Source organism: Vulpes vulpes, chromosome 5, assembly GCF_048418805.1.
Source record: "Vulpes vulpes isolate BD-2025 chromosome 5, VulVul3, whole genome shotgun sequence".
NCBI classification, from domain to species: Eukaryota; Metazoa; Chordata; class Mammalia; order Carnivora; family Canidae; genus Vulpes; species Vulpes vulpes.
The window spans coordinates 52,178,825-52,250,913 of NC_132784.1; positions in this window are offsets into that span (position 1 = coordinate 52,178,825).

Below are 72,089 nucleotides of genomic sequence, written 5' to 3' on the forward strand. Positions count from 1 at the left end.
AAGAAGACCTGTAAAGTTAAAGGCAGATGAATAGAAATTATGCAATCTAAGTAACAGGAGTGATGGGTGGAGGGTTAGGAGTTAGAAGGAGGGATACAGATCCCAGAATAAAAATAATCAGTGACTTAGAGACCTATGTGAAGGTCTTACATATGAGATGAATAAAGGAAAAAAATAGTTTAGAACAAGTATGGACACACACACATATATTCACTATGTATTTGCATATATTTATATATAAATATAAAAATTTATAAATAGTGAATACTATGCACACACAAACAAAAATGAATTGTTAAAAAAAAGTAGGCGTATATTAAAAAAAAACCTATGTATTCCTTTTAAAATTTTTGAAAAGACAAAAGACTTCAATGAAAAATGATGAAATTGTAAGATGAAATTTATAATGTGTGTTCATATAAACTACAGTAACAATTACCAAAAAATGGGAGGACAGGTAAATAGATTTATGTCATACTAAGGTTACCATGCTTAGAAAGTGGGAATGTTAAAGAGAAAATTAGGAAATTTCAAGTAGGAAATAAAAAATGCCAATTATAAAGATTGAAGGGGAAGGTTGAAATCAGAATTTTGTAATATTTAACGTGAAATTTGACAGATACAAAAATGACTCCAAATAGACCCCGATAAACAAAGAACCCATATTGCTAGCGTAGAGCAAGCATTACTGGAACAATAAAATATAAATTAAAAAGCTATAGAGGAAATAAAAGTAGACACTAAAAATATTTAATTAACCAAAAGACAAGATTAAGGAAGAACAAGAGAACAAAAACAGAAAAGTAGAAAACAAATAGCAATATGGTAAATTTAATAATAAAAAATTTAATTGAGCATAAATTGAATGAACATTCAATTTTTTTTTAAGATTTTATTTATTTACTCATGAGAGACATGGAGAGAGAGAGAGGCAGATATATAGGCAGAGAGAGAAGCAGGCTCCAAGCAGGAAAACTGATGTGGGACTCAATCCCAGGACTCCAGGATCACACCCTGGGCAGAAGGCAGATGGTCAACTGCTGAGCCACCCAGGTGTCCCAAGCATTCAAAATAAAAGGCAACATTTTTCAGTCTGTGTAAAGGCAGAGAGCCAAACTATATTTTGCTAATTAGAGTAAGATGAAACAAGAGAACATATGCTTAAAAAAAAAAACTGAGGATGGGGGGAGTTGTGAATACTATGCACACACAAATAATTAGGAAAGTGGTGTGTTTATTAGATAAAGTAGACTTTAAGACAAAGACCATTTTCACAGGGGAACAATGTAATGAGCAATGTCCTATGAATACATAACAGTCTTAAACATGTATGCGACAGATAACAGAGCACCAAAAACCATGAAGCAAAAGCCTAGCAGAAGTAACACAGATACAAATCTACAATCACAGTCAAATATTCTAACAGTATTCTTTCAGGAAATGACAGATAAAGGATATAGACATTCAGTAAGACTACAGGATACATGAGGATAACTAAAATAATTAACAACCAGATTTTCCTGATTGACATGGGAAACAACACCTGATGAAATATTATACCTTATTTTCAAGTGTACATAAATTATTCATATAATAATGGTCAATAGTGGTTAATCAAAAGCTTAAATGAACTTTAAATGGCTGAAGTATTGTTTCTTAATCTAAATACCATGGAGCACTTCAGGTATTTGTCTCAACCAGTCTAATGAAATTAAGAATTACATTGTTAAAAAACGACAATTCACTGTTTTCATATCTGTCCATCCTTTCACCATTAGTCATTGTTGCTATAAATTTACAGTATAGTTATTAGTGATGATTATATAATTGCTATAGGAAGATGAAGATTTAGTATAAACCATGTGGTGATTTTTCTGCATGTCTGTAACTATTATATCACAGATATCAACATTTCTTACTAACTTCCTGTGTAAAGAGTATTTAATTCTCCTGTGGTTATTAATGCTTCCTTTAAAGAATAGTCTATAAATACCATCTTTTCTTTAACCATCCGTTTCCTTCATTGTTATTACCTTATTTCTTAACTCTAGTATTTAAACTTTGTGGAATATAAACATTTTCCATCCACGGAATTAGAAACATACGTTTTAATTTTTTTACCTAATATTCTGGTGTTTGAATCTCCTTTATCTTCTGCTTCTGAATCTCATTTTGTTTATTAATTAATGAAAGTCTCTGGACTTTTCCCATAATGTATACTTCACCATAGCAGATTTCCTTCTGATTTACTTAATAACTTCTTGTATCTTTCTGTTAGATCTAATATCACACCTCCAAATTTCTTGATGGCATATATGATTACATTTTCCAATCAATTTACAAACACTAATTATTATGTTAGAGGCTAATATTTAGTGACTTCTTGCTAATTAGAGACCTGTCTAAGCACCAATAAAGAACTTGAGTTTTTTCTGTAACATGGTTTATTTTTAGTATCAAAAGTTTATGTGGGGAAAACATAATGCTTTATAGATCAAAGGATGTGTCTTATACCACATACCTAGTGTGGCAGAGTAAACACTTTACAGGAGGAGCTTTATCATTTTAACTAGTCCAATATATCCCTCATAGTAGTATTAATAAAGTTGTAAAGAAAAATAACCCTTCTCAAAATTACAATAAAATCCTCTGAATTACTGTTTTCTTATAACTTGGTGATTGATGAAATAAAGAAAGAATCACACATCTCTTTTTCAGATCCCATTGGCTAAGTTATGTACTTCTGGAAACAACATTAATAAAAAGTTACAAGCCAATGCATGTGAACTATCTCCTTGCAATATTGACTTTGTCACATTTTCACAGTGACTATCTGTCAGCACTAAAACACATCAGGGAACTCTTGGGTGAGATACAACATTAGTATTGTTCCCACATTTAAACACCTCACATTTTTAAGTCTTGATTAATTATAATTTTGCTATTTAATTGATAATGTCTTAGTATATTACAAAGACTTTTTACCTGAAAAGGCATAAGACCTATGGATTGAGGGTATACCTGCACACTGGAAGCCCTTATGAAACATACTAAAATGTTTTCATGAAGAGCCACATCTGAAGATTGCTTCAGTAGATCTGGGACATTTCCAGGGATCTACATTTAAAAACTACTTATGCACATAAATATTAAAAACTACTCTAAATATTATCTTGATGCATTTTAATTAAAAATGAAATATAATTAATTTTATATTAATGTTACCTTTCTTTACAAAGACCAAAAAATAAATTTATATTCTTTTCTTTTTCTTATAAAGAGGAAGACCTGTCAAAGGTAGTTTGGGAGATATAGATTGTTGTTAGCAATAAAGTGATCATACAAAAATTAAACTATTTTTAAATAGTCACATCAGTTTGCTGCTCTAAAATAAACACAGCCTAGGGCAGTCAATAGCAAACTAGACAATTTCTCATTTGCACAAACAAGCAGATCTTGCCTGCTCATGCTGAGATTCTTCTTTTATCTGTGGAATTACTTGCTTTTTGCCTTTCCCTGTAGAATAAAAATACATGGGAAGCCCTCTGTACTTTATGAATGGACTCTGCTGTGAAACCCAGCAATGGTCACACAGTCAGGGCATCATGTTTCGAGGGTAGCCAATATCCCTCACATGCTCCAACCTGAACATAGTAGAAGGAAAGCTCATAAAAGTTTATTCATTTCTCTAAGATTATGCACTATGAGCAAAACTATTTTTTCAAAAAAAAATCTTGTTCAAAACGTTCAAGAAATTTTGTTCATACATGCATGTTGAGATTTCATTTGTGTTTTTAATTAAAATGCATCAACTCTTGCTGTCATCTGAGGTCATAGTCTTGGATTTGTGAGATTAAGCCCTATGTTGGGCTCCACAATCAGCAGAAGGTCTGCTTGAGATTCTTTGCCTTTCCCTCTCCCTCTGCCCCTCCATCCACTCCTGCTCTCCCTCAAATAAATAAATAAATAAATAAATAAATAAATAAATAAATCTTTAACAAAATAAAAATATAAAGGTCTAAAACTCATCACAGCCGAGAGAAGCCTCAAGAGACCTAATAGCTAAGTGTAATATCATACCTTAGGTTGGATCCTGCAACAACAACAAAAAACAATAGATTTTACAAACTATGGTAATATGGACAAAAAGTGTGGGCTTTACTTACTATCAGTCTATCAATACAGCTCCATTTACTGTAACAAGTGTACCATGCTGATGTACGATGTTAGTATTATGGAGAATTGCATGGAATATTTGAGGACTCTATTATCTCATATATTTTCTATAATCTAAAATTTCTATCTCAGTCTTAATAGATGTAACTTCAAAGATTTTAGTGATATTAATTAGGGAGGCTCTTCTTTATTCTTTTTTATGAATATAGTGGTTATTTTTGTTCTTTATTCCGTTGTATATATTTTTGTCAAATTTTACCACAAATTTTTGATTTTCTATTGAATCTACAGATCAGTTAAGGAATATAGATTGTCTGTATGGTATTGTGTCTTCTTATTCATGAAGCTGACATGTGCCTCCACTTGACTTATAATTTTGTAAGACATTTCAATATAATTTTGCAATTGCCCCAACCAGAACTTACCTATGTTTTGTTACACTGATTTGTTACACTAACCACTGTCAATATTAACTAGCCTATTTACATCTATTGATTGCAAAAGGAACTTTAAAAATATTTTATCTACTTGTTTACAGTGTAAAAGATGTAAACAAAAACTGATTTTTTAAAAAAATCCAAAACACTTGCAAAACCCTACTGCTAATTCTAATTACTGATCTCAAAGTTAAGTTGGTTTTCTTTAAAGACAAACATACTGTGTATAAATAATGAAATTCTCAGCTTTCCAATCATATATAGCACTTAATCCTTTTGCTTTTATGCACTGAATATACACCCAGAAATATATTTAAAATGTTGAAGGGCTTGCTTCTAGCATCTCACTATCAATAAGAATATTTGCTATTATTTTTAAGTAAATAACTTTATTAGACTCCAAGAATTTCCTTGTATTTTTAATTGCTAAGAATGTTTTTACATAAAAATTAAATTTATCATACTCCATATTATTTCTGCATTTATATATAATCACATTGTCTTCTCTCTCATCTCTTAATGTAGCAAATCATGTATTAATTTATTTTCAACTGGTAAGTCAACTGAGATATACCCAATGTGATAAACATACAATCTGAATATGTGCTACATTGATGTCTATGAGAACAACTGGCCTGTGATTTGTCTTACATACTATCCTACTTACATATTGGTGTCAAACTATGCTGGCTTTGATTATGCAATTTTTCTTTATCTCTTTTTAAGAGCGTATTTCCATATGACTAGAATAATTTCTTTTAATTTTGTTGTAAAACTGATTCTAAAATCACCTTTTTAAAAGGTTTTCTTTAAAGGAAGTATTTATTAATACTGTATCTCAAATGGGAAGATCACTTGTTTTAGGTAATTGTTTTTTTTTGTTTTTTTTTTTGTTGTTGTTCTTAATGAATGCAGAAGTTATATTTCTTCTTTTTTTTTCTTTTCTTCGTTTTTTTTTTTTTTTTTCTTACGTTTCTTCTAACAATTTCAATGTACTGGCATAAAGTATCATAGCATCTCATTATTTTTAATTGTTGACATCTGTTATGCCCCAATTTCATCGGTGCTCTCATTTATGTCTTTTTCTTCTTTGTAAACTTCATAATAGATGTGTCATTCTCATCGGTGTGTTAAGCAGGATTGGTGTTGTTTATATAGTTTGAATTTATTGTCTTTCCTGGTATGTTCTACCTTACGTGGTTTTGGATTCATTTTGTTCTTTTTCATCTAAATCCTGTAACTTCTTTGTTGACTAATTTCAGCCATTCATTTTCAATGAATGTTATAGTATAAGTCACAATGTCTTAGCTGTGTTTCCTCATTTTTTATTTATTTTTCTCAATTCTAAATATGTTTATGTGTAGTGGTTATAGTTCCTCTGTTAACAAGCTATCTTTGGTTTCATTTCTTAATGTCCTGTCTTGTAGTATTTTTCTATATATTTTAAAAATTGATTCCTGGATTATTTGGTCTACATATCAACCTTTGAAACCTATAACAATTTCTACTATGATTTTTATATAAGTGTTTATAGATGGCTACACTATTCTATTTATATACCACATATCAAATGTGTTATTTTTGCATTTTATATTTCTATAGCTTTACTCTCATTTTATGTTTGATCACATCAATACTAAAATTACTAAAAAGGTTATAACGTTCATATCACATATAACATACAAGGGAAATATAAGTTTAAAATTGCTGTACTTTTCCTATGTATTTAATTTTTCATTATGAAATGATGATTCCATTTACCTCTAGTAATACTCTTTGCTTAAATGCAATTTTTTAAAGATTTTATTTATTTATCCATTAGAGACACAGAGAGAGGCAGAAAGAGAAGCAGGCTCCATGCAGGAAGCCCCATGCAGGACTCGATCCCAGAACCCCAGGATCACGCCCTGAGTCAAGACAGACGCCCCACTGCTGAGCCACCTAGGCATCCCAAATGCTATTTTGTTTGATAATTTACTCACATATGGTAGATCTACAAGTTAATATCTGTCAGAAGGGAAGAACAATTGGTGATGGGTCAGAACAATATATGTTGATTTAATATAGAGTTCCTGAATAACTATTAAAAGAAACAATCATTTTATTATGGGATAGAATTCTAAGACATTCTACATAGACCAATTTAACACAGGCTAACTTACTAGGTAGTCTGCAATTTTCCCCTCAAGTATATTTTCATTCTCATCTCTATGCTACTGAATTTCTATTTTTTATAAACATTACTCTAAATCATGGAAAGTATTTTTATTTATTTAAATATCAATTGGAGTGACACCTGGGTGGCTCAGCAGTTGAGCTTTTCTGCCTTTGGCTGAAGGCGTCATCCCAGGTCCTGGGATCGAGTCCCACATTGGGCTCCCTGCGAGGAACCTGCTTCCTCTTCTGCCTGTGTCTCTGCCTCTCTCTCCCTCTGTGTCTCTCATTAATAAATAAATAAAATCTTTAAAAATAAATAAATAAATATCAATTGGACTTTATACATTTTTTTTTTTATTTTACAACTGAGGATATTATTTTCCTAAATGTGTTTCTTTCCAGCATATGTCCTCCATGTATTATGTATCTTCTGAGGCTCACAAATGGATAATTTTCCAGCTTTCTTTGCCCTCTTTTACATGGTACTCAAACTTCAAACCCATCTTTAATGAAGATGTATTCCATTTCCCCTCCTTAGAGGCTAGGGCATAGAGCAGTGTATGACATAGCCAGAATCCCTGACTAAATGTAACTGAGAGTCTGGCAGCATAATTCACCTCCTCAGTTTGGAAACCAGCATATATGGGTAGCAAATATCATCATCACTTGTCTGCAGACTCTATTGTCTTGATATTAGCTTTCTCGTAGGTCTTTCCCCCACACACACTACTGCATTTGTGTGGATTGTAGCACACAAAAGCAGCTCTCATTACTGAAAATAAAATGTCTATGTTAAGGATTCTGTAGAAAATATACATTTCGCAGCAAGTAGTTCTCAGTCTCAGATTAAGGCATTCATAAAACTGCACATATTTGGTTACAAATAAGATAATTTTAAAATAAAATGTGTGAAAAAGTGAAAATGTAAGCTTTCTTTTGGGGAGAGCATGAAGTTTTCTGAAACATAAAATTGTTCTCCAAGAAATGTATTAATTCATGTAAAAAAGATTTCTTTCAGAAATAAATTTGTATATAGAAATACTTTCCTTCCTTAACAGCTTTCAATAAAATAAGTCAAGTTCTAACGATAAGCTACCAAGTTTTGTGACATTGTCTATGGTTCGTGAAACCTATGCTTACTTTTTCTTGGAAAGGGAAGCTTATTGTGATAGTGTTTCAGCTTGGTATATTTTCCGCCAGAAATTATTGATTTATGACTCTTTATAAGATATTAGTTTCTGCCTGGTGCCTCTTTTGATGTTAAAGTATTTTTCTCTGACTAACTCATCCTATCTGTTGTTTCTTCACTCCTGAGCAGGCAGGAGGCTTTCGTGAATCTGAAGTTTAGACAAATCTCTATTACGTGGACCTCCAGTCTTCATGCTTACACAAATTCCAGCCCCTGCTAGCTGTCCTCAACTATGAGTATTTGGCGTTTACATTTATTGTCTGTACCTAGCTCCCTTTGTGCTAAATATTTGGTTGAGAATGTCTTTTCCGTTTAGGATCCCTGAGCCCACTTTTCGCCAAGACATTGTTATGAGTTTTATGTTGTTTGAACCCCATTTACCATTTGGAAGCCCAATCTATGTGAGCACTGATTCCTATTTCACCTTCTACTCAGATTTCTGACTTAGGCTAGAGACTTTGCAGTATGCAATTTTGTAGGTATAGTCATATTCTGAGTATGATTCAGAACTCTAATATTTAAGACCTCAAATATACCAATATGGGTGTGTGCAGGAAGGGGTTGTTAACTCAGTGTACTTTTACTGGTGTCCTAGAAAAACAGATGAATATAATCTGCCCTCGGTTTCCAAGACTGTAGCACAATTTTTGAAGGCTTATGGGAAAATACTGATCAACACCAGTTATTTTTCATTCAAAGATACTGTGATTTTTTTTTGGTGGGGGGTGGGGAGTAGAACTGTAAACAAATGAAAATAATGAGAAAGAGGAGGAAAAATTATATTAAAAAACAGGAAAGAATAAAATAATTATTGACCAAATAGATACATTGTATAAAATTATCATTAAATATCATGAGAGGATGTCTGTGATAACACAGTAAATCAAAGGAGTTGACTCTTCATTAATAGCTTGAAATATTATATAGACAAACACACACCCACCATGTCAATTTGCTTCATGTAACATTTTCTTTTTCTCTTTGCTTCTGTCTCTTTCTTTTTTGCCAGTTTTGATTGTAAGCCTCTGATTTTGTGTGTAGAGAAAACATCTATCCATTTTGTTTTCCAGTTTTTAAAGATTTTGTAACATGTGTTCCCAAGGGAATGCCCTCCATCCATAATACCGTCTTCCGGTGATAAATATTTTATCACACTTAAGATAGAAACATTAGTTCACCTCAAAGCACATAAAGATTTAATTCAAACATTTGGGCCAAGGTAGGCAACTCAAAATGAATACCCACTGACCAAGAAGGCCTTAATGTTTCTCAAAGTCTCAACTGGCTTTATACAGGCTTCTTGCCTACAAGGCCCTGACCTCCCTCTCAGAGAGGGAGATTCTCTATTTTTTTTTGTATATTTTTTTTTTTTGTATATTTTTTTTTATTAGAGTTTGATTTGCCAACATATAGCATAACAGCCAAGGCTCATCCTATCAAATCCCCCCTCATAGAGGGAGATTCTTATAGAATCCAGATGACCTGATCAGAAGCACCCCTCCATTTTCTTTATAGAAAAGTTTCTCTTTTATTTTCTTTATTTTTAAAGTATAGAGACTTCACATTTTAAAAAGTGTAATTGTGAATTCTCTCTCCATCCTTTTGTGATGTAAATCTTATTTTTTTAGAGCCTCTTGCTAGTTTCACAACCCAGGGGTGTTGTTTCTCAGGGACCTGGGAACCATCCCTTTGAAATATATGATCAAGGAAGATAGTTCTCTATCATCTAATTTCTGTGGGTAGGTAGGAACCTAACTTCCCTGAGAGCCTTGTTCCAAGCTTCAAAACTAACTCCTGTCATGAGAAAGTTTACTTCACCTTCAGGTAAAGCCAATTAGAAAACACAAATGGCCAATGAACACTTAGATTTTGTCCTCACTTCTTTTTCATTTTACTGTCATGCACAGATGTAATTTTGAGCAATTTAGCAATTATCTGTTCTTTAATACTACACTGGTCTTAATTTTCAAAACTTTCAAAATGCATTATTTCAGTTAGCTATTGCAATATAATTAACCATATCTGAGCTCAGTATTTTACCACAACGCAGTTATTTCTCATTAATTTATGTTTTTACTGTGTGCTTCTTCCATCTCATCTGGGATATTCATGTGCCATGGGCAGCTCCCATTGGCCAGGCAGCTGTATTGACACGGATGAATTCTTTCGCACAATTCACTAGCCTGGGATTGGTTTGCAGTCAGCTAGTGTAGGTTGCAGATGACTCATCAGTTTCCCATGTACTTTCTCATTCCTATCTGTAGTTGAGTCAAGACAAATTCACCTGCTAAGCCAGACATGTCTGTGTTTTCATGGGCACTGAATAGAAGCAAGAAAAAGTAAGCTACCAGGAGCTCATGCAAAAAGGGTGACACACTGGTGTTTTTTAGTTTATTTTAAAATTTTGGAAATATTGCTTTGGTCAGAGTAATCTAAATAATAAACACAAGTCAGAGTGCAGTGGACTAGGGCCTAATGGGGAAAAGCCACAGACACAGGAAAGCCATCATTCTCAATTGGTAGATTATGTTTCCAACATCACAATTCTCCAGTGTCTTGAATTGCACATTTTCAATGACTTTGTCTTCATTCCACTCATACTACCTACAGTCAAAAGCATAAATTAGATATTCTTATAACTACTAAGAACAGCTTATCCAATTATGTTAATTCCATGAGTTCCAGTTCTCTTGTGCTGGTACCCAAGGTCCAAGAAAAATAATAATAATAATTATTATTATTATTATATTTATTTATGTATGTATGTATTTATTTATTTATTTTTAGTGCTTTGGAATCTTCAATTCTATTAGCTTTTGGTTCTGTCTAACCAGTTGATACATTCACCCTGTCCTCATCCTATTTAAACTTCATGGTCAGGCATTATAATCACTTCATCATGTATGTGCTGGAATCTTTGCATCTCTCTCTTTCAGCTTTATTAGTTTGGCAAAAAGTTGCATTTATGGTTAAATCCATCTCTATACCATAGAATGCAGCTGGAAAAATCTATTGGCACACTGATTGGTTTCATTTAAAATATGCGATCACAAAAAAAATTGAGAGGGCCCTTAATACTGCCAGCCGTCTTGTCCTTCCTTGGTCCATTTGCAATGGCACTGTCCCAAAGTCTCAGGCCCAGATGCTCATGCCACACTGTGCTTTCTCCTCAATCCCTCCTACAATCCTCTCTTCTTTTCCAACCTCAGTGGACAGTAATTTTGTCCCAGTCAAACTATACATTCCACATTTGCTCGATTCTTTATCTTTCTAGTCTTACATCCAATTTTTTAGAACACACTCTTTGCTCTACACAAAGTATATCCTCCATCTCACCATTTCTCACTTCTACTGTTATCCTGGTCTGAGCCACCATCATCTCTCACCTATATTACTGCAATTACCTGCTAACAGATCTTCCTACCTATGCTTACTCTTTAATCTGTTTTCTCACAAAAGGCCACTTGTGTTAAAGTATTTCATTGTATCTGAACATTCACTGTCCCTCTTTGTAAAAGCATTATACTTCCTATCCCATTAGCAAGAAATTTGACCAAAAGACCTAGATTGGTAAAGAAACTGCGAGAAATGATTATGTCCTATCCAAGAAGAAATTTTATGAATTAGTCCTCCCCTCATCTCAACAGGAGACTGGCAAACCTCAAATAACAATTGCCTACTTATCCTATGCCCTGGAAAGAACAAAACATAGAGGAGCACAAGAGCTGATCTGCAAAGACTATGTGACGAAAATGGAAGAAAAAATATTTGTTATTGCAAGGCAATGAGGTTTTAGGGTTGTTATATCACTGTAGCCGAATATAAGAAAATCGACTAATAGAGAAATTGGTACATGAAACAGCGGTGTTGCCACAACAAAAGAAGCTGAAATTATGTCGCATTGGCTCTGCAGCTTGGTAGTAGGCAGGCCAGAAAATGCTATTGAAATCTGCCAACATGGAGCTCAGTGAAGCATTTAGTAAAACCGACAAATGTGATAACCTCGAAGCTTGATAATGTTCTTAATGAGTCTTTGGTCTTAGGTGAAGAGGTTTGGAAACAGAATGCTATTAGTGTTTCTTTGTTATTTTTATTTTTATTTGACATGAAATTACATGAGCTAAGAAATGATTGCCAGGTTTGTAAGCAGAATTAAAAGATTCATTGGCTTCTCAGCTAAATAGCTAAAGGAGAATATTGAAGTGTTTTAAGATACAATCATTGATTAACGCTTGCCTTCGTGATAAGAGCTTTGTTCAAACATCTTAATTCATTAAGCTGACACCTGTTAAATTCTTTCCATGCCTTGGGGAGGGAGGAAAGGAGTGGTGAATGCAGCTTTCCCAGGAAAGTCTGATGAGCTCGAGGCAATTAAAATGAAATCTAGAAGGGGAAGAATGCCTTATAAAGAATTGTGACTATAGATGTTGGCCTATGAAACAGATGGAAAAGAAGGTAGGTGTGTCAGTTGATATGGGTATTTTGTGATTCTTTTTAAAAAGTCCTGAATAGGCAGTACATTAAACTAATTAAACATGACTTTATATCAGAATTTACTAAGTGATCAACTTTTATAAGCCCATGACTTTTTTTTCCCCATCTCTTAATTAAACAAATCATATAGATCTATATTATGGAGCAACTATGGCAACAATAAAACACACAAAAATTATTCTGTTATATCGAGTTTCAGTGAAGATAATATAGGACAGCCTTCCAGGAGACTAAACTGGCCCTCAAATAGCCTCTGATTGACTATTGTAAAGTTCATATTCATTACTTAAATTTTAATGACTTAGGAAGGATGCAATCTTTCCTTTTTTTTAAGATTTTATTTATTTATTCATGAGAGACACACAGAGAGAGGCAGAGACACAGGCAGAGGGAGAAGCAGGCTCTATGCAGGGAGCCCGATAAAGGACTCCATCCCAGGACTCCAGGATCATGCCCTGGGCCAAAGGAAGGCATTAAACTGCTGAGCCACCCGGGATCCCCACAATATTTCCATTTTGCTACAATATCTCCTCTCCATTTCCTGTTACTTATATAATCCTCCACTTTCAAATTTATACCTGCCCAGAACCATGGATATTTGATGTTTCCATCCCTACCTTAGACTTTCTAAATGTAATTAGATATTAAAACGTAAAACTAGCCTTAATGTATCAGATCAGTAAACTCTTTAATATATTGGTTTTCCCTACTTAAACCAACTATATTATTAATATGACATCAACTCTATCAGTTTATAATTTAGAAAACAAGATTTTATTAAACCATAATCACCACCAGTTAATGACTTAATAAATACCAAATAAATGAAAACATACCTAGAAATATTGGTAAAATTGCTTTTGAAAAATTTGTTGGTAAAAAGCCTAACTACACACAGGCATGTAAATAAACAGACACAAATTTGAACTTTAGTTCCTGCGATCACTAATATGTATGCAATTTGCTAAGTTCTATGGTATACATTTAGATTTCTTATAATGTTCACAAAGTATATTCACAAGCATCATAAAAACCTTTTCAGAGAAGAAGTAGATATTGAAGTTGTACAAATCATGAAAACAGACTGGTTTCAGTGAATAGTGACTGCCTTAAAATGGAAGAAAAAGCTGTTGAAAACTATCATAGTTATGCATATCATATTTATATACTCTAAAGCAAATATGAGATCATTCATATAAATTGCTACTAGAAAATTAGATTTTTCTTAAAGGAATCAACCGTATATCACTTATTTTGTGAAACTAGAAAAATTAATGCCAAAAGAAAGAGAATTTAGATAATCTAAAGCAATTAATTCCTAGGAATGACGTTATTTAACATTTTTATGAAGTAGTAAGAATGCATTTGCAGCTGATATGAGATTGTGAATTTGGTTAGTTGTATCTTAAAAAGTAATACTTCAAGTAAAGAAATCCTAATAACATTTTAGTGCCCAATTGCAAATAATATGAATTCAAAGAATACATTTCCTTGGCAGGAAAACTGTTAACAAAATCACAGAATACAATGCAGTATCCAGGAAAATAAAATCAAATGTAAGAAGCATTTGTAGAAGTAAAATGTCCAGAAAAATGGTAATGTTTCTCTATTCTAGTTTGCATTAATTTGTCATATTCCACTTGTCTGTCTGTCTTAAGTAGATCTTCAGTTTCTTAAGGTAAAAACACAGATTAATTGACTTTTTTTCTTCAAAGGCATCACATCCAAAATGTTGCTTACGTTAGAAACCAGTAAGTGAGCCTTTACTGACTTCTATCCTGTACCTAATCCCTGCTCCTGTGCAGTTCCCGCCTCTCACCTGCATCATACTCCTCTTAGATCAGCGTCAAACATCACGTCTATCCGCTGTCATCTTTCACCTGGATTAAGTGAAAGCCTCCTGTTTGATTTACGCACATTCAATCATCCTCCTCACTTCCAATTTATTCTCCAGAGTGTGACCTGAATTATCTTGAACATTCCAAGCACAATCCTCCTTCCTGAAGAGCTTCTGCTTCCTACCCTCTCTCAGTTTTCCAATCACACGAGATTTACTATAGGTGCTCAAGTGTGCTTTGCTCCTTCCTGCCTCTGTTGGAACTTCATTACCCATCTTTGGCCAGAAAGTGGGTAAGATATATGACCTCAACTGTCATATTTGGGACATTTAATTGTCTAGAAATACTCACCCTAAAGCAAATATACTTGACTTTTGGTCCTTTTGAGTGGGAAGACTCATTTTGCTACTGAGATAATTAGTCATTTTACCCTTGGAATTAGTAACAACACAAGTTAACCTTGCTTTTTGAAATAAAATTTGACCTTATCAAGTCTAAGACTTTTCTTCCATTGAAGCTGATCCACAGAGAGTCTCCCCATAGCCTTTCACTCTCTTCTGGTGGCTGAAATGTGTCACTGATAATTAGAGACTGCAACACCTTCATCAAGCTACCTCCACTCTACACTATTTACAGCCAAACACACACAGAACATATGGGGCTTTCTCATATGTAAGAACATCCATTGTTATAAGGACAACAAAAACCATGAATAGGAGATCGTCGCATCTACTTAAATCAAACATTGAAAGATCTGCAGACCTTTTAAATAACTACATTAGATACATAAGACTAATCCTACTTTATTTTTTCATGTTTACCTGATGAGACAGCTGGTCTCTGTCTTTTCCAATCAACATGGAGGATTGTGCCTGATTTAGAGCAATTCTGTGATCTTTCTTATTTCAGAAAAAAAAATGTCTAAAGAAATATTAACCATCCATGGAACTGGGGAAAATGGTCCCTGGTTACTCTACAGCATGCCATGCATAACTACCTTACTACTACACCATCACTTACTGGCTGAGGCAGCAAACTCGTGAAATCTGTAAGAAGACCTGGGGATGGTTTTCATTTCTGACTGTGAAGTACTTGGATTACTTGAGTGGTCAGGAGTGGTTGGGGAGCCATTGGAAGGAAGGACTCTACTGCCATCTCAGGGAACAGGTTCTCTGGCATCTGTGGGCTGAATGCAACACTGCCACCCTTCCCTGGACTGAAGTTCTGAGACAGGACTTGGATACAGCAAAGTTATTCTACCTTCTATTTGTTTTTATTTGTCTTTGCTCTCCTTTTCCCAATATTTTAGAGTCAACAGTTGTATTATGTGTTTGAGCTATTTTAACATAGACAAGTGCACCTATAAATCTCTGTGTATGCTGCTTTAGCTTGAGAAATGTTAGGTCTTCCCATGTCCTTCTCTGCTTCCTCCTTGAGTGGAGGTCCCCACTACCTGTGTGTTACCTGCCTAATCCCTGGTGTTGACTGTCCGGGAGAGTGTGAGGTTCAGGTGGCCTTCCTAGCCATCTCTCTCTCTCTCTCTCTTTCTATTCTTTGTTAAACTTCTGATTGTTCTATCATTTTTTCTTGTCGCTGCTTGTATCATAGACCTATGAGTGCCCTCTTAATTGCTCTCCAGCAAGATCTCTGTAGTTTTTCATGAAGTTCCATGTGTGGGATTCTCCTGCTCTATTGCAAGTAAATCATCTGCTCAGGCGCACTGTGGAGCTCTTGCTTTTGAAGGTCTGCTTCTCCTCCTCAACAGAAACTTCATGGCAATTCACTTCACAAGACCTAGGGATGAGGACAGCAGGCGGCTGCTCTGGGAGTGCCAGTTCTACTCTACGAGCAGGTGCTGGGGGGACATGGGGAGGGGTGGTGGTGACTCTGGTCTTCTTGGTTTGCCCTTCCCAGGATGAAAATTCTGCCCTATGGACCAGACGTTTGAGCTCACTTGCCTTGAACAGAGCTTCTACAATAGGAAGCTGGGTAATTGGGAATGCTCCTGGCCTAGTCCTCTGTCTCCCCACTTCTATCATAGACTAGGAGCTTTGGAAGAGGGAGCCCCCATTTTGGTGAGCTCCAGAAGGGGAAGGAGAAGGCAAGCCCTGCTGCCAGACTTCACCCTCTCACCAAGATCTAGTCGATTTTTTTTTTTGCTAGACAATTTTTGATAATAATTTGTATTTCTTTTTTTGCTATATGCCTTGGGACACATTTCTACAGTCTTTACATTATTCTTGTTTTCAATCAATTAATTTCCTCTGGTTAGATAATTATTTGAGAGAGAGTCCACTACTCCTCTTTCTTCCATTCCAGAAGTCAGGCTTCAATTACCCTGTTTTCCAGGTTAGCTTTTTGCAATTTTTACCAGTATCTACTGAAAGTAGACTCGTATATTTAATCTATATTGAAAAGATCTAAGTATCTTCGAATTAAAGTTGAATAGATTGGACTCAAATTCAAATCAGAAGCATGAAGAATTTTGATATTTTGCTTGTAATGTAAGCAGAATTTTGAACACACACACTATTTAAGAATAACTGATCTTAAAATAAAATAAAATAAAATAAAATAAAAAAAGAATAACTGATCTATCCAAGTGACTTTTTTGGGAAATGGAGGTGATGTAAGGCAGAATTGTTATTAGTTCATGTACAAACTTTCAAAGAATCCATGTGTATATATTAAAAATTGAGATCAGAGAAGTGAAAAGATGAGTTAATATTATCTTCTGGGGACACCTGGGTGGCTCAGTGGTTGAGCATCTGCCTTTGGCCTGGGTCATGATGCTGAGGTCCTGGGATGGAGTCCTGCATCAGGTTCCTCACAGGTAGCCTGCTTCTCCCTCTGCCTGTGTCTCTCTCTCTCTCTCTGTCTCATGAATACATAAATAAAATCCTAAAAAAGAAGATATTATCCTTGGTGAACATTGAAATGCACAAAGCACATCACACCCCACACCCCCTCCCCCCAACCATGTCCCCAGGCAACTAGAGGAATCCCTCTCTGCTAGATGAGAGTGCCAAGCACACAATAATGCACACTAAAGTGTGTTTATTTAATTCTTACAAAACCTGATGAGGTTATTCCTATTCCTCTACCATTTTATAAAAGAGGATATTAAGTTAATTGACCAAAGTCTTCAGCTAGCATACATTAAACCCAAGACTTGAACAAGGGAAGTCTGCTTTCATAGATAAACTTGAATAATATCTACGCTAGTGAAATCACACTTTATTGATAACCTACACAATCACTCATTTCCAGTACAATGATAATCATCAGATGGACACATGCTCTCCCCTCCACTTTGATGGAGGGTCATAGAGGTCTTGCCCTTATTTTTTAAACTAGTGTAAATTTATTGCATTGCTTAGATATTTCACTATGCATAGATACTGATGACCACTGACACAGAATTACTAAAGTACTAATGTGAATGTTTGAAACGATGTTTCCTATTTGTATTGAAAGGAAAATTATATTAAAGATTGTATTAAGATTATATAAAAATTTTTTGAGATATCCTTTGGTGCGTGTTTGTGTGTGGTTATGTGTAACTCTTGTGGGAAATATTTCATCTGTTTCAACAAGAAAAATCTAGCTTTCAAAATTCAGGACAACAGTCATGGCAATCTTTGACTAACATATGGAAACATGTAAAAATGAAAGCATATTTGTTTATATATTACAATTTTTACAAATGTTTTAATAAATTTTGCGATCAACTTTGAGCCTTTACTTCGGAGTAATTCTATGATCTGCCATGGTACTGTAATACTCCTCTTATGAGACCCTGTGTGACTAAATAGTTGTTGAATTCCCTGTGGGTATATTACCTGTTTCTATCATAAATAATTTAAAAGGGCAGCTCGAAGTTATTAAAATGCCTGCTGATGATATTATATGTCCTTTCCTCATATCCAGAGTACCTTATTACCTTACACCTGGGTATCAGAAAATGAAAACCATTTGCTTTTGTAAAAAAAAAAAAAAAAAAAGTGAGTAAATCAAATATTGATTATGTATAGAGATGCTGACCATCTTCATTCAGATTATCACTTTAGCTTTCTCATGTTATCTCTGATTTCATTTGAAACAATTATCTAGTTGTTGATATTTCTGCACATGGTTTATTCTCAATGCCATGGTGTGTTGTGTGTGTGTGTGTGTGTGTGTGTGTGTGTGATTTTTGTTTGGTTGCTTTAGATATTAGGACCACCCCTTGAAATTTAGGCAAGTATGTTATACAGTTAGTATTCAGAGCCATTTGAACAGTCACCTGAATCACAGTATTTGAGGAACTACAATAGTAAGTCATCAATCAGAAACCCCTGTATAGAAAGCAGATGGAAATAGTAGTATAAAAGCAGGTTGCCTTAGCAAGATTTACAGCATTATAAATGCCAGGAAACTTCACCTCTTCAGATTTCTGTGACCTTCTGGCACAGATGTTATAGAATGGCACTAAACCATATTTTCACCTTGTCCCTAGACTACTGCAAACAATATTCTGATTGATGACATCTTCTGACTCATCTATAATCCTAAGGCCCATAGTTTTATCAGAGCCCATTAGCAAGGCAAAGGCATATATATAGATTCTGAAACTTACAGAATGGTTAGATTATATTCTTATTATTCACTTAGTCATGAAAGCCTGGCAATTTAGAAGGATGACAAATATTGTCTCACCAGATGGGAGTAAAATAAGGAAATTTCCAACTGAAAACCCGTGCTTGAGAATTACCATGCCATTTATTTCAAAACTTACGCTTGCCATAACTGAGGAATATAAAAAATATTGGTGTTTGAAAGAGAAAAATTAAATTGCACAATCATGGTTGGCCTGCCAGAAAATGAGATTAAAACAATTCCTATTGTATAGATCTGTCCAGAAACAAAATATAAAAAAGAAAATGCTCCAGTAAGATCTATAAAAATTTCAGTTAAACTGTAAATCTAATCAGTATTGATTAAATGAAAATTTAGAATTCATATATGTTCTAAAAAAGCCTGTTTTCTATTTTTAACTGGGCATTAAGACTAGGAGATTAAAACAGATATAAAGTCAGCATCGATTTCTTTTCATGATAAAGTTCAGTCTCTTAAAAGATATTCATTAGAATGTGATTTTTTTGCTTCTTTTTCTAGTTGTTCACTCTGACGATTCTTATGACAAAAGTTGTACCATTTTAAACATCAAATTATGATTTAGATTTTATTTCCCATCAGTACCCTCCAGCACTTCTGCAGGGGAATAAAAACGACATTTGTCAGAATCCAACATGCAATTCCGGTTATTCATCCATTTGACACACAGTTTCCATATATTGAAACAGATTATTTTAGCCTAGTAAAAATCTGTTTTAACATCATATGTTATTATTTTATAAATAATAATCTGGAGTTCATTATATAGGGATATATTTGAAGCACATCTTTTTTTTCTTCATGTAATTTTTCAATACATTTCATATGTGTATTGAGGATGATAACAGATTTTAAATTTAGAAAGAGGACATCAACATAAGTACACTATGTCTATATAGAGTTAGTCTACAAATACATTTCTCCGAATATTTTAATGTAATCTATATAGCAATGCTTTCAAGGACAAGAAAATAATTCATGGGTGATTTGTATGTGTGTGTATGTGTGCATGTGATCAGACTTAGCTGGCTCTTGTCACTTCTCGAATTCATGATACTTGGAAGGAAATCTTTGTATGCGTAGATATTGGTGCTTATTTAGGATAAAAAATAATCAGTATTTTTACAAGAAGAATCCCTGGTGGATTTACTGCTTATGCAATTCATGTGCAGCTTTGAGCAAAAAAGCAACACAAAATATTAGCAGTAGAGAGGAATATTTCTTTTGGCTTTCATGGTATTGAATCATTCACTTTTTATTTTTTTCCTTACACAAGTTTACTGTACTATTAAACAGAATTTTCAACAGTTGGTTTGAATGACAATAATTACTGAAGGAAGTCATTGAGTAAAAGAATAATTCTACAAGAGCACTTGAATCTAAACAAAACATGGGGAGATGTGAGAAATAGTAAAATGGAATATATATATAAAAGACATTTTTTTCTTTTTGAAATATATTTCACAGAAAATTAACTGTTGAAGCAAAAAATAACAGTGTTTTGCAGAATTTATAGTATATCTAGAAATAAATATGTGACACAAAACCACAAAGGCAAGCAATCAGAGCATGATATCATACTTGAAATAATATCAACAACATTTAAAGGTGGACTGTACTCAGGTGAACACTCTATTTTAAACCTTAGATACCTCTCTGAAAAGACAAAGGAAACAAGGTATCACTAATTACACATCATGGGCAATAACTGATATAAAAATATTCTAATAAGAAATCAAAAGAAATACAAAAGTAATAAACATCAAAGTTGAGAATTTAATGAAAGTACATCAACTACATAAAAGAGTAAATTGCTATAACAACCCATTTGAAAAGTAGAGATAATTGGGTGTATATAAAACAATTCTCAACTACATGCTTTGCACAAGAAAGAATTCACAAAAAAACACAAGTACGATGGGAAGAATTCTGAGGATGCTCGTCCCAAGATTCCTCTGTCTTGGATATTAAATTAATCAGTAATCTAGGTGCTACTGAAGGAAGTTTGTAGATGTAATTAAATTTCTACATCTTATAATAGGGAGATTATTCTGTGTTTTTCAGGTGAGCCCAATTTAATTACTTGGGCCCTGAAATGCAGAGAATTTTCTCCAGCTGGAGCCAGGGGGCTATGGTAAGTGGGGAGGCAACAGGGAGACCAAAATGTGAGGAAGACTTGGTCTGCACTGCTAGCTTTAAAGTTGGAAGAAGGGGACCATGGGCAGAGCGGTGTGTCCAAACTTTAGAAGCTGAGAATGACCCCCTCTCAGAAACCAGCAAGGAAATCAGGACCTTGGCCTCACAGCTTTTTGGAACTGAGTTCTGCCCCAAAACAGAATGTGTTTGGAAACAGATTTATCCATCAGGCCTTCCAGAAAAGGATTCAGTCCTGCCGAATGGAGAAGGCCGAGCTACCTTGTGCCCTAACTCCTGACCCATGGAACTGTGAGAAAATACATTTGTGTTGCTTTAAGACAAAGATCTGTGATAATTTGTGACAGCAGCAATAGATAAATAATATACATGTAAAGGACAAAAACATATACACCATGGAATATCAATCATAATGATACGGGAGAGCTTGGTTCTTGACTCATGGAGTCAAAGAATGAATCTCGCAGAAAAAGCAAAGTGAGTAAAGCAATAAAAGTTTATTAAGTGAGGATATAGAGAAAGCTCTCAGAAGTGAGAGGGTCCCTAACAGGATTGCCACTGAGGGCTTGTATAGGGTTGTTTTTTTTTTTTTTTTTTTTTTTTTTTTTTTACTGGAAGCCAACGAGGGATCCTAAATCCTTTATCTACTGGTATCACTATTGAGTAAGGACTCATGATAACATCTTTCAAGGCTCGCTCCTCTTTTGGGGTCTGGTTATTTGTTCGTCACAGAAGACTGTCATAAAAAAGACTCTCCCCACCCACACGTAGGTCAGGGTGGTCTGGCCTACTCCCTTATCTCTGGTTTCCTTACATTTCAGCATTTTGGGGATTTTTGTGAGCCTGCTTCCGTGGCCCCCTACCTAGCCCTGCCTACCCCCATTTGTCCCTAACTCAATAAGAGAGCTGAAGTGGTTATATTAGTATCAGACAAAGTAGATTTGAGACAGGTTACATTATCACAAATAGAGAGCAGTTTTACATATTGATAAAAAGGGCTGACTCACTGAGAGACAGTCATCTTAAACATCGAAACACCTAATAACAGTCATTTAAAATACAATAGCAGAAGCTGACAAAATTAAAGATAAGTAGACAAACCTAAAATTCATTTGGAGATTTTAACATCCCAATCTTAGTAATTGGAAGTATGTGTACACAAAATAGACATAAACAAATGTCAATAATGATGCAGAAGGCATGACAGTACAAAGTGATTTACTTAATGGACATTATGAACCACTGCACATACATTACATGCATTACATGCATTATTTCCAGAGAACAGAGGATAATCACTCTGATAAATCATATGCCAAGCCATAAGATGCATCTCAACAAACCAAAAGGATACTTAAAGTCATATATGGCATATTATTTATCCATAAACAAATTAAATTTTATATCAATAACAAGGAGATGCCTGAGAACTCTCCAAATGTGTTTAAAACAAGGAACACACTGCTAAGTTAAATTGGATCAGAAGAGAAATTAGATGATGCATTAGACGATGATGTGAACTAAAAAATAAATAAGTAAAAATAAAACCACTGAACTTTGCTGATGCAGGCAAAACGAAGCTGTTCTTCCTTTTCTGTGATGTTTTTCTTGAGTTTCCCTGTTCCACTGTTTCTGCAGTTTCTTAAGTGGACCTCTGAGCTCTCTCAGAACAGGTTGTTGCTCATGGATAGCTACCTGATTTTGTGGGGGCGGGGAGAGGGAGACAGAGGCTGGGGTCTCTTGCTTTGCAATCTTCAGGACATCTGAAAACACCAAGGAGTATATATTTGAAAGCAAAAGAAAAAAAACACTTCAAACATTGAATCAAAAGAATAGTAAATGACTGTTTTAGGGTATATTTTTTAAAAATCTATCTTTTGTAGGGGTGGATTGATGGCTCAGTCAGTTAAGCCTCCAACTCTTGGTTTAGGCTCAGGTCATGATCTCAGGGTGTGAAGTCAAGCCCCCTTGGGCTCCATACTCAGCTCAGAGTCTGAGATTCTTTCCCTCTTCCCTCCCTCCCCATCTGTTCCTCCTCTGCTCGACTCTCTCTTTCTCTCAAATAAAGAAATAAAATCTTTTTTTTTAAATCTACTTTTTATCTTTTGTAACTTCCTACATTTTTTTCAGCTTACAGAAGAAGTAGGGTTTCCTGATGATAATCACAGCACTTGAAAAACCACAGCACTCCAAGGTAATTTCAGTTAACTTGGGTTTTGTGTTTGGAAACCCTGACTACCTATTCTAACATTGTGTTTAATCTGGAGGCAATAAACCTAAAACCACACAGGCTTTTTCTCTTTCTCAAACTCCCAGTATGCCCAGTACCCAATAATTGTTTTATAGATCATTTCCAGTTATGTTTTTACCAGAAATACAGTGCATCTGGTTATCTTGTAAAGATAATTTGAATGGTTTCATTATCCTATATATACAACTTATCAAACCTGTCTTGTAAATCAGTGTACACTTCATCAACACCAGCAAAGCTTGCATAAATAAAAGCCTTATGAGTCTTAAATGATAATTACCGCAATCTAATGAATTGCATAAATCACTTATAATGAAGGGAAATAAACAAGTACGCTGAGATGAGCACATTAATAACTTAAGTTTTTCAAAAGCAATGAGTAATTTAATTTATATGGTATGTCCACAGACAGTAATAATTTGAATTTTATTTGTGAAATAATTAGCTGTTAATCTAAAGGGATACGATTTATTTATCAGCAATACTTTATTTTTTTTTTTTTTATCAGCAATACTTTAAACTGAAAAATAAAGATTAATTTTATCTTTGATGAAAATTATTCTGATAATACCCTATGATTTGAAAGTCACTATATAGAGGGAAAAATGAAGATTGATTTAAGTTCATACTGGCAAACCTCAAATTTATTCCAAAATATGAATTAGCATGCTTCACAATTCCAAGCAATTTGGATATGCTATAATTTTTAGTGATCCACTTACTCAAGTGCTAATTGGATTTTATTTTTTTATATATTTATGAAGGAAGGGAGGGAATTTATAACTTCTAGCTTTAACATTTTAATTTGGATCATGAAAAACACATAATTCATTCATGAGGTTCACTTTCATTGGCTAAAAGAATATTCTCCTAGGTAACAAAAACCTCAAATATAATTAGCAAAACTGCTTTGCCCCACCTAAGTAGCATGAATATTACCTAGGCTAATATATTTTATGTACCTTATTTCTTTTGGCTTACCTAACCATCATCTTGTCCACAATTAAGTTTGAAAACAGTATTTTGGGGGCACCTGCTTGGCTCAGTGGGTTAAGCATCTGCCTTTAGCTCAGGTCATGATCCCAGGATCCTGGGATAAAGCCTCGCTTCTAGTCTCCTTCTCCCTCTGCCCCTTCCTTACACTTATGCTCTGTCTTGTGTGCTCGCGTGCTCTCTCTCTCTCTCAAATAAATAAATAAAATCTTAAAAAAAGAGAAAACAATATTTTGTTTCCAATCCAGTAAGCTTTCAGTTAATTCCTCCACTGAAAAGTAAATATATCACAATAGGACTCTCTCATATTTGAAATCTACGCATTTGCTCTCCTATTGATTTATCCAACTATACACCAAGTTCTATGTTAAGATTGGTGTATTAAAATGACCAACATATAACCTTACCTCCAAGGAGTTTCTATCTGATGGCGAAAAGTCATTTCAATAAATAAGCACAATTTAATGTAAATGTCATTTCTGTATGGTCTATCCCCAAGACTTGGTATCAAAGGAAGAGTCATGCTCTGGCTAGGTTATTGGGATTATTTTCACTGTGGAGTTTTCCAAATGAGTGATTGGAAATTGTCAAAGCTTGTTATAAATGAAACCTGGAGCTGCCTTAGAAAACAAAAATACCATGTCTCATCACAATACATGTACAGACAAAACTCCAACAGCAAAACAAGAAAATGCAGGGACCTAATGGACACCAGAAATAAGTCTGAATAGTACAGTATGTTGGCAAGAAACCAATACCTGAGAAAGAGCTCGTCTATGGACATCAAACTCAAAAGGTGAGGGGTAACTGCCCTTACTCACCTTAAAAAACAATGTTGCTGTTCAAGGCTTTCCCTTTCAAGCTGACCTGCTCATAGAGGTGAACCAGTTAGACCTGAAAAACTAATGTGGAATAGATAAATGTTAATATTTGGAATCCATAAAGAAATTACTTGTATTTCTATTGTTTTTAACCAACACTTCTTGTTGCGCGCGCTGCAGCAACACGATCAGGGTCCTGAGGATAATAGGATGAGGAAAATAAAATAAAAGTAAAGAGATGGGGACAGGAGGGACACAGTGGATGATGTCCAAGCAGTGCCAGCTTTATTCAAGGTTTTACAACATTTTATAGCATGAGCAAAACAAAGCCAAGAAGGTGTTTATTTTTAGCAGGTTTGTGAAACCCTCCAAATTTCCCCTTTCTCAGCATGTAAGACAGACTCACGGGTGCCAGAAGACCTTGGTAAATAGATAAGCTTGTTGCTCCAGATGTGCATACTTCAAAGGAATATTAGATATGGTAAACAGACCAGCAAGGACAGGCAGACCCTTATTTACATTTATGACCAGGTCAGAATAAGTTTTATCTATTGTGTTATGTGGGCGATCATGTACAAGCAAGCCCTGAGAACCATTGCTCAAGCCCTTTCTCAAGCATCTACCAACTATTCACCCTTTAGGCTCTCGAGCCTTTTGAGTGAATGAGGGGCAAGTCTGGGCCTGGTTTGGTCCAGTTACTCCAGCTAGTTCGTGGTCGCCCACAACTTCTTATAATAGAAACAATATATCTGGACAACAGATTATTGACTGCCATTTCATTCAAGCTAAAATAAAAGTGCATATTTTTTTATTTCCTGTTTCTGTTATTTTCCCATGAAATAATTTACTAATTTGAAACGATAGTTGCCTTTATTGATGCATTTTAGGTGTACAGTACATTTTAATTTAATCCTTCCATGAGAAGAGCTCAAGGGCAACTTCTTTCTGACTACTTTTCTTCCAGATGTGTTGACATCTATGCATATCTCTCCCAATTTATAAAACAAGTGTATTCCACGAAACATGGAATAAGTCTCTAAGGAACTGTGATACAGTAAAAAAGATGTATATTTCCATTTTTGTTACTAGTTCTTGGCACAGAGCTCCTAAACATCTTGGAATGAATGATTGATAGGTGAGTTCTTTGTAATACATAATGAGCCCTTTCTTATCATCCCTGAGCTTATGCTAATGTGATGACTCTTGGTGGGCTCCTAGATAGCCTCAAGATGGGAGCTAGTCACCAGAGACATCCAAGAGAATAGAGGGTTGGAAATTTCAGCCCTATCCACAACCTCTGGGGAAGGAAGGGCACCAGAATTGAGTTCAATCACAAATGGCCAGTGCTTTAATTAATCATGAGTATATAATGAAACTTAGATTAAAAACTCTGAAACAATGAGCAGAAGGAAGCTTCTGGATTGGTCAACACATCTATGTGCCAGGAAGATGGCACATTCCACTTTCAAAGGCTCCTGTGCCTGGGACCCTTCTGGACTTGCCTGTTCATTTTTATTCTTTATAATAAACTTTAATAGTATGGATTGCATTTTCTTAAGTTCTATGAGTCAATATAGCACTTTATTAAACTTGAGAGGAAGTCATGGGAAACCTGAACTTGGAGTTGTCCAGACAGAAGTATGGTAGCCTGGGTAGTCATCCAAAGTGAGGGAAGTAATACTGAACCCTTTTTGGGTCTGCATCAACTTAAGTCAGAACTTAATTCTAGAACATCTGGTGGGTGTCAGAGAATTGGGGGACTATTGCTTAGAAAATCATAGAGGAACATAACAAAAGAATTCGGATGCAGTAATAGACCATTAGAAGACATTACCTTAGAGATATAAGGCTCTTAATGATGGCAATGTTTATTTGGAAAAAAAAAAATATTTAATTTTATCAGAATCAGAAATGTTAATTTCCTGGGTCCATAAAGAGTTTCACTGGGCTCAATTTGGAAGGGTATGTAAGAAAGCAAATGAAAGCAGAGATAACAGTTTCATCCCAACATGTGGTAGAGAAAAAAAGGAAACCATCCAGTGAGCAGTTCAAGGTTTTCAAAATTCAGCAGTGTCTACATTAAAGAAAGGCAGAATGGAAATGGAACATCACAGAAAGTTGCATTGGGGGCTCACTGCTGCTGGAGTACAGATGGTAGAGAGGGATTTCTTTGGCAATTACAGTCCTAGGAAATTCAAAAGTAGCAGAAAACAAAGCTTTAGGAGAGAAGGAGCAAAAATACTCTAGGCATAGAAGCTCCCGAGGACGCAGATTTTGGATGTTTCAGCAACATCCCTCAATCAGAAATAACCAAATGCGGTTCTCCAACTAGGACAAGCATAGATACAAGGGACCATTCCATCCTGGGGAAAGGAAGGCACAGGACATTGGAATTCCTGCAAAGGACACTGATACGTTATGTTGAAATATTAAATGAGCCTTGGTTCCTTGGGAGATTGGAGAGATGTGGAGGTAATATAAAACACTCAAGATTGATTCCAGAACAAAATTTAAGGTCCTACTATCAAGAGAGAGTAGATTCTCTTTTCTAACTATGAGAATTCATTCAGCTTAGCAGCAAGAAACAAGAAATAGGGAATTCAAGGGGGCCATGCATATATGAGATCTTAAATACACAGATGGGTCGCTAAGAAAAAAACCTCCTGAAAGAGCAGTTGCCAGGAAAAATATGAGCTTTCAAGAAGCTTGGACTACTTAAGATACTATTCTGAGTATGAAAATGTTTGTTTTGATAGTTGTTTCCACCAGATATAGTAACCACTATAATAAAAAACCTCTTAGTGGAAGGTTTCTCCCTATATGGTTCCAAATAAGTATCTTAGGATATTCTGAGCATTAACAGGTCACCATCCTGGCAAAAGTGGAAAAAATGTAATATGTCTTTTATTTTCTACATAATCCTCTAAGAAAAAAAGAAAAGAAGAAAAGAAAAGAAAAGAAAAGAAAAGAAAAGAAAAGAAAAAAGAAAAGAACATACATACATAACAACCTCAAATAAATTTCAGTTCAAACCTGAATAAGGTCTGAAGACAGTCTCAACCAAACAAACGTCTGCATGAGATGCATCTTCAGAGGAGTAATTAGACAAAGACAAAAAATGAAAAAAAGGTATTTTTAGAAGGTAAGTCCTTCAAGATAGTACAGATAAGTTGTGCTACCTCGATTTATCAACTACTCCCTTAATTGTCTTAAGCAAGTCATAGAGCTAAATTTGATAATATTTTCATACTGTTTCCTCTTGAGTAAATTCATAGTAGAAGACAGTCCCAGAGAGGTCCTCCTATTCTCCGTGGCTTATTCCTTTTATTCACAGTGGGTTCACTACAGAGTTGAGGGAGCATGAGAAGGTCATCAAAGAGGAAAGGAGAGAGAATTGACAAGAATGCAGGTAGACAAAATTTGAAAACTGTATATAATCAATCTTCTAGACCTCTACTCTATATAATTTTTTTATTGAATTTTCACGTATTTTCGACTCTGTGATTATTAGTGCAATTAAGCAAAAGGGGAAATATGTTACTCAAATGCTTGTGTTGAAGGATGCTGAGAGTTGAAGGGCACTAGGTGTTTAGCAAATCTTCAAATTTTGGTATATTGTATCCTATGCATGTATTTTAGTAAAGAGGGGAGTATAAGTTGTTCTGTTATTGGAAAATAGCTGAAAAACCTCTAGCCTCTAGCACGGCTCCCCCAGTTCTATTATGAATTACTTGTGAGCTTCATTCTACAGGCAAGTTTTTCTAAGAATTGGAAGTTGCATCGATTGTATTTTTATTTATTTACTTATTTTGCACCAATTATAGTTTTACTTACATGTATATACATATTTAATATTTACAAATGCATTTGGTATGAAAAAAGGTATCTTTTTCTTTTTTACATTAGTCTGTTAATATAAAATTTGACCCAAACCTGAGTCGAATTCCTACCTCCCGGATGAAAGCTTGAGACACTGCATGGGGATTTGGATAACTAATGGAAATTTATTCTAAAGACTGCCTGCCAGCCCCAATCTCTTGCACTACAAATAGTTAATTTGACCTCATGTACCTTGAATGTATTCAGGTCAGGAGTCTTTAAATACTTTGGACACAGTATACAGGAAATATCGTTTGCTTCCCATTTTAGCTTCACTGTTGAAAGGGAAGCCTCCTGTCTGTTCTCTGCTTGGGGGTGGGGTGGGGGGGATGGGTTAGAAGCTCAGTGCTGAGCAATCCCTGTGAGGAGCAGCTGCCTATGAAAACAAACAGAAAATAAAAACCATCGGTTGGCCTCATCCACACTTCCAATCCATATTCCCCTTCTTGTTTTTTCTGTAGTATTTTGAAGCAAATGTGATATTCTTTGAAGTTTAAATAGTAAGATTATATTTTCTTAAGGCTTTTTTGCTTCAAGTAACATCATATTTTTGTTCTACTCTAGAGATATAATAGATGAAATAGAGTTGAAGCGAGAAATTGCAGGAAAAAGGAAACTACATACACAGACACACATGTCCATGAGATGAGACCCCTCCATCTGCAGGCTCATTATACAATTGATGTAAAAATATTCTGAATAAATTTTGCAGTAGTTTTGTAGAAGATGGTTTAAATCCAGGGGTTTGTTTTTGTTTGTTTGTTTGTCTTTGTTTCATTATGCTGTATGCTCTTACTCAGTTTCATAGTAAAATAACATGAAATCTCAAGTTAACCATGGTAAAAGTAGCATCTGGAGGAGTCTTAGAGGAGTCCTTAAACAATACAGTTTCAAGCTACCCTTGGTAAAATGTAATACATGAAAATGCAATTTTTATTGGGATGCTGAGAGAAACAGAGAATGATGTTATTTTATGATCAGCTTTTCACCATTGAAAATTATTCTACTAGCTGGTAGTCTTTTCCATAGCAAGTTCTTGAGAATATTTTATTAGAGGTATCCTTTTTGTTTCTTCTCTCATGCATAACTAGCAAAGGAAAAAGGTCTGTCTGCATTCAACAAAAATGAGCATATGGGCTCCCTGTCAATTTCAGATCTATTTTCTTTGCATTGCTACAAAAACAGTTTGGAATCATGCACATCTCTATATTAAAACAAAGTTAAATACAAAGGTTGGCAAAAAGGAATTTCAGCACAAAGAATGATAGAATTGCAGGTGGATTTTTTCTTTTCTTTTCTTTTCTTTTTTTTTTCTTTTTTTTTTTTTTTTTTTTTTTTTTTTTTAGTTTCGTTAGGCTGGATGCTCTTACTCAGTTTCATAGTAAAAATAACATGAAATCTCTGGTTAACCTGAGATTTTAACTATGGTAAAAGCTAGCTTCTGGAGGAATCTTATAGGATTCCTTAAACAATACAGTTTCAAGCCAGCCTTGATAGAATGTAATGCATGAAAATGCAATTTTTAAGTATACATATGACTTTGTTCCCCAAAATGGATCTCTCTCTGATAAATCTTTCCATATTTATACTGATCTCAGTACGAGTCCACTCTTGCATTAAAAAAAAGTGACTTTTTAAAAAATCTTTTGCATTTGCTAAATTAAGGTAAAGTCATTCAAACAGGCACATTAAATAAATAGGGGAAATGGTAGTATTTAACCCAGCACATTCCACCTCTAAAATATTTCACATATTTATATTTGCTGTCACCTTATTGTCTTACACTATTAATATTTATCATAGTTATAGTATTTATTAATTTACCACCCTTGACTCCTACCTTTTTGTATTTTGTTCGCTGTATTAACTCAATGGTGATATAATTTTTAATGAAAGTTTAATTTAATTTAATTCAGAAGTACTCAGAGAGCTTATTAGTTAGTGTTGTTTTTCTATTTTGGAGACTAAAAATGGAGCCTAGATATTTCCCTTATTTTCCAAGATATTATAAAGTTAAAATATAAGAGATACATGTAATCAATGTATCATTGCAGTCATCTGAACCCCTAGCTCAACTTTCATAGCTCTGATTACTTGCTATGAAATAACCATCATTTACTACAATCTCTTTACCATTAAAGAGATGTATCATATGTATCATATGTAATCAATGCTAAAAAAAATTGTTCATAGAAACTGATAGGGTAGCATAGATATTGGAGAATTTGTTTTGACATGCAATCACAAACAATACTTAATATACTTTTAGAGGTTATTGAATACATGGCTACATTAATTTAGTATAGAATATGCAAAGGCCATAAAAATATAGATCAACAATTTGTTATAAAAAATTGTCTATATTTGACAAATGAGGAGTACTCTGGTTTTTTTAGAATATGATATAGACACAATGAGTAAAATAGTAGGTGCTAGGAATGCTTTAACCAATAAGATGAAAACCATGAGATGAGCATTAATTTTTCTACCACTTTTGTTATTGCAGATACTGGTAAAGGTAAATTGCATTTTGAACACAGCATTTTCTGTATTAGTAAGTTTAATTTAGTAGAATGTGTTGGCTAGTGGTGTTATTTATATAAGCCAATTGTTACAATGAAAGGCAGAGGGGGGAAAAATGGAATTGGATCTAAATTATTAAAAACAAGCCAAGATAGGGGCACCTGGATGACTCAGTCCTTTAAAGCTTCTGCCTTCGGCTCAGGTCATGGTCTCAGGGTCCTGAGATCAAGTCCCACATCCCAGAGCTTCCTGTTCTGCTTCTCTCTCTCCTTCTGCTTCTCCCCCTGCTTATGCTCTGTCTCTGACAAATAAATAAATACAATCTTTAAAACAAAACAAAACAAATAGGGATGCGGGCTAGAGCTAAGCCACAGAAATTAATTGCTTTCAAAATGGTAAAGAGATTGTAGTAAATGATGGTTATTCCATAGCAAGTAATCAGAGCTATGAAAGTTGAGCTAGGGGTTCAGATGACTGCAAAGAGTTCTTGTGGAAGATGGGGCTGGTACCCCCCCCCCAACCCTTCACATGTTGGCACACCCATCCCCCAGCTGCTGCAATTGTCCTGGACTGCTGACAAATCATCTCTTCTCTAGACAGGCCCTTGGCAGAAAGAGGATAGCCCCACTCCATAGACTATACCCTCTCGGGGGCAATGCTTCTCTAGTAACTGACTGACAAGGAGGTTTAGAGCCTCACTCTCACCTTTGTGTCAAGCTGGAAAGTTCTGAGGTACAGTTTATCTGCACACCTTCTCAGTAGTAGACCACACCACAGCTCTCCTTCTCTGAGATCATATTCCTGGATCAGCTTTCTCACCTTTGCACCATCGTCTCTCACTCCACCTCTGGGAGCAGTCCTAAAAATCACCTGAAGACAAATCTCCATGTCAGCATCTGCTTCCAGTGAGGACACCACCACCACTGAGTCTGAATTTCTCAGGAGATGCAAGAAGACTTTCCTTCTTTTCACTATAAAGCTTTCTAAGGCTATCTGCCAAGTGCAAAGTGATAGCGTACCTTGCCCTTGTCATGGAAAGCTCAAGAGTGAATGATTTCTGTATACTCTTATTTGGGTTTGATCTATTTATTTCCATATCGGAAATGAAAGCAAAGGAGGTCCTGAGAGTCACAGCAATGTCAAAGTTGATGAGGAGAACTTAGTCCTTATTTAGACAACAGTTTTGAGAGAAAGATGGAAGTGATTACAAGATCATGAGTAGATGGAAGGAAGATCTTACCACTCCTTCTGAGTATGGAATTCCCCAGTGGGTGTTTTTGTTTGTTTGTTTGTTTTGTTTTGTTTTGTTTTGTTTTGTTTTTAAGGCAGGATGTTTTATATGCTACTCTAAGGCAAAACTTTATTTAGTCTCAAAATATAATTCTTTGAAAGTGAACTTGACATTTTCCCTACTTCAAATTGTCTAATATTTAATTTAAAATGTATTCATTAGAGATATCATAGACTTTGATCTTTTTTATTTTTCACCCCATCTGAATGATTTTAGTGTAAACTGATAAAAATGCAATCCCCCTCCCCCATTGCTGTGTTAGTTCTCCTACTAGGGGATTCGAAGTCATAAATGTCACATTGGCCACAGACCCAACTGCTGCATTTTAAAATAGAGACTTGATTTTGTACATGACAGACTTATCATAGTAGATAAAAAGTCAAAAATTAGGATTTTATTTTAACCTATCAAATTTTTTACTTCTAAAAACTGCTTTCATTAAAAAAAAATCCATATTGCCTTTCAGAGGAAATTCATGATAATGATAACATATGGCAGCTGGTATCACACATGGAGATGGGTGCATTTCTGTTACTGGAGCTCTGTAAGGCTGCACAAGAATGACTAGTTTAGGAAATAGATGTTTAGAATTTCTAGCTGTGATATTGACCGAGTGTTCTGTTGATGCCTGGGATTACATCCTCCCTGATGCTGTAGAAGGGACCACATGGAGTTGCCATGTTTGCTTCCCAAGCCTCTTTGAACGTGATTGCTTCTTGTGATTCTTTTCCTCTTCCATCAGGCGCATGACTTACATTCTAACATACATATAAAATCTCTGTGGTCTAACTCTGTGCTCATCTGGGTCCTTTTTATGAACATCTGGCAAGAATCCAAAAGCACTGGGAAATCTTTTTGAAAATATTACTTCACAATTGGGGCTCCTTTTAGATATATATGGAGGTTATGAATCACTGAATATGATGATTAAAATGTTATGAATTTGAAGATAATTTATCACCTATAAAACTGCATTTTCTTCCTGAATCTTTCCACCTAAAAATGATCACTATATACAAACTCAGTCTGCAGTAGAAAATTGTAAATATAGCTTTTGAGAAATGACTTGCATACTTTAAAAAAATGTGTATGTGAATAAATTTTATTTTTGAGGCCGCTTTATTCAAAAAGTTTCTTAATATTTTGATGACTTTTAAAAGCCAATATCATGGGGTTAGACCATTACTAATGTTTATTCTATTGAGGAATTTATGTGTACTGTTTGTTTCTGAATTAAGCAAAATACTTCTTTGAGTTTAATATATGTGATAACTAAGGAAAATGTGCAGTACATTTAATGTTCTCAATTCCCATGTATTTCTTGGGGAGATTTACCAAGGATTATGAAATATGTAAGTCCCTAGATGATTTTCCTGTCATTTAAAAACTATTAATATTACAGTTATTCAAATATCATTTGAAAACTCATTCATTTAAATAGTTTTTTGTACCACAAATAAATTGTTCTGTGCAATGAAGCAACACTTTTAAACATAATTCATCTTTGCTCTATTGACTCTGAATCAAGTTGGTACACTATATTTTCCTGGCAAAATGTTGACTTGCAGTACTCCAATAAATGTGTCCTATTTTTATGTTCAAAAAGCTTTAGAAATATAGTCCCTGAATAATACACATATGTGAATCTATCATGAATCCACAGATCTCCTAGTAAATTTTATCTGAAATAAATCTGTTTGGTTAAGATCTCCATTTGAAATGAAATCTAGATTCCTGATTCTGTAAAACCCCAAACTAATTATTTTCTGATGTCTTTTTCATTAAAAAAAAAAAAAAATTGCTGTGAGAGCATAGTCCGAGATCTACATTTCAAATGGCAATGCCAAAAATATATGACAGGAGGCAATTATCTGTACTAGAAATTAGACTTCTGTATATTTTATCTCAGTATATACACATATATATATATATATGTATATGTGAAAAGGATACAGAACTTAAACATTAATATTTCCTTTTTAGTTGTAGTGTTATTTAAACCATCCTCAATTTCAATAAAAATTGCTTTGGAAACATCTGCCTTTAGCAAGTCTCCAGTCCATAGTTCTAGTCTCCACTGCTTCTCTAATAGTTCAAGTGTATATTTTTTTAACTTTTTACAGGTAGACATATGACTTCCAAGTCATATTCCTAGGATAGTATGCCCAAAGAAATTTCCTTTTGAATTTTATTTTATTTTATTTATTTTTATTTTTAAAAGATTTTATTTATTTATTCATGAAAGATACAGAGAGAGAAGCAGAGGCACAGACAGAGGGATAAGCAGGCTCTCTGTGGGGAACCTGATGCTGGACTCAATCCCAGGACTCCAGGATCACAACCTAAGTCAAAGGCAAACTCTCAACCACTGAGCCACCCAGATCCCCCTCATTTTGAGTTTTAATGGCAAATATTATCATCACCACAAAAATGTGGGCCATTAGTAGCTGAGGAATGAATTAAATGATCTTACCCTCATTCTTCCCATTGTATTCCTGTATATACATGTATAAGAGTTGCCTTGCTATCCTTTTCTTTTTAAATATATTTTTATGAATTCAGAATACATGCTGTATAATATTTATTATTATTAATGTTATTTGGAATTTTCCTGAGATATTTTTCTCTTTTCTATTTATTGGTTCAATTATTAATTTATATCAATATGGATCAATGAATATTAATTTTATACTTTGGGCTTTATAAACCAATACCACTTTATTTAATCTGTTCTCTAATTATTTCAGATATGGCTACTGGCAGGTCTTTAGGTGAGTTCTTATGCTCCTAACATACTTCTACTTGTGTGTGTGTGTGTCTGTGTATGTTCGAAATTCCTCACTTTCTGGCACTACAAGATGCTCTGGCTCATCCTGTATATTCCCTGCCCAAGTTCCACCTGCTGGTTGATGAGTAGACTTTATTTCATGCTCTTTTTCTTTCTCCTTTTCAAGTTAAAAAAGATCAGTAGTGGCTCTGTTTTGTGCCATTATGTGCTCTTGGAGAATATGTGAGACTCCTATTTATCCTCTCAAGATTTTTGCTTTTGTCTAAATGAGTAAATCATTGGCAGTAACACTTCCTTAGATTTGTTTTTTTTTTTCTTTCTTTCTTTTTTTCATATTATCTAGTGTATATGTAGCTCAGCCATGTACTCTTCATTATCATGCTGACTGTATTAGCAACAATGATATGGATAACAGACTCAAGACTATCTGTTCATTTTATGCTTCATTTAGTAGGTAATGTACTTGTTGATAGATTTGTGCTGCTTAAAAATCCTCCCATGGTTTCTGAGTTTGTACTATACAACAATGTATCATGAGAGATGCCTTGCTGAAAGAATGGTAATGGAACTTCTATCTGCTCACTTTTCTTGGGAAGTAGGTAGGTTAAAAGCAAATATTCATACCTTTTTTTTAAGATTTTGTTTATTTATTCATGAGAGACACACACACAGAGAGGCAGAGACACAAGCAGAGGGAGAAGCAGGCGCCATGCAGGGAGCCAGAGGTGGGACTCAACCCCAGGTCTCCAGGATCATGCCCTGGGCCCAAGGCAACGCTAAACCACTGGGCCGTCCAGGCTGCCCTATTCATTCCCATTTTAAAGCTGAAAGCACAATTTTCAGCAATCTTCAGAGGCTGTAAAGTAATTAAAGATAACAGCAGAATTGTGAATTATAAATAATATATTATATATATATATTTTAAGATTTTATTTATTTATTCATAATAGACATAGAGAGAGAGAGAGGCAGAGACACAGGCAGAGGGAGAAGCAGGCTCCATGCAGGGAGCCCGACGTGGGACTCGATCCCAGGTCTCCAGGATCGCACCCTGGCCGAAACGCAGGAGTTAAACCGCTGAGCCACCCAGGGATTCCCTATATTTTTATATAATATAAAATCACATGTGTGATTAAATCCTAGATGGTTTTTAGAATGAAACATTTCAAAAAATATTCCCTTATTCTATAGATATACAGTCTTAATTGTCTAGGAAGCATCACACAAATATATTACAAAAAAATATCAGATGCGTAGGGCGTAATATATCCAATCAAGGTGCCAAACTCACATACTATACTACTCTGAGAAGGCCTTCAGATGTGAAAAACACATATCACCAGGTGGAAAATGTGCTTGTGACTCATCTTATACCACCAGTTAGAATTTACAAGTTTTTAGGGCAACCAGTTGAATGCCCTTTTAATTTGCAGTATATATATATATATATATATATATATATATATATATATATATATATAAATTTTAAACATATGAAAGTATATATATTTATATGCATGTAAATACAAATAAATATAATGAAAAATAGCAGTTTCAAAATGATGGCAGTGTGTTACAATCAAAGAGAAGATGTAAAGCAAAATGTTAACATTTCTTTTACTGTTGCTTTGGTGTCCTATGTTTATTGTATTACTGTATTAATCAGGATAAGCTAGGTGTGCTACAAAACCAAATAGTGCCAAAATCTCATTAGCTTAACACAAAAATGCAGTTTTTTTTTCTCTTTTCAGAGAACTAAGCTATAGAAGTTCTATCTTGACATATGCTTTTATGTTTATGAAGGTGAGGGGAGCATACACTATGAATCCATGTTGGCTCTTAATTTCCTCCATCTAAATGTGATATCTGCCACTTCTGTTCATATTTCATTGGCCACGGTAGCTATGGCCTCCCGGAACTTCAACAATCTGATGGGAAATCCAATCCCAGCATGTCTCTGAAAGGAGGAAGCTATGAACAGCTCAGTGGGTACTATATTTGGGTAAGTGAAAAGAAAGTAGTGAACACATCCTGGTTATTTTCTCAATTGTCATGACTTTCCTAATGAAGGAGACAAGTAGAAAGAATACAGTGTTATCACTATAAAGACATACCATCATTCCTGAGTGCCACTAACCAACAGCTTCAGAGATTCAGGATAGAGATTTTATACTTAACAGACTTGTGAGTGTACACACAACTGCATGGTTGTCAACAAGACAAAGTTCTGTCCAAGCTCTGGCATCCCTGTATGAACAAGCAGGCATATGGAGTTACCCCCACCTTCTCTGAAAAATGCAAAGGCTTCATCTCTACACTGTCCCACCCACAGGAGAACCATTTCAGCTCTGCTTTCCCCAATAACATAACAGAGTTTCTTAATATATATTCATTCTCTTCACATGCAACTATTCAGCTATTTCATCCTCTAAAGGCAAAGAATCTTTGTATGATTACTTTTTTTAAGTCTTTTGTCCACACTTGAAATTTTCTTGATTTGTTTTATGACATATCTTTCTCATAGAACTTTTCTATTTATGGCAGCTGACTACTTTATTCAACAAATAAATACAAAAAAAATCTTAAATATTTCAACTTTTGATGTGGTAATGATTTATAATTTGAAATTCTCCTGTGCCTAATAAGGGGCAAATATCTGAAAAAAAAGTGTTCAAGATTCTAACTTTAGTTATGGAATGGTTGAGATGAATTGATTCCTTAGTCTGTTATTTTTTTAGTTTCATAGAAATTTAAAATGTATAAAATAATTTAAATTTTACTCTCATTAGGAGTGATCAGAGGCAGGATGCATACTTTGTTTAAAAAGAACATGAGTTTTACAATTTAAAAAAATTAGATTGAATTCCCGGTTGACAAAACTTACTCTCATAAGCAAATGTACTCTCTGTGGCCTTCAACAAATTATATAACCTTTCTGAATCTGTTTCACATATGAAAACTAAAGCCGTGCTTGCTAACACAGAAAGTGAGGTAGAACACTTAACCAGATTTTACATGGAAAGAACAAACACCATGTCTGAAACATAGTAGACAGTCTATAAATGTTGCTTTTACTTTCATAATTTTCTTTCTGGAATTTTAATGAAAACAATCTGGTATTATAAAAAGAAAATTGAGAATGCTGTTGTATTAAGAGAAGCCCATGTTCTCATGTCCTTCCCAAAAGCACCTCTTCCCCCACAGTTTAGACCTCTCTGAGTTCATTCTTTTTGAATTCAAAAAAAAAAAAAAGCATATTACAAGAGTTGAATTTAAATAGTGCAGTGTACCATTCTTATTTTTAAAGGGATTAGGAAACCTGATAGATAGTCCATGCTTTCTAAATATAGGATGGTTATATTGTTTTCGATAATTATATAGTAGTCTTTAGTTTATCAGGTACCAAAAAATTAGAGTCAACTTAAATTTATTTCTCTGAACTCTCTCTTCATATTTTTTTCCTGAGTTCTGAAGGTGAGAAACAGCAGCTGTAGTATTCATTAGTGCTTTAGGCAGAGTTGGAAGTATGTGAATTTGGGATAGCTGTAAGCAAAAATAAATCCAGTTGTCCTAGTGGGTCTTAATGGAAACTCAAATTAAAATCAACTCTATTCCAGATAAGCCATCCAAAAGAACCTGATTTTCACAGTTCAGGCTGTTAATAAATCATTGTTCTATAGATATAATTGCTATTTATTTATCAAGTTATTCTTGTCACTTCCATGTAGGTAAAATATAGTCAAGGACTCAAGAAAAAATTTTGATAATTACCCAGGTGATTTAGGCTGGTATCTTGATTTTGGAATTAGATAATCGTAATTGTTTTCCTGATGCTTTTGTTTAATACCTAAATTTACTTAAGGCTACCAATTAGTACTTTCAAGGTGTTTAGCACTTTTTTTAAAATTGAATAATTTGACCCTTAGCATTGTGTAAGTTTAAAATGTGCAGAATGTTACTGTGATACATTCATATACTGTGATAGGATGGATTGCCAATGTAGCAATAGTTATATGACACAATTATAATACAATATCATTTTCTATGTTCATTATAGTATTCATTCAATCTCTATGCCTTTTTTACTATTCACAACCAGTTTGTGCTCTTAACACAATCACGGTTGACCCCATCCATCTCTTGGTAATCATTTTACTCTCTGTTTTTTACAGATTTAACTTTTTTAGATTCCACATATAAATGATATACTGTATTTGTCTTTTTCTGTCTTACCTCATGCAGTATATGCTCAGAGTCCATCTGTGCTGTCACAAATGGGAGGATATCTTCCTTCCTCGTGGCTGAATAATATTCCATTGTGTATATCTATCACATCCTCTTTATCCATTCATCCTACTGATGGGCACTTAGGTTATTTCCATCTCTTGGGTATGGTGAACAATACTGCAATAAACATGATAGTGCATATATCTTGTGGGTATCTAGTGACTGCCTAATCGGATTACTGTATAGGTCACTTTTTTTTTTTCCTGCCTCCTTTAAAATTCTTCGCTTACCACTGATTTTTGATAGTTTCAGTATGTCTTAGAGAAGGGCTTTTTGCATTGAGATAATAATGTATTCTTTTAGCTTTGTGGACTTATAAATCTGATTTCTTCCCCAGGTTTGGGAACTTTTCAGCTATTATTTCTTTAAATATGCCCTCCCTTTCTTTCTAGGATACCATTATGCTTATGTTGGCATTTGTAAGGGAATCTGATATTTCTTGTAGGACTTCCTCACTTATTCTTAAATTTGTGTTCTTTCCTCTTCCACCAGAATCATTTCTATATTTCTATACTTGAGTTTGCTAATTCTCTCTTCCATATGATCTGCTATTTCCAATGCTTTCCTTATCTTATTATTGAGTTTTTCAGATTGGTTCGATTTTAGTCTCTGTTTGGTTCTTTTTTAGAATTTCAACCTCTTTCGTAAAGTACTCCTTCTGTTCTTTATTTCTGAGATTGTTGTATTGCATTTTTTAGTATTCGTTCTTGAGACTCCTTGAATTTCTTCATAACAGTTATTTTAAATTCTTTTTCGGTTAGATTGCAATCTTTCATGTCTTGGGGTTCAATTGCTGGAAAATTGTCATTTTCTTTTTGTAATAGTCTATTACCATGATTTTTCATGGTGTTTGATGAGAAGTGTCTCTGGTTTCACTTACGGGACCTGATTCACCGCTAGGGTTGAGAGTGGGCATTAAAAAAAAAAAAAAAAAAAGGCAAAGGATGGCCACAGGTAGGAAGGAGGAATATACTTAGCACTTTGGATACACCCACAGCCCCGTAGGGGGATTCACAAGTTGGATGGAGGCCTGTCCCAGAGATTTGTGGTGTTTCTTCTTGTTTCTAGAGCAGACAGCAGGAGACACTTCCCTTCAGGTCTCTTTGCTACTTCCCATTTCCTTTTCTTCATTCCAATCTCTTTCTTCAGTGAATATAGGTGGTCTTTCCAGCTGCAGTGGGCATGGCCGGGCAGACCCCTACTCAGCCTGTCACCTGCTACAACCTCTGCCATAAATGTACTGGTTCACTGCCACCAGTCCTGCCATCACTGTCTTCCTGTACACCCCCCTTCAGAGTCTGGTGTGCTCACTTTTGGAGGCACAGATGGATTCATCTCTTGTCTATCCTGTTACACTGTGCAGAGGCACCTTTCTTTTCTTCTTCATTTATGGTTATCAATTAATTTAAATCAAAAGAGAAAAACAGAAATGACTCATGCTGCCATAATGCTGACGTCACTCTGTTCTTAGCATATTTTTATATGATATTTAATATTTGTAAAGCATTTAAAATTGAAGCTTCTTTACAAAAACTCTCTCTAAAATGTTGGCACAAAACTATGTACCCATTTCAAGGATGGCGAATTGGAACTCATTATTTGAATAGCTTACCCAAGGACTCCCTCAACTTATGCAACTACATTTGAAAGCCATAATTTTAGTCTAGTGGTATATTTACTGAAATAAACTTCCTTTTTAGTACCAGTTGTATATTTTATTATTTGGATGTATATAGAAATAATAATGAAACAATGTGTGATAATTCTTTCATATTACATGTTAAGTCCAGTGACTTTGAAACTTTCAAGTGTATTTTTTTTAAAGTCAATCGAAAAGGAAGTTGGTGCTTTTGCCCTTGTTTTTTGGTTATTTATTCTTAAATAATTATATGGAAAACATAGGAAAAGAGGAATCCAGTGTATATTGAAACTTCTTAAAGATATAAACATATTTAATGATCATCTATTTTGAATTAGGTGCTTTGCTAGGGGATGGTGAATCAAAAGCAAACAATTGGAACCCAACCTATGGAGCTTTACATTCCAGAAGAAAGTATATACTATGATTATGTATTGGATCCAGACCAAAAGGAGATTAAGTCACCGTTCATGTTACAGGATTCAGTAACATTTTGCACACGTTCTTTAGCAATAATGTGTTGTCATTGTTGGAACAACACTGGTTTAAACAAGCATATATAGTTGTCTTTCTTGCAGAATGTCTAAAAATTTATGTTGCTGGTAATTTTAATTATGAATACCTGAAAAACTACACATGGTTTCTTCGACTTAGCTTCTCACGTAATTATTTCATGTTGGTGTTCTAAGGCTCAGAAGTGGGGAAAGTCCAACTGATAAAATTTGTTTTACCAAAATTGTTTGATCTGATATTATGCAGTCCTGAGTATCTCTTTCTCATTCCAATTCTCCTGGATTCTTACAACTTGTTATTATCTATTTAAAATTTATGTTTTCCAAAGCTCACCTAATTTTTTATCTACTTGATTAGAAATATTCTTTCAGAATCCTAACAATGACTTCTTTCCTTGTAACTTTCTTATAGATGTCAACTTATTATATCTGAGTATTTTTTCTGTCAGTTGTATACTATTGACAGTCAACTTTCAAATCTAGAGATTTTCTTCTAAACTCTAGAACTGATTGCAAGTTTTCAGATGTCAAAAATACTGAGAATAAGATACATACTGACCATAAAGTAACCAGAGTTGAGAATAAAATTCACAATTCTGCAAATAATTAAAATGTGTGAGGGGGACAGGCATAATTCTGGTATTTAACAATAAATTAATATAATATCTCATTTAATGTTAGTATTTTTATAATATATTTTGATCTGAATTCAATTTACAATCTAGCATTTTGCCAAATCTCTAGATTGGGCTTTTGAGACATTTTAAATTGATACAGGAGGGGAATAAGGTTTTCAAAATATAAAGTAAATAACTTTTAGCAGAACTTATGGAATATGTAAGATATATTATAATTATAAAGGTATTAATAATTTTACTCATGTTTTATAACATATTCAGTTTTATTAACAAATAAAGCTTTAGTGGTAACAACTAAATTAGACACTGCTCAGTTGTCAATCTCTCCTATAAAAAAGAAAAGTTATTGACCTCATTATTGAAGTATTATAATTCATTACCATTTTATGCATCAACAAAATAATGTACTACTTTACAAACCATGGCATGCTTATAAAATCAAATTAAGAGCAAATTCACAAGGTATGTTACTAGATTATATATTTTGACAAAAAATCTCCAAGGGACAATTGAGACGGAGAAAAAATCAAAATAAACTGATTTTAAATTAGAATTTCACCACTTTTGACTGATGTTGGGTCATTTATTTAACTAAGCTTCAATTTTCTCAATGATAACATAAGCATAATAATACCTACAAAAGATTGTTATTAGAAAAAATTGCATCTGATAAAATTTGCAAAACTCTCAACATAGTATCTTAGAGTTTTAATTGTATTATTATTGTTAATTATTAACACTGTAGCAAACTTTTTACAATTAAGATCTAACTACAGCTGTTCAGTGTACTCATTATAAACACCCAATAAACACCCAATAAATTCTATTCTATTCTCTTTGTTATTTTGACAAATTGATATTTGTGTTTTTATACAATCTATAGATTTTCCAACTCTTTAAATTATCAGGAATATATTATAATACTGATCCTTGTAAAATATATCCAGAATAAACTGTATCCACATGTTCTTTTTGGAAAACTATGAAAGGAGTTATATCCTCTCTGCCATATCATAATTTCAAGAAATCAGTCAGATTACTTAACTTCTTTGAGCTTTGATTCCCTTGAGCTTTGATGGGCTGTGTTTGGGTTTAAATAAAAGATGGTTTCACCTAAGCATGATATATCAGGCACATAGGAAATGCAAAATAATGTTAAATTCATAATATTGTTAGTGGTCAGTAAATATCAAATAATTAATAATAATGCATAAAGAATAAATTTTACTATAAACATAGGTTAAAATTGGCTAAAAGACATGTGCTATAGTATGTAGAAGAAAAGAAGATGCCAAAAATATCCTACCTTTCAAGTAATATTCTGTTAAATATCCAAAGAAGTTAGATAAACAGTAGTAAATCATTCAGATTCAGAAAATGACAATGCCATAATAAAAGATGACGAATGATTCACTAATGACACAGAATACTCTTGCTACTTTAATGTATTAATCAGTTGAACAGATGAGAAATTGTTAGCAATATGGTCATTATATTTCATTTTTCTGTGGTTTTTTAAACAAAAAAGCAAAGGTATCAAATACTAGATAAAGTTGTTTTACTCCCTCTTTATCTGTCCCATTATGTAATTTCTCTATTTGTTTAGAAAACTGCCAAAACAATATACAAAATATGACAACATAAATGCAAAGCCAATATTTGGCTATGTTTCCATAGGTAAAAGTAACTAATATTTACATTAGGTTTATCCTTAGTGTGATCTTTATTTAAGATTCAAAACATTTATGAATGCCATTTTTAAAACGGTAAGGTGGTGAATAATTATATAGCATTTTTGAAACAGATTGATATTATTTAACATAGTTTATGTTCATTTAATAAGAATGATTCCAAATCTATGCTGATTAGCCTCTTTGTTTCTATTATGGTTTTGCTGAGGTCAAGAAACATTTACTTTGGCATTGTTTATTTCAACATATCCTCCAACTATAAAATTGAATAAGAAAAAATATATAGCAGTTTGCTGAAATACACTTTAGTATTTTTCAGACTCAAATATTTGCATAAGAATCTTATAATCTCAGCACAAATTTTTAGATACTGATTTCTTTTTTTAAATTTTATTTGTACTAACTCCTAACTCAACTTGAGTTATTAAAGCATAATTTCATTTTGCTGATGAGGCCGTCATGAATAATATTAGCATAAAATGTGTCACTAAATATCTTAATCTGTGTACACCAGAAAGAGAATCTGGGACAAAGGCCTATGCCTGATTAACTTATTAAATAATTAAATTCTGATTCCTAGCAGGACACAGTAACACAAACCAACTGTACCCTTCTACTGAAGCTATGGGGGGAGGGGAGGATAAAGGAAAGGAAAAAGAAAAACCTAATAAAGTATAAGAAAAAAACTAAAATGGTGCCATATAGGAGGGCAATTTCTGAGAAATTACTAAAAAAGAGGTGATTCCTACCATTGCCCACCTTCCATACAAGCTTCCAGGCTCCCGGACACGCATAAAGAACCCTAAGAGACCCTACAGTCTCTCAAGGTTGAATAGTGGAAACTATTAGTATGGGAGGGACTAAAATGGCCACAGTTTGCAAGACAGAGTACCAGAGAGGAGGTAACTACAGAGACAGAGAACAGGAACACTGGACATCTGCTGAGGTCTTTCTTGGGTTGTCAGTCAAGAGTCCATCAGCAATGGATGTGAAGGAATTACCTGGATCAGAAATATAACGGCTGAGAGTAGTTAGTGCTAATAATTCCCAAAACTTCCAAAGGACCAGAGTGGAAAACTTCACAATACACAGGATATAGGTAGAGGACTACAGAGGATACTGATGACCAGGCATTCTAAAGGTAGGAAAACCCAAGCCACAGTAAGAACAAAAACAATCACTAGAGACAGAATTGTAAATGACAAAGGTGATAGAATTAGCAGACAGGGCTTAAAAATTTCTAAGTACATTGCTTGTGTTCGAAAAGGTAGAGAAAAATTTTTACAATGTGAAGAAAGACAAATAACATATAAGGATGACCTTTACAATAACTTGGATGAAAAATGCACCACACAGTATTATCAGCAAATTAAATACCACAGAAGATAACATTAGTGACCTTGAGGAGACAAAAATATCAATAAATATAGAAAGAAAGTGACATTAAAAAAAAAACTATGGATGAAAAACTTCAAAACAAGAAAGGGTTAAACAGAACGTGAAAAAACCATGGGACAACTTTAAGTGGCTAGATACATGTGAAACTGGAGTCTACAAAAGGTGAGGAAGGAGAGAACACAGTGAATGGAAATATTTGAGAAAATAATAGATAAAATTTCATGACTTTCAGGAATAATTTGAACTCTCAGAACAAAGTTCCATCAAATTCGACATAAGGCATGAAGAGAGTTGTGCTAAAGCATATTTCATAATCAAATTGCATAAAAACTATGATTAAAAACAAATTAAAAGTGGCCAGAAACAAAATGTTTTACACGATGAACAAAGATGAGAAGTAGAGCAGGTGTCTGTTCTGTAACACAGCCCAGAGGACAGTGGGCTAGCCTCTGCAGAGCACAGGCAAACAGCAATAGCCACAGTAACAATAAAAACAAAACTATCAAATTAGAAAGCTCCATCTTTTTTTTTTTTTAAAGGCGAAATCTTTTGTCTGCTATACAAAAGCTAAAGCAATTACTCACAAGAAGTTCTGTGCTACAGTCACTATAAAAGGACCTCTTCCTCCTGGAAAAAGGAAAACAAAGCCAGGAATCAAACACATCTTAAGTTGTAAATGTGTGGGTAAATGTCACTTTTTTCTCTTTTTATTATCTTTAGATTAATTTATTTGTTTCAATCAAAATCAATAATAATGATAATCACATTAAATATACAGGGTATGAAGACACCACCTAAATAGTGTCAGATTGGATAAAAAGGCAAGAACCAAATTCATGCCAAGAAGTTTTCATATCAAAGACTATTCCCAGGGATAAAGAGGGCATTTCAGAATGATTAAGGGTTAATTCATCAAAAGGATATAATAATCCCAAATATTTATGCATCCAATAACAGAGCTTCAAAATAAGTGAAGCAAAAACCAACAGAACTATAAGGAGAAATAGACAAATACACAATTATGGTCAGAATAATTATTAGAAGAAAGTTGACTTGAACAGCAGTCAACATGAACTAATTAACATCTGCAGAACACTTCTCCCAAAAGAGCTAAATACTCATTTTCTCCTATTTTTTACTTTGAATTGGATTACCATTTTACCACTTTTCCAAGATACACCAATCCAGGGCTTGGCAAAGGTTGAATTCAATCAATGTTGAGTAAATGAATAGTTGCTGAACGAGTATACCTGTATATCTCCCTACAGTCAGATGACCTTTCAATAAAACTGAATGTAATAATGTGGCTAATAATGGGAACAACTATGGCAACATATATGCTGAATGCACAGATTATATGCACAGGAATAGAAAAAAAAAGTCTATTGATTTTAGCAAAGATTCAAGTTTAGGTATATATTCCAATATTTAACAAGAGATGGTTGTGTTTGATAAAATATCCTCGATGTGTAATTGTTGTAGAACATGGACATTGGGGTCTTGGCTCCAGAATGAAGAAGCTTCTCACAAATGACAATTCCTCTCACACTCCAATTTAGTTTACTTAGTTAAAACTGATTAATCTTCCTAAAATAGATGTTGTTCTACTAAATGCAAAGAGGTTAAGCAGCTGGCCCAAGCAAGTAGGCAGAAAGTCTGGGATTTGCATCTAAATAGTCAAATTCCATTGTTATTATACATTTTCAACAACTATGCTATTCATCCTCTCCAAAGGCAGTCTTGTGTAAGTGTGAAAGTGCCATGATACTAAGAGCAGGGACTCACAGGAGGGATGCTCGTGGCTTTCTTTGTTGTAACCCTTTCCAGTTTGGTCATTTGTCCTCTGCGAAGTTCTCTTGGTTGACCTAACAGAGTCAACCCCCCTCCAAGAGTCATAATCAGTCCCTTGACACATTCTGTTGTGTTTAACCACATTATGACTGAACTTCCTGGTTATGTTATGGCTTCTTTGAGGCCTAGCGCTCTTCTGAATATATTGTTTTATCGCTTGGACTTTTCAAGGTGCCTCGTGCAGAATATGTGAACATGAACAGTGTGACTACAGCCTGGACAGGGTAATGAACAACATGGGCATTTTCAGTCAGCCCCTTCTTTGGTTATAGCCACTAGTAATTGTGATTGCTTGGGTGTGATATGACTGTCGTAGCCTTTCTGGAGTTTCCGTTTCATTGTATTTTCTTATGACAACAATGAAGTGAAAAATTATAGTCTCTCAATATAAGTTGAACTTTCTCCAGCTTCCAAAATTATTAAGGTTCTGAATTAAATCTCTCCCCCCATTTCTTAACTATTTTGATGATGCATTGGATAATCAGGGTATGGTTGTTAAATTAGAAGAAAGATATTTGTATGATTAAATTTCAGTGCTGTCATATTTATGTTTCAGGATTTATAATATTTATATGTATTTTAAAATCCATTAGCTAATTAGAATCCTTTACCTTTTAAAAAAAAATCTGTGTTTTAACTTCATCTTTGCCATCAACTATTTCGCTTTGCCTTTGGGCATGGTTATAGTCCATCTCAATTGTTTGGAAGTTTAACCTAAAAAGTACATTAGATCCACATTGCTTATATGTTTAAGAAAAAAAAAAGTCCCTAAATTAAGCTCAAAATGTTAGTAATGTGGCAATTTTCTTTGTAGGCAGTCTAGATTTATATCTCTGTCTTATGTCACTTTTATTCTGCAGATTAATTTATTTGTTAAAATTCTTTTGAATTTTGCCATCTGGTATTTATTAGGAAAGTTGCTCAATTATGTTTTGTAATTTTTTTTTTTTTTGACGTTAGGAAGCATTATATTGCCCTTAGGGAGTGGGGATATTTGTCCAGGAGCTTAATTGCAGATACTCCCCCTACCCTCCCATGTCCTTTCATATCAGTATGTGAAAGAGACCCTCTTATGGCAAAAAGATTTCCAGAGTCCCTCCAGGGCCAGAACCTGGAGCTTCCCTGGTGTGGTCTGGGGCCTCAGTCCCGGGTGCTGGTGCTCAACATTGCTTTGTACCTCCCTGTCATCTCCTTGGGTAATGGCACCAGGCCCAGGCAGGAGACCTGCCCTCCACCTTGTGGATACATTCCCACAGGCCATACTGACAGGCGCCAAAGTACTCTTTCTCCTGCTCCCCTTTCTTGATGGTTTCTTCATTCTTCCCCCAGACTTTTTGTGCAACATCTCTTGGGCAAAATGTCAGTTGCAAAATATTACATAAGTTCCTAACAGGTGGTTTATTTTTGGAACAGGGGTGATACTTAGACCTATACATGTTTTCCTTAGTCATCACTTTTCATCAAAATTTTAAAATTAAGAAACACAGACTGTATTGTTTTTCAAGTATAATTATTATAATTCCTATCTCTCATATATGCATATTATTTTTAAAAACTAAAACAATTAATTAAAAGATAAATAAAGATAGATGATAGATAGATAGATAGATAGATAGATAGATAGATAGATAGATGATAGATAGATAGATAGATGATAGATAGATGATAGATAAAAAGCAAGACACATGGAATTGATGTCAGGAGAATTAGTTTTCATTTTTCAGAGTCTGTTATTTGTATGAACCTACTTAGGATTCTTTTCACCTGAAGGGCACAAAGAATAATCGTGTATCCTGCACCTTTCTGAAATGGGGGAGGCACTACCTGTCTCCATCTGTCCGGGGATAACACAGGAAATAGAAACCACTATTTTAATCAGTAAGAGATTTAATACAGGGACTTAAGAGCTTACAAAATCATTGGGACTGCTGAAAACAAACAAACAAAAAAAAAGCCCTTTAGGTGAATGACTGTAGCAACACTGGTCCAATTTTTCTAGTTGCTGCAGAAAATCATAAGGATGCAAGACAGTCGCAACAGCTACTATTGCAGAAAGATCACCCCTGCCTAACTCCTGCTGGCAGAAAACCCACACAAAATCATCTAGAAGCCAGGGCCAGTTATTCATCTAGAAACCATAGAAAAGGAATCTGTCATATATCCAGCTGTAATTCCAGTGCTATGGAAGACAGACAGACTCCCTCCCCCACCCCCCCCCAAAAAAATGCAATTTGAGGGCATCGATAAGAAGTTTATTGCAAATTTATTTTTGGTTTTCGTTTTTTTCACAAAAATATTCATGAAGGGGCGCCTGGGTGGCTCAGTTGGTTAAGGGTCTTCCTTCAGCTCAGGTCCTGGGATCAAGCTCTCATTGAAATCCCTGCTCAGTGAGGAGTCTGCTTCTCCTTCACTCTCTGCCCCCCTCCCCCAGCTCATGCACTTTTTCTCTCTCTGTCTCTCAAATAAATAAATAATCTTTAAAAAAACAATTCATGGAGCTTATACATTTTATCTCAATTTAATTTAGTAAATTATTTTGAATAATCAAACTGAATCAGGCTTTCACCAAGAACTACTTTTACATTGGTGTGGCCACTATCTTTAACGATGACCAAGTGCATAGTCCTTCATTTTCACTGCAGTGGATTTCACAAAATAGCTTTGTATTCTTTTGGATTAAAACTGGGAAACAAACTTTTCTTCTTTAGTAACTTGACTTCCGTAACCTCACACTTTCAAGTTTGTCCTCCTATTTTAAGGTCTTTCCCAGTTTCCTTCTTCAAATATTCAGTATTTGCTGTCTATGCTGAAAGGTACAGTGTTACCTTCTGTAACAGCTTCTCTTCTGTAACTCCACACACTCCTTAAATGAACATCCTGCCTCCTGACTTTAAGGGCAGTCCTTTCCAAATTTAACCTCCACACTATTCCTCTTTCTAGATGCCAAGTCCAATAGATCCCAGCTTCCCTCACAGCATCTTCACTGGGATGTCTGATAATCACCCCTAGGTTCACATGGCCCAACTCAACCCTTGATCAAATCTCAGCCCCTCAATCGGCTCTCACATCCACAGTCAGCCATTCAGAAAATTCTACAAGATCTATTTTCAAATTATTCCCCCAACAGCCATCTGTTCACTACCTCCACCATCGTTTTCCTGATCCAAGTTACCGTCATATCTTGTTCGCATGTCAGGGCATCTCCTTTCTATCATGCCAGCCTTGGCACGTTTCCAAAGTCCAAATACCTGCAAATTTACCTCCAAGAGATTACCTTTCACATTATAATTATAAAGACGGTTTCTTTGAAAATTCATTTAAGTTAAACATGAAATCAAAAGGAGAAAATGACTCACAGGAGTACAATAATAAGAGAAGGGAAATGCAGATTGTTATCTTGTGACAAAAAAAAAAACCCATCATTTATTGATTACTCAGCCTCTTAGCACTCTTACTGTATCCATTCCCTCCCAGTGGTTACACAGTGGCTACTTTCAGCTGTTATTAAATTCAGTAATGTCACGTTCATCTTCTCCTACAAAATTTCCAGTGGCCTTCTTCCCTAACTCACAGTGAAATCCTTCACCTTTAGATACCTCATGATTTGGTCCCTCTTCTGCCACTCTGTCATTTTCACATCTCATCACTGTATGTCCTTGGGGTCCATTAGCTAAGCGAAGCTCATCTGCCTTAAAACTTGACACCTGTTCTCCTTGTTTGGAACATATTTCCTTTATGTAGACACATGGATGTTCCTTCATTTTCTTAGGTCCTTATTCAAATGCCATGGTTGTAGGGTCTTCTCCCAATGTACTCCCACTAAACTACCAAGACACATGATTCTGTAGTTGAATAGAACTCTCCATCTTTATTCATAGCATTTATTATAATTTCATTTCTTAGATCACTTTTGTTGAGATTGTATGAGTCAGATGCTATGCCACTCCACAGTTGTATGAAAGTAGGATGATTTTGATTAATATTTATATGCCTCAGTCTCGACCTGTAGAATGGTTATAACGTTTTCAACTTGATAGGATTATTATAAAGATAAATGAGTTACTATATAAACAGAATCAGAACAATGACTGGCACATTGTGATTACCCAATAAATGTTAATACTCATAATATTTTTGTTCCTCCTTTCTAATCCCCATTAGAATCTAAGTTCCCTGTGGACTTTATATGGATTATTTATTGTTTGTTACATTACTAGGCCCTAGAATAGCATAGCAAGCATTCAGCAAATATTTGCTGACTGAACTGAATGAATGCAATTAGGTAGTAACAGATAACATAATTCCACTTAATGAATAGGAGTGTTCATTTTAAAGCTAAATACAAATTTATCTACCAGAATAAATGACATCTTAGTTATTTGGCAAACACAACTAAATAAACTCAAAGTTATGAACTTTACATACTTGCTCAGGTATGTCATCAATAGGCAGGGCCACTTTTCCATGAGTAAGAGTAAAGGAAATGGCAGCAAAAGAAAGGAACACTGGGATTTATGTATGGCTGGATGTTCTGTTTTAATAAATTATGTGTGCACCTACAAAGGCTGGATTGCCCAGTTGAACATCATTTCACTTATTGATGGCTGTCTGCTCCTTGATCCAAAACGAAAGGATAAAGCTGGGAACCACAGAGCAAGAGCTAACTGGCCACATTGACTAAATAAAAATGTGTCTGAAGCCTCCTGTGTTATTTTATTGAGTCACCAGGAGAGTTCTATATATGAGAGTTGGATAATGAATAGACCAGGTCTTACTGAAAAAACCTAAAAATATTCCAGGAAAAAAAAAATGACATTGTGATCAGTAGGCTGCCTGTATGGTATAACCTTGACAGTCAGTAAACACAAGTGTTCGTATAAAATCAAACTATAGTGAAATAAGTTTATCAGCTTAGGGTCAAAATGACCAGTTTTGATAAAGGAATGTCCTTTGTTACAGATAGGTTAGGTAATAGAAAAGCAGTTTTGATTCCATTTGTATTTAATCACATAGTAACATAATATAAATGACAGAAAAAAACTTTTTTTTTTTTTTGTGGGCACAGTTGAGACTTTGTTCTGTTGTATAATTTCGCTTCTGGTAATGAGTTTCTTAAGAAGAGGAGTTTCTATAATTTATTACACACTAAGGACACTGATAAGACTCACTGGGCTTCATGCTAAAAGAATCAAGACTTGGAGGTGAGTTTTAACATAAAAATTTTAGTCCTGGCTTTAATATTACATCTTCCAACTAAAAATTATCCCTGCTTTGAGCACTTAATGGCAGACATCACAAGCTAGCTGATTACTAAGAACATTACAGTATGTTCTTAGAAGCTATTTTTGCATTGAACTTTGACCTAGCTATATGAAAATGCTCCTGGACTTCAAAAAGTATTGTCTGTTCCTCTCCAAAGCAAAACAATAAAAACCTTTTGCCTTTGCAAACTTTGCCATCTGAAATTGAAATAATGGCAGGAGAATTAGCTACTTGCTGGGGAAAATGACCCCAAGCCTGGTGACTCAGTGCTCTGCTTGCTTCCACTAGAGGAGGTAGGGAAAGGAAAAAATAAAATAACATACTAACGTCTTGAGTGAGTATGAAGGAAAATTTAGTGTATAATAATCTCTTATTTGAAGTTTTTTTTTTAAGATTTTATTTATTTGAGAGAGAGAGAAAGAAAGCAAGCACATGTGGGGTGAGGAGCAGAGGGAGAGGGAGGATTAGACTCAAGGATTCGCCAGACGTGGGACTTGATTCCAGGACCCCAAGATCACGGCGGGTAGAAGGCAGACACTTAACTGACTAAGCTACCCAGGAGCCCCCCTTCTTTAAAGATTTTGAAGGACATTTGGTATCAGTGGCATGTTAAATGTATACTCTAAAACAATGTATATGTGTTATTTGAATAACAGTATTTTCAACTTTTTGTGTTTATGATTGAGTAGTAATATCTGCTGAAGGAGCAGGGCTACCAGGGGACAAAGCACAGCTGGTATCTGGCAAAGGACCTCTGCCTGGGGTGAGGCATGTGTGACATTCCTCAGGAAGCTTCTAGTTGTTCTAATGTTAATACCTTGCTAGAGGGAAAAGCAGTCTTTAACTTGACAATGGCAAGGCCTCCAGTATCTTGTTGGTCTTCCTTAACATAGGAAAATTCTTTGATATCTCCCTTTATGCTTACTTCCCTCAACCCTTGGGTATATAATCAGCCACCCCTCAAAAGCCAGGGGCAGCAACTCTTCCTGCCTGTGGGTCCAGTCCCCGTGCTTTAATAAGACCACCATTTTGCACCAAAGACGTCTCAAGAATTCTTTCTTGATTGTTGGCTCCAGACCTCACCTATATTCCAAAACTTCATCAATATCCACATGTGATAGGCTAAGTTCCTAGCCATCATCATTTCTTGGCCTGTCAGGAAATCCCTAAACACTGTAGTTGATGGACTGAACTGAATCTCCTTTCCCCTGCTTAAAATCTTTTCACTCCACCTTGCTTTTCATCCTTACTGCATGAAGCTCCAGTATGGGGATGGCCAGAGGGATAAGTCACCATCTATCTTGGTTTGTAGATCAGGAGTGTTCTTATATGATTGATATACACTCATATACACACATGCACACAGTATAGTGTAGATATTCTATATATAGTTTTTACCTAATGTCCTTTTTTTCTCTTTCCCACCCAGGATCCCACCCAAGATACCACATTACATTTATTCATCTTATCTCCTTAAGACTTCTCTTGGTTATGACAGTTTCTAAGTATTTTTCTTGATTTGTCTGACATTGACAGTTTTGAGGAGTACTGGTCTGGTAATCTTATAGGATGTCCTTCTCTGGAAATCTGATAATTTGATGTTTTTTCATGATAAGATTGGGGTGATGGGCTTGGAGAGGAAGGTCACAGCAGGTGCCAATTTCATCACATTACATCATGCTGATGACAGGAGTTGTTGCCATGCATGCTGTCTTTGATTACCCCTGGATGAGTCATATTTGCCAAGTGTCTCCACTTTATATGATTCCCCTCCACCTTGCATCTTTCTACACCATACTCTTTGAAAGCCTATCCCTAGTGGTGGAAAGTTATGGTCCACTTTCATGAGGACAGAATGTATAGGGATTATTTGGAATTTTGTTTGGATAGGAAATCGGTTCCTCATAAATCTAGTCAATCACTAATCTATGTCATTTTAGTCTCATTGAAAATTTTTGTATACTTGTAAACCCAAACCATTTTATTTACTTTTTAGTTAAAATTATTCCTGTTTTGGCCATTGGGAGCTTTTGCAGTTGGCTCTGGTGACCTTTGATAGGTACTCATTAGTGCAGATGTATGTGATGTAGTTTTGGAATACAGGTGAGGTCTGGAGCCAATGACCAAGAAAGAATTCTTGAGAGGTCTTTGGTGCAAAAGGGTGGCTTTATTAAAATCCAGAGACAGGACCTGTGGGGAGGAAGGCCCAGGGCTTTGAGAGGAGGCTGATTTTATACTTGGGAGCTAGGGGAGGTAGGAAGAGCGGGGTTTCAAAAGGAGTTTCATATGCTAACGAGAACCTAGAAAACAGTGGACACCTTGCCATTGTCAAGCTAAGGTAATTTTTTCCTCTAGCAGAGCAATAGCATTAAGACAGTTGGGAGCTTCCTGGAGGAACATTACACTCTGCCCACTTCAAGTATCTGTCAATGGGCTGCAGTTATAAAGACATTTAATTGTATCTACATTTCCTTCTAGAAGTTAGGTCATTGATAAAAATGCCTAGGGAAGCCTGGAGTGCCTGAGGAATGTCACACTTCTCCCACCTGGGGGGTGGGGGGGGCGCTGGCAGGTTGCAGGGTATGAGCTTGTGCTTTGTCCTTAGCTAGCCTTCTGTGTGTTGGTGCTTTCTTTCTCTCAATATGAGATGCTTTAGGTTAATCTCTTAAATTTTGTACCTCAGGCCTAGAATCAGAAATTTATCTAAGCAATCCTCTAGCCATTTTGTTTTAATGTTTGTCCATGCACCTAGAATAAGCATCTTGGTTGCTTCCATTTTTTTTTTGTCATTATGAATAAGGTACTATAGCATATCTGTGTGGATATTTTGCAGACAGGAGTTATTAAATTATTTGCCTTAAATACCTAGGAGCATGTTTGCTGGATCTTAGGATAAGACTATGTCGAGTTTTGTAAGAAATGGTCAAACTGCCTTCCAAAGTTCATGTATCATTTTGCATTTTCATCAGTAATGAATGAGATTTTGTGTTTCTCTGTATACTTGCTAGCAATTTATATTATCAGTTTCTTGGATTTTGGCCATTCCAATAGGTGTGTGGCAGTATCTTATCATTATTATTTTTTTTTAATTTTTATTTATTTATGATAGCCACACAGAGAGAGAGAGAGAGAGGCAGAGACACAGGCAGAGGGAGAAGCAGGCTCCATGCACCGGGAGCCCGACGTGGGATTCGATTCCGGGTCTCCAGGATCGCGCCCTGGGCCAAAGGCAGGCGCCAAACCGCTGCGCCACCCAGGGATCCCGATTTTTGATTAACATTATTAAGATAGTGTAGGAGCCCAGGGCAGACTGCTCCAATATGGGGCACGTTGGCACAAAGATTATTTGGAGTGAAAAGTAATCAAAACCCAGCAGATACAGGAAAAGCTCTCTGCTTCCCCTAGGAGTGCCTAAATTTACATTGGAAAGGAGAGCCTGTATCTGGAAGAGAGCTATTAACAGAGACCTCCCTTCACCTAAGGAACCTATCTGCAAAATAGGGCAACCTGCTTTTCCCAAACATCTCTTTCCATCTTCTTACTAATGAGCTTTCTCCCTTTTGTATCGACAGACCCTTTACCTCTCCTTAGCTCATATAAGCTTCATGTTGCCTCATTGTCTTCAAAATTTCCTGTCTGTATGAATTCCCTGTACCTATGCTATTAAATTTGATTTTCTCCTGCTAATCCGTCTCGTGTCAATTTGACTCTAGAAGGGTCATGGGGGAGAGGAAGATCTTCCTTCCTGGCAGTAACATTTCATTCTCTTTTTTATTTGAATTTAGGAAAATAAATTCTTTGGAAATCAACCCATTTGTATCAATAGCCAAGAAAAAATGACATATAGGAAGGGTAAAGAATTTAGTTTTTCGTCTGTGAGAGGTGTGTGTGTCTGTTCATAACATATGCCAGATACTGCACTCCGGCCAAAGTCTTCAAAATTAAAGAGAAAGAAAATGAAAGCTGAGCAGTGTTTCTAGGTACATTCCATGATGTAGTTTCAAGATCTGTTTCCTGAGGTAACAGTTTTTGCTGCAGACTGATTCAAAGCACAAAGAAAGTAATGATAATAATAATAATACAGTAAGCATATTTTTAATCTCAAGTATCTGATCATCCCATACTCTTATAATCATCTATACAACTCACTGTTTGCTTCATGGTATCTTCTGTAAACAAGGACAGGTGAATTCAAGGTATTTGAAGCGGGAGGGCGACGTTCTGGTCTCAAGGAGTCAAAGGATGAATCTTCTGGACAAAGGAGAGTAAGTAAAGCAATAGAAGTTTATTAAGCAAAGAAAGATACAGAGAAAGTTTTCAGCAGTGAAATGGGTCCCAACAGGTTGCCACTGGGGGCTTGTAAGGTTGGTCTTTTACTGAAAGCCCACCAGGGAACCTAAATGACTTTTAACATACCTATTGATATCACCATTGAGTAAGGACTAATGATAACACCTTTAGTGGCTTACTTCCTTTTAGAGTTTAGTAATTCTTTGTTGGTGAAAGTAGCTGTTATACTTGTAGGAAGACCCCACCTCTGATGCCTCGGACTGGATGCCCTGGTTTGTTTATGTCTGGTTTCCTTTCATGTCCACATTTTTGGGATTTTGTTTTAAAAGATTTTATTTATTCATGAGAAACAGAGAGAGAGAGAGAGAGAGTGAGAGAGGCAGAGACACAGGCTGAAGTAGAAGCAGGCTCCATACAGGGAGCCCGACGTGGGACTCAATCCTGGGTCTCCAGGATCATGCCCTGGGCCGAAGTTGGAGCTAAACCACTGAACCACCCAGGCTGACCCATTTTTGGGATTTTTATGAGGCTGATTCCTGGCCCCCTAACTATCTCCCTCTACCTAGACCTGCCTGCCCCTTTACTCAGTATTTAAAAGTATTTTTCATTAAATGACTACAAATTAATGCAGGATGATTTCTGTAAATGATAGATCCAGTCATTTTATTCCATGGGATAAGAAGTGGAATATATTTTACTTGATCTGTTCCTAATATGGGTGCTAAGTAGACCTTTGGTCTCTTTATTACTTCTCAAATTTTCAAAGATGTGTGGTGTCAATTTGATCCTGGTTTATTTATTTATTTATTTTTTAAAGATTGTATTTATTTATTCATGATAGTCACACAGAGAGAGACAGAGAGGCAGAGACACAGGCAGAGGGAGAAGCAGGCTCCACGCAGGGAGCCCGACGTGGGATTCGATCCCTGGTCTCCAGGATCACGCCCCGGGCCAAAGGCAGGCGCCAAACCGCTGCGCCACCCAGGGATCCCTGATCCTGGTTTAGTATAGGCTATAAATGATGCAGATCATTCTATAATTTTTACCTGTGGTCAATGAACTAAGCCTAAAAAGGGCAAACGTAAAAAAAAAAAAAAAAAAAAAAGGGCAAACGTTTTTTTGCTTTGGAAAGGAATAAATAATTTAGGAGAGGATATTTTGCTAAATACCAATACATTTGTTTTTTCTAGATTTCATTATATTAGAAATCCTTTGACTATATTCTCTCTGTCACCTGGAGAGATAAATGTAAGGAAATGAATATGCTAAATATAATAAAAGTGAAGATTTGTTCTCTTGGTCCAATAGATTTTGTGTGAAAGTAAAAATAACTAAGGTAAAAAGGAAGAGATGACTCTTGCATGAATAGTACCAATTGAACAAAAAGAATAGAATTTTTAAATGATAGGCTTTGACAGAAGAAGAATACAGCAACTATGTGTGTACTGTTATCACTGCCATAACATAATCAAACAATTTAAACTTTCTGAATATAACACAATGGTCCTCCCTGTTTTAGGCTCTCCGTACACCTGTTTTTTACTTAATCCAGTATTTATCGTATTGTGTATTTACTGGCGAATTTCTTCCCAACTAGTTGTGCGATACTTTGAGAGCAGGAATTCTGTCATAGTGATGTTTTTATTTCAAGTATAGAGCATGAAGTGTGGCATAAATTATACACACAATACATGTTCCTTGGGTTTGGGTTTTAAATTGAATCTAAAAGGAAATGTACTGTGGCAGTCAGATTTATATGAAATTGAAAGTGTTGGTTGTTGAACACATTGTAATATAATAGCCATATTTATATGTGACATTTACTAACATACAACCATATCATTATAGAAGGGAGTTTTATTATATAAAATGTATGACTCAATACAAAGTTTTCATACAGAGATCAAAGAAAAAAAAAAAAAGAAGAAATTCTAAAGACCCAGAATAAGTTGGTTTCTAGGAGGTGATAGCAAACTGTTCACGCTGTTGCTTTTATTTTTTGCATTTTCTATATTAAACGTATCATAAACCATACTAATTCCAATCTCAATTGTTTACCTAATTGGCAGATTTCCAGAAAAGTTGCCTAAGTCTCCACAAACTTTCAATTCTATCCTGGAAATAAAAAGAGTAGGGTTTTGTAAAATGTCAAACTAAGAAAATGCAGCAGAGCTAACAATGTTAAAGAATATCCAATTATTATTCTTAGAATTTTTTTCCTGGAGAATGTCAATCAAAGTCTACATTTTGACTGCAGCAGTAATAAAGAAGACCCATGGGCTCGATGATAAAAAGAATGTCAGCAGTATTTTCAAAAATTGTGTATCTAAGTGGTTTGTATAATCACAATTTTATAGTCATTTAACAAGAATAAGGACTCTCAAAACTCCTCTATGATCCTTATATCTCAGAGATTTAAGATTAATGAAAATTAAACTTCCCATTGGAGCATATCTAAATCTTCTTTTATAGGGCAAACTGTGTGGATAGGGGGAAAGATCTAGGGAAACAATTCTCATGTTTATTCATTTTATATAATATTAGTTTACTTCAATTTTTAGAGCACATGGATTACATTTATTTACCAAAATCTATTTTTAACCAACAACTGCATAATTTGATATGAGGAAATTTGATAAAGAGTCTTTAATTTTATTATTTATTTTGACTAAAATATCAAATTATCTACAACTGAAAATGCAGTGGTAAGTTATGAATCCCTCCTCCTGATCAAACATGTAGCTAGAAAAAAAATATTTTGAGCACAATTTGGAATATTCTGATGTCTGTTTTACTACACATTACATATTTGTCCTAGATAGGATGTTATATTTAATATATAGGTTGCTTGGGATCTGGTAAGTGCATAAATAAATCAGAATGAAAAGTGAAGGGAAAAAAAAGAGGGAAATGTGAGAAATGTGACTATTTGCTCAAGGCAGTTCCAACACATGCTGGATTATGCTCAGATCTGAGAGGCTGGGCTCACCAAATGTGCTTTTCAGCATTAACTAGAAATATTTAGACCACAGTACTTGAGGTATACTTTTGACTGATGTTTATGAATCATATTTTAGTAGAATATAATTTTTAGTGTCTTCACTAAAAAAATTATAAAGAAAATCACACCCTATCTCTACTTATAAAAGTAAACTTTCCTTTGTTCATAGTTTTTTTTTTTAAATGTCAAGTCCTGAAGGTAAATTTAATATATTTTAAATATGACTATTGACAACTAGATTAATAGACATCTGTTTTCACACTAGTAAATAGGACAAAGATCCAGCTTTCTATTTGGCATTGCAAAGTATAGCTTTAGTGATCCCTGGGTATCTAACTATACCTCAGGCTAAATACCAGGCCAAACTCTTACTTCACTATGTGAAGAACTAATGGATAACAATTTTATAAATTAGCCAAAATAAGTTTTAACTTCGTAACGATAGGTTAAAAACAATTTCAAGAATGTACAAATGACAGCATAAGTACTATTTCCAAAATTTTTATCAATAAAGCATAGAGTTCTTAATTTCAAAATATGTTAGCTAAAAACAATGTATCTCCTTCTAAATGTTTGTTAATGTAAACATGACAAGAATATCTCTATGCATATTAATTTACATTTAATTTTTCTTCTGACAAAAAACAAGATGCCAATATAAGTGAATGAAGCAAAAATATTATTTACCTACATTCCAAATTGTAACCATAATACTTAACCATTAAGTTTATTTGATAACCTCTGTGGTATTTTTAAATTAAAATACCACAATCAGTGTTTGGTGGTAAATATGCCTGGAATTCAGAATATCCCTTATTGAATAATATAAATTTAATATAAACCAGATGATAAACATGTAAAGATAAAATGAACTTATCGCCTTACTATAAAAGTTGTAAATTAAGTTGATTAAGGAATAATACCTCAATTTCTATTTTGGGAAATATTTTCTTGAGGGCTTTTACTAGTGATATATAATTAAAATAAGATTATTCATAATCCTCTTTCATACATTCATCATGAGTTTATTTCTTTATTCCAAATCAATATTCTGTTTGAATCACCCATACACAAGAATGAACATTCACCCCCTCAACGCCATTGTTGTTGTGGAAGCAGTTCTTACTAGGATTTCTAGGCAGATTTTATGAGAATTCAGAATGTAGAGAATTGCATAGGCCTAAAGGTTTTAAACTCAGGATTTATGGATAGAGAGCATTTATATCTCCCTGAAAGAGACCATGATATGAACGCACTTCATTTTTATAACGTCGTTTTGATCGTTGGTCAATTAATATTTACTAAGCACCTAAAATGTGATTGATATTCCTCTAATCCCTTGCTATTCAAGGCACAAAGATATTCCTTCTTTTGCAGTTTGAATCAGGGAGAGAGATATGAGAAACTATTAAATATTTTATTTTTAAAACATGATTGTACACTTGTGGTATTAGTTTAGTGACAAAGGCATCTTATGAGGAATTGCTTTGGGGAAACAGCTGAGGCTTTGCACATTCATCTGTAGTTACCCAGAAAAGTGTATTTTATTTTCTATACCTGAAATTTTAACTGACGCTGTGATGATGACGGAGTGTCAGAAACGTCATTTTCCAGGCCTTACTCCTTATTATATGAGGAAAAGAAATATAAGGCATATAGGAATTGTCAGATGCTCATGTGGACACCCTCCATCTAGGGACACATACTCAACAACCGCCAAAACCATTGACAGGAGCGTATATTGTGACATATTCTCAGTGGCTTCACTTACTATTTCTTGAGTCCTCCCAATTCTGCAGAGTAGTTATTATTTTAAGTTTGAATATGAAACTGAGAGACTTAACTAAGGACACTTGGCTCAGTCTAACTTTGAAATACAATCTATTTGCCACAAGCTCCTTCTTCTATGTTCAGACGTGGGTAACTACATACACTTGGTGCATCATCTCTTAATATTGAATTGCTGGAAATTTTCTCTCACATTTCCATTCTAGCATTTACACAAATCCCATATTTATCACTTCTTTTTATTTTGTTTTATTTGAGTATAATTGACCTACATATAATTTCTTCATAACTTCAGAGAAACAATTTTGTAATTGTTAGCAATTGAACTGAAATTTTCCATTTTAAAATAAGGTATTAAATGTAAGAAACATTTTAACTAATTTTATCAATGCTATTAATTTTTCAGTTTTCCTCTAATCAGCCTAGGAATTAAGAATTACTATTTTTTATTATTTTTAAAAAAGATTTTATTTATTTATTTATTCATGAGGGACAGAGAGAGAGAGACAGAGACACAGGCAGAGGGAGAAGCATGCTCCAAGCAGGGAGCCTGACTTGGGACTTAATCCCAGGTCCCCAGGATCACGCCCTGGGCTGAAGGCAGCGCTAAAGTGCTGAGCCACTTGGGCTGCCCAGAATTACTGTTTTAAATGTAAAATATTTTCTATAATTATGTTTGTAAATTTGTTTCCACTCATTTACTGTTTTTGAACATGCTTGTGGTAGGAGATTGTGCCTATGATAAACATAGATAATTGTCAAATATATACACACCCCAAATTTTCACTCAAACAACAGAACCATCCTGCCTATTGTTAACTTGTTTTAAGGAGAATAGTCTGTCATGACAATAAACATCAACAGTCCAGTAACAAAATAGGCTGTTGAAGCTACTTTTGCTTCAAAATTGTATTTTAAATATAAGAATGGATGAGGATGCTTTACAAGTAGGTTCTTTTTTAATTTCTCAGCGCAGACAAACATACAGCATGATATTGGGAACATATCCTTTGTCATATCCCCCACTGCTTACGTGATGGAGAACATGCTCAAAGTCTCTGTGGATCATTAATTATTTCACAGGTGGCCATGGAGGATTCAGTTCCCATTGCAAACACTACCACCTTCCTGTAGAGAATTCAGATATCTCCTAAGTTCATTTAACAACATTTTCCATTTGGTAAAACTTATTATTTATTTATTTATTTATTTATTTATTTATTTATTTAAGATTTTATTCCTGTATTGATAAGAGATACAGAGAGAGAGAGAGGCAGAGACATAGGCAGAGGGAGATGCAGGCTGCATGCAGGGAGCCCAATGTGGGACTTGATCCTGAGACTCTTGGATCACGCCCTGAGCCAAAGGCAGATGCTCAACCACTGAGCCACCCAGGCATCCCAAAACTTACTTTTTTTTAAATAAAAATATAGATGGTCTTTATTTATGGAGGTTTCCTTTTTTTTTTTTTAGTAAGTTTATTTACAGTGCTTTATAATCATTCTCATTGTTTTTAAGCAGTTGCAGTTTTTTCATGTTCAAATGAAAGTGCACACAATGTATTCCTATCTATGACCTATACTAGGTTGAATAATTTTCCCTCAAAATTGATGTCCAGGGGATTCCTGGGTGGCTCAGCGGTTTAGCACCTGCCTTCGGCCCAGGGCATGATCCTGGAGTCCTGGGATCGGGTCCGACGTCGGGCTCCCTCTATGGAACCTGCTTCTCCCTCTGCCTCTCTCTCTCTCATGAATAAATAAATTTAAAAAAAAATTGATGTCCACCTGGAGCCTCAGATGTAACAGTATTTGGAAATATAATTAGCCTATGCATATGTAATAAGTTAAGATGAGGTCACTTTCGATAAGGGTATATTGTACTGCTGAATGTTTGTGCACACCCAGATGTCGTATGTTGAAATCCTAATCTCCAATGTGATTGTATTAGGAGGTGGGGGTCTATGGAGGTGATTAGGTCATGAGGACAGAGCCCTTATGAGTGAGATTATAACACAGACCCCAAGGATCTCCCTCGTCCCTTCTGCCATGTGGGGACATAGAGGGAAAGCTGCCATCTGTGAACTAGGAAGGGGGTCCTCACCAGAAAGAGAAGGTGCCAGCATCCTGATCTTAGACTTAGAGTCTCCAGAACTGTGTTCTAACAATTGTTGTGTTTAAGCCACCCGGTCTATGATATTTTGTCACGGCCACCCACACAGATAGACACTAACCTAGTTACTTGTGTCCTTTATAAGACACACAGAAAACAGACACAGAGGGGAAATACCATGTGAAGATGGAGACAGGAAGTAGTTAATGCTGCCACATGCCAAGGATGCTAAGCATTGCCAGCAACAGTCAGAAGCTAGAATATTACAAGGAAGGGGGACTTGCTGAGAGCCCTGCTGACACCTTGATTTCAGACTTCTAACCTCAAGAACTGTGAAAGATTAAGTTTCTGTTGTTTTGAGCCACCCAATTTGTGGTAATTCCTTAAGGCAGTTCTTAGAATCAAATACATGACCCAACTCTCTTTTCATACCATTTCCACTCCCCCCGCCCCCATTTTTAAGGAATGGGAATTATACTTTGTTTTGAAGTGCATACTTATGCTTTAAGTTTCTCTTACATTATGCAATTTCTTCTGGTTAGGATGGTTGGTCTTTTGTCTTTTTAATTTATAGACTTTGTTCACAAATTTAAGGTCAGTAATGAGTTTTTGATACAAAACCAAAAGCATGATGCATGAAAGAAAAAATAATCTGATTAGTTGGCTTCATTAAAATTCATAACCTCTGCCCTGTAAGAGACACAAGAAAATTAAAAGACAAGCTCCTGACTGGCAGAAAACATTTGTAAAATACAGTATGTGGTAAAAAACTTGTATTCGGGGGCACCTGGGTGGCTTAGTTGGTTAAGTATCTGAGTTTGGCTCAGGTCATGACCTGAGGATTCTGGGATTACTTGGAGCCCCAAATTGGGCTCCCTGCTCAATGGAGTCCACTTCTGCCTCTTCTTCTGCCCCTCTCCCCAGTTTGTGCTCTCTCTCTTACTTTCTCTCTGTGTCTCTCATAAATAAATAAGATCTTTAAGGAAAAAAAAGAAATTGTATTCAAAATATTAAAAAAAAACTCCTAAAACTCAACAACAGAAATAAACCAATCCAATTCAAAATGTGTAAAAGATCCAAACAGAACCAGAAAAAAAGAAGATATACAGAAGAGAAATAAATGTAAGATGGCCAGCATTATAAATCGTTGGATAGTTGCAGGCTAAACCACATGTGACACCACTTAGCATTGGTTAGAATGACTAAAATAAAGAAAGAAAAGAAAAATGGGTGATATCAAATGCTGGTGATAATTTAGAGCACCAGGAATTTTCATTCACATGGTGGGAATACAAAATGTACAGTCACGATAGAAGATAGGTTGGATTTTTTTTTTTTTTTTACAAGCTAAACATAGTCTTACCCTGCGATCTAGAAATTGTGCTCCTGTGTATTTACCTGAGTTTGAAAACTTAGATCCACAAAGGAACCCATACATGAATGCTTATAGCAGCTTTATTTATAGTTGCTCCAGACTGGATGCAACCAAAATATCCTTCAAAAAGTGAATGGATATAAGAACTGTGATATATCTATATGATGCAATATAATCAGCAATAAAAATTATTGAGCTATAAAGTCATAAAAATACATAGAAAAAAACAAAAGGCATATTGCTTAATGAAAGAAGATTGTATAAAAAAGCCACATAGTATATGATTTCAAACCTATGACAATCTTGAAAAAACAAAACTGTACAGACACAAAAAATGATTAATGCATGCCAAGGGCATGGAGACAGAGGGAAAAGATGAACAGGTCGGGCACAGGAAATTTTTAGGGCTTACAATGATGTTATGTGTTTCTTAAAATCTATAGAACTGTATACTGCAAAGAGCCAATCTTGATGTAAACTATAGACTTTAGTTCATAATGATGAATCATTACTGTTTTATTAATTATCACAAATGTACCACAGTAATGCAAAATTTTAATAACAAGGAAAAAAGTGACCAGAGAAAGTGCGGGTCTATGGGAACATTCTGCTCTATCTGCTCAATTGTCTGCAAACATAAAACTGCTCTAACAAATATTATATATATGGCTAGATTCCCTGAAGTAAGATAATTATATTAATCATATCTATAGTTTCACTGTCAGCTGTAAAATTCTGTAAGTTTTGTTGGACAAATGGACATTGTGTCATGGAATTAAATGTATTATTTCACTACATTAATGCCCTTTAAAACTACTGGTTTAACATGAAATATCCTTTTCCTTGGTTTCATGTCTATGTTAAAAGGGTACTCCATTGGAGTAACACCCTTCATTCCTTCACTTATTTCTCCTCAACAAAGTCTGCTTGATATGTTTAAAGAACAGAGTAGTGAGCAGACATAGTAGAGCCAAGTGTTCAAGGGAGGAAGTGGATTTCAGAGCCAGAGGGTATAAGATGTTAGAGCCCATGGTGAGCTTACCTGACTTAATTCTAGAGTGAAGGGGTGATCATCCAAAGGCTTGTGTCAGGGCCTTTGGACGATCTGATTTATGTTGTAAATGGGTCATACTCTTAAAATAGTACCATAGGAGTGAAGGTAGAGAGTAGTTTAAAAAATTCTAATAGTCAGTGGGACAGGATGACAAGAATGCTGCACAAGCAGAAGTCTTAAAAGGGAGGTAGATGTGGGAGAAGATTTTCTGACAGATCAAGTGTGAGGGGTAAGAAAAAGACATGAATTAAGGTTCTTTTAAAGATTGAAGGCCTGAGAAAATAGTAGTGGTATTTATTGATTTGGGCAACACTGGGTCATAGCAGAGATAAGACTTAAATTAACAGAGCAGACCAAGGATGGATGACCTAAATTAATAAGCTAATCTAATGGAAACTTATATTTGTGGAGTATAAACTAGCAAATAGAAAAAGGAGGAAAGGAAGAGTAAAAGGTAGGTTGTTTCTGCTTTATTATTTTCCCTAAGGCAATCCTTGGCTTTCATTGGGTTGAAGAATAAAAACAAGAATCAATACTCAATGATTTTCTCTCTAAATATATGTATGAGTAAGAAATGTGTTTAACTGCAAGTAATAGAAAACCTGACTAGAAGTAGAATAAACACATAGGTGTTTCTTTTTCCCCCACTTACCAATACCCAAGGGCTAGGCAGTTTTAGTACTGGTTCAGCCACTCAATATGATCATCAGAAGACGAGGCTCTTTCATCTACTTTATCCAACTGATAGCATGGCTTTTTTCATGTTTATTGCATTATGGTTCCAAGTAGGTTGCTGCATCTCTGGGCTTATGTGCACATTCTGGGCACAAAAAAGAAGAAATACATATGTGGAATGTAAACAAAACAAAACAAAACAAACAGAAACAGACTCCTAAATACAGAAAACAGAAGTGGTTGCCAGAGAAGAGAGGATGGAGAATGCATAAAATAGATGGAGGGAAGTAAGAGGTGCAAGCTTCCAGTCATAAAACAAGTAAGTCATAGAGATGAAGAGTCTGGCACAGAGAATATAGTCAATGTATTGGGATGATGTTGTATGGTGTCAAATGGTAACCTCACTTTTACTGGTGAGCATTACATAACGTAAAGAATTGTTGAATTGCTATGTTGTATGTATGAAACTAATATGACATTCTGTGTCAGCTAAATTTCAATTTAAAAAAAAAGAAAAGTAAATGTAAAGACAAGCATTCTTTTCTTTACATCAGAAAAGAAAAAAAAATCATAGATGGGGACCTGGGTGGTTCAGCTGGTTAAGCATCTGCCTTCGGCTCAGAATCTTGGGGTTCTGAGATTGAACCTGGCATCTGGCTCCCTGCTCAGTGGAGAGTGTGAGTCTGCTTCTCCCTCTTCTTCTCCACCTGCTTGTGCTCTCTCTCACTTGCTGTCTCTCAAATAAATAAAATCTTTAAAGAAATTTCATAGAAACCTTCATAGCAATCATATATGTCACATTGACAAAAAGTGTTTATATTGCCTCCTTTGATGAAAATAAAATGGAGCGACCTAAAACTTAGATTTGATGCTCTGTAGTGAATAAAGGCAAGGAGAAAAGACTTACCTTATCATTACTGTGTTCTGGTTACCTGTGTTCATGTGACTTTGACTCTTGGTCTCTGTCTCTGTCTCTGTATCTGCCCCCCCACTCATTTGCATATTCTTGCAAATTTTTGCAAATTTGAATATAGTATATTCAGTTTTCCCATTCCTGCCAAGATTAGCTAAAATATAGGACAAGCAGTCCTTGAATCTTTATGACCCTGAGAACTAAGTTAAAAACACAATGTGACAAGTATATGAAATAAAAAATGGCATATGATACTTAGAATTCAAGAAAAAAATTACCTAAACTTTTCGTGTTGTACATATTTAATTTGTAAATTAAAAAAATAAAAGTAGGAACCTACTGCATGCTATTTATCTTAGAAATGCCCAAGGTGTGGAAGAAGCTTTTTCAAAGAAATCTGAACAAAATACTGTTGCTTCAGACAACAGACAGGGATAGAAAAAAATGGCTACAAATGCTTTCTTTCAAAGGATTTATTAGAGGAACACACCAGTCACTAACCCATAGCAATTTTGAAATGTAATTAGGCACCTGCTTCTGGAATTCAGTATTCTGGGAAAGATAGTGTTCCTTCTGAAGGGCTTGATTTTTCTCCTGAGGAGTAAATCCAGGCTGAGGTTCTTTGTTGCTGGTTAGGTGTGGCTTCCAGAGTCAAGTTTAAGAAATATTTTCTGTAAAGATTCATATAGTAAACATTTTAGGCTTAAACCCTTTTTAATCAGAAAAAAAAATAATTTTGTATTTTTTTTAAGATTTTAAAATTTTCTAAAAAAGGAATATGCAATAGAACCCTGAGGCCCACAGTTTTTTCTTGAGCAAAAAAGTGACCACTTACTTCCTCAGATCTTTAATCTGCTGTGATCTTACAGCAGAGATCCCAGAGGGCAAAGACCTCTGGCTCACTCTTCTTTTTACATGATAAAATTCCCATCAATGCTAGCACCTGAGTAAATAATTCAGCTTGCTTACTTTCCATAAAAATATTGAGGTTCCAGGGGATTTTACTTGAAGGTCTCAGTTTCTGGTAGTCCAGTTTGGTGGTTGATTTGCCAGTATAGCCAACCAAAAAACCTTTTTCAGCTTTATATGAATCTGAATTGGATTCACTCCACACCTCATGCCCCCAAATGCACATCCATAATTCTTTTCAAGATCGGCAGGCCTGTAACTAACTACTTTTATCATGCCTGGTCTCTGCAGATAAGACCCTGAAAAATTTGAGCAGTCTCTCTGCCTAGCTGAACAGGTCAACCAGGTTCTGCTTAAATCTTTCAAGGATCTTAGAAAAAATCTTTGAGCCAAGTACCACACATCTTATTTGATCTGTATGTCCAGGTTATACTTGACTTTGAGGGTCTTTTGCTGGTAGAGAGATTGAAGATGTGAAAAAAATTTTTTTTTTCTCTCCTCAGCTGAACAAACCCCATTACTTTCGTATTTCCTTTCTATTTGGCTTGCAAACAGAACCGTTTATTTTTGATCTCTCTCTGCCTTTACCTTACGATAGAGACCTACACTAAATGAACAACACTTCCAATATTCACCAGGAGCTATCTATAGGCAAATCAGTAAGTTCATTAGTTACTCCTCGCAAATTGCTGGGGAGAAAAATTGGGTCAAACATGTGGCTGGTAGATAATAAGATTACATTTTATTCCCTGCAAAAGTAAATTTCTGACTATTTTCCAGCCTTTGCTAATGGTTTTTTCACCCCTTTACCAGCCTCTGCTTTGCCTGGCCTCAGAGCTGATGCCACATATGTTTTGTTGTATCAGAACATTCAAGTGGATCAATGTTCATGACAAAAAGGAAGACTTATTTAGTGGGTCAATTTGGAGGAGGACAAGTGGTTCTGATCTTGAAGGAGCCTCACTCTTATCTGTTGAACTCAGACACGAGGTCTAAACATCATCTGTGAGGTCATGTCTCCCTACTACTCTAGCTGGTGAAATATACTGAGGAATTGATGTTGGATAATGACCATAACATATTGTCTGGGTATCTTAAGGAGAGGAGAAGAGGTGAGCTCAAGAACCACAGAAACAAAGCTAAATTCCATGATTGACTTACTTGGCATATGGGATTGTCTTGTCATCGTGTTTTACCATCACAACTAAACTCCAAAGCTGAAGATTGCACTTCCAGAATCCAGTTCTTCCTATGGCTTCAGAGTTTACCAGTGAGAGGAACTTGCAGAAAATGTGGAGTATCAACGGTGAAGTGGAGACTTTACTGATTGGAGGTCATGAGTCCAGTAGACACTTTTGTCAGATGTTGCATCTTCTTAAGGTGTACTGAATTCACAGAATGTCCCATGAGAGTGCCTACCTAGATTCATGGTTGTCATAGCAGGTTTATATATGCAGGTTCGCTTTTCTTTTTCTTTCTCTTTCTCTTTCTTCTTTTTTTTTTTTTAATCTCACTGACACTGAAGTCACTATTGGATATTCAGTCCTCAACATTTTTGCACATTCATGCCTCTAACATTTGAATAGACTCTTTGTACTTGAGTGTTGCTGATTCACATGTTTGTGATTATTCCTTTTTTAATAGTGAAGCTCGGCATTTATCAGCATATTGATTTGTTGGTTAAATGCTATCTCAGACCCTTGACCATATCCCTTAGCACTCCAATCCCTGCAAAGGAAACAGCGTTCTTTCTCTCTCTCTTTTTTTATTATAAATTTATTTTTTATTGGTGTTCAATTTGCCAACATATAGAATAACACCCAGTGCTCATCCCGTCAAGTGTCCAACTCAGTTTTCTAAGGAAGCCGCTGCCAACTCACTACCCGAAAGCTTTCCTTGTTTCCTTGTTTTTTCCAGGGTGTTCACACAGCAGGGAGTAAGCTGGAGAATTAACAACCTTGGGAGCTATTCATCAGCAGCCAGTGAACAGGTGATAGGGGGTAAATACTTCAGCCTTGTACTCACTGGTAGGAGACAACATTATCTTACCCTCTCAGTGTTGGGAGCCCCCAAATACAGCCACTTGTTCTGTAAGTACAATTATATTAAGGCAGAGCCATACTCATTTTTACATATGGTCTGTGGCTGCTTTCACACTACAACTGAACTGAGTACACAACAGACTGTGTGATTCACAGGGTTTAACCTATTTACTATCTGACTCAACAACAAAGTTTGCTTCCTCTGATCCATGCCATCCTGAAAGGCCTCCAGCCAGCGAGAGTTCTTGTATCCACAGTGGGAATTTGCTCACTAAGGCACACTATGCTAGTTCTCTTTGCTTTCCTACCTTGCTTTTCCATTCCTCTTTAAGAATTTTTTGGGATAGGGATGGCTGGGTGGCTCAGCAGTTGAGTGCCTGCCTTCGGCCCAGGGCATGATCCTGGGGTCCCAGGATCAAGTCCCACATTGGGCTCCCTGCACGGACCCTGCTTCTCTTTGCCTGTGTCTCTGCCTCTCTCTGTATCTGTCATGAATAAATAAATAAAATCTTAAAAAAAAAAAGGAATTTCTTGCAATAAACTCAAAATTAAAATAAAACAAAAAGGAAGCCAATTGATTTACTTACGGTTTACATCTGGGGAACCCAATCTGAGTTATGCTTTTTTGTTTTGTTTCTTTTTTTGCCTTTTTTTTTTTTGAGAGCACACAAGTGTAGGAATCCACTGCTTTTATTTATTTCTTTAAACCTCTGCATTTCCTATAAGTGCTCATGTTTACAACTTTGCCTCTCAGAACTACATTCTGATAATGATGATGATGATGATGATGATGATGATGGTGATGATAGTGATATTTATCTTCCAACTAACAATTTTCCTCTCAGGTGTGTCTGATCATCTAAACCTGCCTCCTGATATTTTTTTTATTTCAAAATACTTTATTTTTAGCTCTATAAATTTTATTTTTAAAGAACTTATTATTTGAGTGTATTTAAACAGTTCAGTTTACTTATGGAAACACATCACTTATATTTAGTTTCTCTCTTG